Consider the following 69734-nt stretch of genomic DNA (forward strand, 5'->3'; position numbering starts at 1 on the left):
GAGCGGAGACACACTATTTGCTGTCCTGCTTCAAGCAGTAAAATGTTCTGGGTTGGCCCTGTGGGTCATAATTTGAGACAAGTTGTTGTTGTTGTTGTTATTTAGTCGTTAAGTTGTGTCCATCTCTTCATGACCCCATGGACCAGAGCACACCAGGCCCTCCTGTATTCCACTGCCTCCCGGAGTTGGGTCAAATTCATGTTGGTAGCTTCGATGACACTGTCCAACCATCTCATCCTCTGTTGTCCCCTTCTCCTCTTGCCTTCACACTTTCCCAACATCAGGGTCTTTTCCAGGGAGTCTTCTCTTCTCATCAGATGTTCAAGTTACTATCACATGAATAAGAGTTGCTTTCCAGTGGGAATGTAGATGCTACATGTGAATGAAAGAATAAGTCAAACAAAGTGAAAAACACTGAGTGATTACTGCATTTGTATGAGTTTTTGGATAAAAGCCAGGGGGCTTTTTATTGACAAAAAAAGATACAAATATTGAAACTCAATAGCAAACACATTCAACAGAGAAAGAATGTGGGTGTTGTACACTCAGAGTGAACCTCATTCAACCAAAATTTACTCGGCTTTACTTTTTCTTTACTTTGGCATTGATGCGGTTGGAGGGTGGATCCGTTCACTGTGTGAGTGCAATTCTATTTTTTTCATGGTCCAAGCACATGTCTAAATATGTGTGTGTTTGTGCCTACATGTGTATTATGTACATATGTATGAATAGAGACATAGGTCTGTATCCCCTTTAGTTAAACAGTTCACACAACAAGGGGCAGTGTGAATTCTTTTATTCTCCTTACATGAGAAAGCATCCAGGATCTCCTTGTGCAAGTGTATGTCAAGGATTCCTAAAGAGGCTCTCTGCTTGCATAAAAGCAACACTTTTCCAAATGGAAGATCCCACATTACTGAGCTGGTTGGGTTTTATGGTCCATCAGTGCACAAATGTCACTTAATAAACTTTGAAGCCAAGCAGGAAGATCAAAGAGTAACCGAGTATAATGGGGCTACCTGGATACAACACAAATTTCCTGTGAGTTTTGAGAGATTCAGTTAATGGAGCACTTACCATATGTGTACGCAAATTATGTCTCACCGTGTGTACAAAAGAAGGTCTAGAAAATGGCTGAGACAAAGCTTTTGAAGTAGCCCACTTCTGGTGAAAAACAGTCTAATTATCTTAAAATGTGAATTTGTTTTCATTTTGCCTATGTTTTGTATCAACTGGCTGGATAGCTCAGTGATTTAGATATTTGGTTGTAGAGCAAGATGCTGGTAGTTCAACCTCCCACTATGCTTTCTGGGAGTAAAGCCGGCCTGTGTAGCCTTGGCCAAGCTGCACAGTCCCAAACACCCCCAGAAGACGAGAATGGTAAACCTCTTCTGAGTATTCTGTGCCTAGAAAACCCTGAAAAGGGTCGCCATAAGTCAGAATTGACTTGACAACACGTCGTTGTTATTGTTAAAAAAAACCCCAACACAGTCAAAATTATAGAAACATTGTCTGGTATTATATAATAGATACAAGTTTTTACCAAAAACCTAAGTATCTGTTAAATATCAATGCTGTATGTATGCTGTTCCTAATATTTCCATTTGTCTGTAGCTCTGAAGGCGTTATTTCTGGGATCTGCAGCTGCTTATAGTACTTATAGTACATGATATTGTTTCCAAAGCCGCAATGACTATGGGGACCACTGAAGTGTGTTTCATCCGCAAACAAGATGTTTTGATTGCCAGGTCTCTGTACTTTGTTAGTTTTTCCAGTTCTTTATTTTCAACTCTTGTATCTCCTGGAACTGCAATGTTCCGGATATTTCTTTGTTCTATCACTACTATGTCTGGTGTGTTCCGTTCAAGGTTTCTATCAGTTTAGATCTGGATATCCCACAATATCCTGACTTCCTACTATGATCATGATTGTTGTTGTTCCTTAATTTTAAATTATGTAACACTCTGGAACACACACACACACACACACACACACACACACACACACAAAGAGAGAGAGAGAGAGAGAGAGTACATACAACAAATACATATATATTTACTGTTTTCAGAAATGAGAAATATTTTTTTCCCTACAACTCCTAGAATCCCACCACCAACACGGTTACCAGCTTGCTGTGGGATTCTTGGAACTGTAGTTTTTAAAAGCTCAGTATTTCCCTTCTCTGATAATTTTGCATTTCATAGATTCCTAGCACACCTTCTTATCCCTCATCTAGTTATGTCCTGATTATAGCAGTCTCTTTTTTAAAAAGTCATAAAATGTGTAAATTTGTAATAACCCCCAAAGGCCTTTTTGGATTGAAGAGTTGCCTCAAGCACATTCCACAGTCATCTTCAAACAAACAGGAAATGGCTAACTCCAGCCCAATTAAACTGTTTACTTACTCCAGCTGAGCAGCGAAGTTAATGGCAGAATGGCCCTATTCATTTGTGTATGAATATTTATGTGAATACTGTATGTGCAAAGATACATACGTGCAAATATAAATTATCCAACTTAGCGTAGCAAAACAAAAATTTACAGACACGAACAGTAGAAGTGCAGGTGTTGGCAATTTAATATCATGTGTTGTTAGTTGTTTTGCAAATGGCCTCATCCACTGGGATTTTTCTAAATTTTTATTTGGTTTATTAATGTAAAGGTTAAATGTAAAGGTCTCTTACAACTGAGACTCAAGATGGCTCGCAATATAATTAAAAGCAATACAAAGGTAAAATTAAATAAAATTAAAAACATTGAAATAGACTTAAATCCATCATGTTACTCGTATTAAAATACAATTTAAATTAAAACACTTTGAGGAAGGGCAAGGTCGCTTGTATCCAGTATGGTTTGGACTCCCCAGCTGTGGCAATGAGGAGGTGACCAAAGTTTCTTTCATGCTTCATTTATATTAGATGATGTTTAGTTGTTCAAGCCTGAGGATAGAAACAATGCCCTTACTTGGTTGAAGGCAAACACCCACCTGTGTACAGAGTGATCCCTTATTCTAGGAGTGGGACACGTGTCCCTCTGGTCCTCTGTCTTCAAGCACCCCCATACCCCCCTCCCCGAATGTTAACATATTTTGGTTCAACAAGTTCCCTTGTGTCCCATAGGGGACATGATGGCAATTCATCATGTTTTACAGGGCCCTCCACCTCTCAAATGTTTTTAGATTTCTTTTTTTGCATTTTGGATATCTAGAAGCAGGAGGGGACCTTCCAGTAAAGAACTATAGGAACCAATTTTGTAAGTACTTCTTTGTGTATCTGAGCGGGGATCCTTGGTGGAAGTGCAGCCCTCTGAACGCCAACGTTGGGCATGTGTGGCCCTTATCTCTTGGGAATTAACTACACCCCACAGTGGGAAGGGCCAGAGACTTGCATAAAATGTGCATGTGCTAATCTATATGTAGGGACAAGTGTAGAAATAATCATTGCTTTACTCTCACAACAAGTTTAAATTTCATGAAAAGTCTACATAAGTAGAGCAGGCGGGCAGGTTTCACTGCCATAGATGGATAGGGTGGGGCAGAAACAAAGGCAGTAAGAGAGCCTGGTGGAAAGCTAGTACCGGCCATGTAGTGGCAGATTTTGAAATAGAGAGACTCGTCACACGGCCTCCATAAACCATGGCCCCCAGCAGAACTGAAAACAAAACAAAACAAAATAGGAAGCTATGTTGATCCCATGGTCAATTGCATAAGAAGCCAATCCTTTGTAAACCTAATGTCTCTTGATTGCCATTCAACAAACATACACGGACACACATCCAAGATTTTGCATAATAAAAAGAAATTGTTCATAATGATGAATTGTTGCTGGCAAAGGACTGCAGTTAAACTGGGAGGGAACAGGAAAAAATTATGGGGGGTGGGGGTGGCATATTTGTAGTTCTCCCTGCTAATCTAAAAGTTCAGGTACTCACGTAGTTCTAATCATTTGGCCAATGGTCAAATAGAATGAAGGTCAATGACTTAAATGGGAACTCTTTGAATGTATACATTAAAAACACTCCTTTCTGTTTGTCTTTCAGTGTGTAAAAGAAAAGGAAGAAAAAAACAGGAGATTGCAGTGGAGCCTGAGTTTATTGTGCAACACAGGGCAGCCTAGGTTGTTAATAATTACACTCAGCCTTTCAGACTAGTTCCTAGCTACTCCCTAGGTGTGTCTTTCTTTTCAGAATGAGGACACACACCCTGATTTATTTCCTTGCTAAACAGGAACATGGAGTAGAGAGACAAGATGTGTTTCCTTGAATTTTGGAACAATTGGACAATTGCAGATTGATTAATGAAACTGTGTTGCAGAACTAGGCGCTAGCAAGCTCACAGTTACTCAGGTTTTGACTCTCCATCCACTCTTTGGCATATTTGGCTGCCAGTTTTAATTATTTGCTCAGAACATCATAGCAGAACATCAGAGTTCCAAAGGAAGTACCTAATGCATGCACCTTGAATGATTCATGCATGTGAAAAAAAAAAAACATCAGCATTCGTCTACACTGGTAAATATTATGGAAGTGGAACTTGAAGAAAAGACAGGCACAGAGTAGATTGGGATTTAACATGGATTTCCAGGCAATTTGCAGTAGAAAAGCAAGGCTTTTTTATTCCAAATATCACAAGAAGAGTGAGTAAAATTAGCTGACTTATGTGGATTATCCCACGGTCCTAGTCAGATGTGACCCAAGTCATTTGGCTGCCTGAGGCAAAAGTGGTGGCCGTCCCTTTTCATGCACCAAACCCAATTAGACTGGCATTGGATCCGCCATCATCAACAAAAGCAATGGGGCACCGTCATCCGCAGCACCTGCAAGTAGCAGCAGAACTTCAAAAAGTTACATTTTGGACTACAAATCCCAGAATCCCCCAGCCAGCACAGCATTCAGCCATGCCACTTCAGCTCTTGGAATTGGGAGAATAAATATCATTAATAGGCAACTTCTGCAAGCTATGAGCAGCAAGCTAGTTACAATGGGATAAAAATGCCTATGTAGCATCCAGCTCTTCCTGTGCCTTGCTCCCTATTGCATCTCCTAGAATTCCCTTCTGGTTTGTTATACCTTGCTGCACCTCAGTTCCCAACGTGGCTGAGACTTCCAGGGATGCAGGCATTCAGGGACAGGATCAATCCAACACTGAGCTTTTGTGCCAGTAGTGGAATCCAGCGGAACTGGAAAGGGGTAATCCCCCTGTTCTCCCCTTTGCAGGCTTTCAGCCCCTCCCAAGCCATGGATAACATGAAGTTCTGTTGTGTTGGAAGGGGAATTTCTGTTGTGATCATCAGCGGAATTTGGATTTAGTGCCAAATCACCTGGAGTCTGATACTGTTTATACAATGTAAGGTTTATTTACATATGTACAGAATCTAAGCAGAAGATGAGAACATTATAAAAATTTCATACAGAGAACAAAGCCACTGCTCTGCCTTGTTTAGAGACCTGATTCGAGTCCAAACTCAGGGGATGGGGCACATATAGGTAAAAAAACATGTGCTGTAAAAGCTTGGTAATATTCTTCTCTCAAAACCAAAATAAGAAAACTAGGTTGCTGCATTTGTATATGTGCACACAACTGGATGGAGGTTACAGCAGCCTGAGAGTGAGTCCTATAGAATGCAAAGAGATGTTGTTACATGCTGTGAAGTCACCTCCTACTTATGGCAATCCTATGAAAGAGTGATCTACAGAATGTCCTGTCCTAAACAGCCCTGCACAACTCTTGGAAACTCAAGGCTGTGACTTCCATTAGGGAGTCAATCCATCTCATATTTAGTCTTCCTCTTTTCCTGCTATCTTCAACCTTTCCCACCATTACTGTCTTTTCCGGAACATCCTGCCTTCTCATCATGAATTTATGATGGAACTAAGTTAGACAAAATCTAACTATTTCAGTTTCCTCCTTGTGAACATTAACCCTGTGTAGTTCTTATGGAGTCACATTTTGTTTTCTTAATGTTCAACTGCAGTCCCAGTTTGGCACTTTCATCTTTCACTTTCACTAAAAGTTGTTTCAAGTCATTGATGCTTCTTGCCTATATGTAAGGTTGTGTCATCTGCATATATTAGTGATGGTTCTTCCACAAATTGTTACTCCTTCTTCATCTAAATCTAGTGCAGATTTCCATATAACATGTTCTGCATACAGATTGTATAGTTAAGAGGATAAAATTTGCACCCTTGTCTATCAGCTTTGTCTCTCTATATTCTGTCCTAATGGCAGTTATGCATTGGGACAATCAAGGGTTGAGGCACACCCATTTCTTTCAGAACAACCCACAGTTTCTCATGATCCACACGGTCAAAGACTGAGGCCAACAAATTGGAAACATTTCCGAAGATGAACCTAAAGCATAGAACTGATCTTCTTAAATTGTTTGGTGCACTCCAATAGCCAGTAGATATTCGTAATATGATCTCAAGTCCCTCTTATTTTTCAGAATCCAGCTTGAACATCAGGCATTTCTCATTCCATATAAGGGTAATGCCTTTGTTGCAACACCCTGAGCATTACAGTGGTGCCTCGCTAGACGATGATGATCCGATCCATTGAAATCGCTGTTTAGCAAAATCATTGTCTAGTGAAAAGCATTTCCCTATTCGAATGTATTGAAACCTGTTTAATGCATTCCAATGGGGAAGAATCGTCGTCTTGCGGAGATCGGCCATGGGAAAGCCACATTGCGAACCGTCGATCAACTGTTTAAATAGCTGTCTTGCGAAGCTTAGGTCCCGAAAACACCCGTTTTGCGAGCGCAGAGGGAGCTGTCAAAATCGTTGTCTAGTGAAAATTGGTTTGCAAAGCAGGGACCAAACATTGTCCAGCGAAATTTCCCCAGAGGAATCACTGTTTTGCGAAGCACTATAGCTATCGCAAAAAGTCAATGTCTAGCAAAAAAACTCATGCAGGGTAACTGTCTAGTGAGGCACCACTGTACTTTGCTTGCATAGGAAATTAAAGCAATGGTCCTCTAGTTACTACACTCCTTTCGTTGTGAATTTCATTGTATGTGTATATACTTACAATGACAATAAATTATTATTATTATTATTATTATTATTATTATTATTATTATTATTATTATTATTATTATTATTATTATTATTATTATTATTATTACTGGAAACTGGAATGTATATTGAATGTTTCCAGTCTGTGGGACGTTGTTTGTTTTCCATATTTGTTGGCATATCTTGTTAGGATTTTGACAAATTCCATCTCTATGACTTGAAACAGTTCTATCTGTATCCCGCCTACCTCTGGTGATTATTGTTTCCCAGTGCTTTCAGAGCAGCTTTCACTTCACTCTCTAGAATTGCAAGTTCTTAATCACAGGATTTGTCTTCAAAGGAATCTGTCATGCTTTTATCTCTTCTGTATAGGTCTTCAGTATACTGTTTCCACTTCCTTATTTGACCTTAGATAGTGTGCTTCCCTGTTAGTTATTCAGCATTCATAATTTAGGCTTAAATTTCCCTTTGATTTCTTGGATCTTCTGAGAAGAAATTTCCCTTTTGTTATTCTATTTCTTTGTATTGGCTATTGCAAAGTTATTTTTGTTTCTACATGACAGTCACTGAAAACCTGCATTTACAGTTCTGACACTATTTCTGTCAGCTCTGACTTTTGTTTCTCACCTATGCTTTACAATTCTAAGTCTTTCTTCTAACATCCATTTCCCCCCTTTGATTGTCTTTTTGCATATGTTCCCTTATAAGATCTCTGGTTTCAATCCACAGTTCTTATGGTTCATGGTCAATTGAGTAAAGTAATGCAAATCTGTTCTTTATGTGGAGTTCAAATTCACTGGGGAAAGTTGCTTAAATTATATTTTGTCACTATGATTCTTTCCCCCTTCACGGATTGCTGCCTTGTCGTGGCAAAGGGGCTTGTGTTATTCAGAGAAGCTATGGGCTATGCCGTGCAGGGAGACCCAAGACGGACAGGTCATAGTGGAGAGTTCTGACTAAACATGATCCACCTGGAGCAGGAACTGGCAATGCCACTCCAGTATCTTTGCCAAGAAAACTCCATGGACAGAAACAAAAGATTAATAGATATGATGCTGGAAGATGAGCCCCTCAGGTCAGAAGGTGTCCAACATGCTACTGAGGAAGAGCAGAGGACAAGGACAAGTAGCTCCAGAGCTATTGAAGTGGTTGGGCCCAAGCCGAAAGGATGCTCAGCTGTGGACATGTGTGGAAGCGAAATGGAAATCTGATGCTGCAAAGAAAAATACTGCATAGGAACCTGGAATGTAAGATCTATGAACCTTGGGAAGCTGGATGTGGTCAAACAGGAGATGGCAAGAATTAATATTGACATCCTGAGTGTCAGTGAATGAAAATGGGTGAATTCGGTTCAGACAATTATCATATCTACTATTGTGGGCACCGTGGAAGTGAAGAACAGATTTAAGGAACTAGATTTGGTGGACAGAGTGCCTGAAGAACTATGAATGGAGGCTCATAACATTGTACAGGAGGCAGCAACAAAAACCATCCCAAAGAAAAGGAAATGCAAGAAATCAAAGTGGCTGTCCAGCAAGGCCTTACAAATAGCAGAGAAGAGAAGGGAAACAAAATGCAAGGGGAATAGGGAAAGTTACAGAAAATTGAATGCAGACTTCCAAAGAACAGCAAGGAGAGACAAGAGGGTCTTCTTAAATGAACAGTACAAAGATATAGAAGAAAATAATAGAAAGGGGAAAACCAGAGATCTGTCCAAGAAAACTGGATATATTAAATGAACATTTTTTGCAAAGATGGACATGATAAAAGACAAAAATGGTAGGGACCTTACAGAAGCAGAAGACATTAAGAAGAGGTGGCAAGAATACACAGAGGAATTATACCAGAAAGATCTGGATGCCCCGGACAACCCAGATAGTGTGGTTGCTGACCTTGAGCCAGACATCCTGGAAAGTGAAGTCAAGTGGGCCTTAGAAAGCATGGCTAACAACAAGGCCAGTGGAGGTGATGGCATTCCAGTTGAATTATTTAAAATCTTAAATGATGATCCTGTTAAGGTGCTACACTCAATATGCCAGCAAGTTTAGAAAACCCAGCAGTGGCAGAGGATTGGAAATGATCAGTCTACATTCCAATCCCAAAGAAGGGCAGTGCCAAAGAATGCGCCAACTACCATACAATTGCACTCATTTCACACGCTAGCAAGTTTATGCTCTGAAATCCTACAAGGCAGGCTTCAGCAGTATGTGGACCGAGAACTCCCAGAAGCACAAGCTGAATTTTGAAGGGGCAGAGGAACTCGAGACCAAACTGCTAACATGCGCTGGATTATGGAGAAAGCCAGAGAGTTCCAGAAAACCATCTACTTCTGCTTCATTGACTATGGAAAAGCCTTTGACTATGTGGACCACAGCAAACTATAGCAATTTGAATGTATAAACACTGCAGTGCTTGGTTTCAGTGAACTAAAGTAGACTTGAATTGAATATTTTCAATCAGACAGGTGCAAAGTGTTCTTTTCTGGAAATGACAACATCAGAAAAAAAAAGGAATGGGTCTAATGCTGGCAAGATGTAGCACAAGCAGTTAGGGTCTATAATGCAAGAACTGATTAAATAATATCAACCAGACTCCATGAAAAACCCATCAACGTAACTAACATTCAAGCCTATGCTCCAACTACCAATGTTCAAGAAGATGAAATTTTATTTAATTTTTGAGTGCCACCTCCTATCACACTCCAGCTGGCAATGCTTTATAGGCTGGAGGCAAATATCCAGAAGAAAGCTGATCATACACCAAAACAAGACATGCTTATAATCATAAGTGACTGGGTATGCAAAAATAGGAAACAGAAGCAAATATTGTTGAAACATTTGGTCTTGGGGGTCAGAAAAAAAGCAGGAGACTGACTCATAGAATACTGTGAAGCCAACAATCTGTTTGTTGCAAATACATGTTTGAATCAACCAGATGACTGTACACATGAACATGACCAGATGGTCAATATAGGAATCAAATAGACTATGTAACTGGAAGCAAGAAATGGACAAGCTGTATCCTCTCTGGTGGAACGAGATCAGAAGTGATATCGATAATTAACTGTTAACTTCCAACATGGGAGTAAAGCTGAAAAAGAATACTAAAAGAATCATGTTGTTGTTTAGTCGTTAAGTTGTGTCCGAATCTCCGTGACCCCGTGGACCAGAGCACGCCAGGCCCTCCTGTCTTCCACTGCCTCCTGGAGTTTGGTCAAAGTCAATGACACTGTCCAGTTATCTCGTCCTCTGTCATCCCCTTCTTCGCTTGGCTTCACATTTTCCCAACATCAGGGAGCCTTCTCGTCTCATGAGATGGCCAAAGTATTGGAGCCTCAGCTTCAGGATCTGTCCTTCCAGTGAGCACTCAGGGTTGATTTCCTTCAGAATGGATAGATTTGTTCTCCTTGCAGTTCAGGGGACTCTCAAGAGCCTCCTCCAGCACCACAATTCAAAGGCATCAGTTCTTTGGCGGTCTGCTTTCTTTATGGCCCAGCTCTAACTTCCATACATCACGACAGGAAAAACCATAGCTTTGACTATGTGGACCTTTGTTGGCAAGGTGATGTCTCTGCTTTTTAAGATGCTGTCTACGTTTGTCATTGCTTTCCTCCCAAGAAGCAGGTGTCTTTTAATTTTGTGGCTGCTGTCACCATCTGCAGTGGTCATGGAGCCCAAGAAGGTAAAATCTGTCACTGCCTCCATATCTTCCCCTTCTATTTGCCAGGAGGTGATGGGACCAGTGGCCATGATCTTAATTGTTGTTTTTTTTATGTTGAGCTTCAGACCATTTTTTTTTTTTGCACTCTCCTCTTTCACCCTCATTAAGAGGTTCTTTAATTCCTCCTCGCTTTCTGCCATCAGAGTAGTATCATCTGCACATCGGAGGTTGTTGATATTTCTTCCGGCAATCTTAATTCTGGCTTTGGATTCCTCCAGTCCTGCCTTTTGCATGATTTATTCTGCATATAATCAAATAAGCAGGGATACAATATACAGCCTTGTCGTACTCCTTTCCCAATTTTGTAACAATCAGTTGTTCCATATCCAGTTCTAACTGTTGCTTCCTGTCCCACATATAGGTTTCTCAGGAGATAGATAAGGTGGTCAGGCACTCCCATTTCTTTAAGGACTTGCCATAGTTTGCTGTGTTTCACGCAGTGAAAGGCTTTTCCATAGTCAATGAAGCAGTAGTACAGTACAGTGGTGCCTCGCTTAACGATTGCTTTGTACAATGAAAAATTCACTTAACGATGGCTTTTTCGGAGCAATCTTGTGCTTCACTTAACGATTTTCCCTATGGGCAATTTTCGCTTAACGATTTCGGGACCATGCTTCACTTAACGATGACAGTTTTAGGTCCCCTTGTTTCGCTTAACGTTTTTTTACAGCCCCGTTTTTGCTATTTTTAAAATATTCTAAAATGTTTAAAAAGTGTTTAAAATGCTTAGAATCATTAGTGCACCTAATAAAACCTTTGTTAACTTAATTTGGCTTTGTTCTGAGTCTTTTTGAATTTTTTGTGAATTTTTTCCCCCATTGAAATAGGCTTCAATGCATTTCAATGGGTTTCACTTAATGTTTTTTCCTATGGGGATTTTCGCTTAAGGATGGTAATCCGTTCCAATTGGAACGGATTATCCGGTTTTCAATGCATCTCTATGGGAAACGGTGTTTCGCTTAACGATGTTTTCACATAGCGATGGGTTTTTTTGGAACCAATTAAAATCGTTAAGCGAGGCACCACTGTAGATGTTTTTCTGGAACTCTCTGGCTTTCTCCATAATCCAGCGCAAGTTAGCAATTTGGTCTCTAATTCCTCTGCCCCTTTGAAATCCAGCTTGTACTTCTGGGAGTTCTCTGTCCACATACAGTTGAAGCCTACCTTGTAGGATTTTGAGCATAACCTTGCTAGCATGAGTGCAATTGTACGGTAGTTGGCGCATTCTTTGGCACTGCCCTTCTTTGGGATTGGGGTATAGACTGATCTTTTCCAATCTTCTGGCCATTGCTGAGTTTTCTCTACTTGCTGGCTGGCAGACATAGTCAGTGCTGGTATTTGTCTCCAGGAAGTGGAATCTCAGACTTACTGAGGTCCCTGTTCTTAGAGTTGTGGCAGCTCCTGGTCTGATGGTGGCAGCCTGGCTGGCCCCCTTTCCTGGCATGGTGGGTCCATGTGGTAGCTGAGGGGGGTCCTGGGACATGCTGGATATGCTTTGTAGTTACATTTGAGGGGGCATAAGAGTTGTATATGGATTTTGAACTACATGGTGCCCCTAACCCCAGTGTTGTTGAAGGGGACATGTGTAATACATTACTAGAAATACAGATACTCAGTGAGGCATGGTGTATAGAGTGACAGACCAGGACTCAGGTGGGGGGGGTCTAGGCTCCATTCCTCACTCAGCCATAGAAGCTCACTGGCTGTGTAGGACTGGTAAAACCACTCCTTACATACCTCACTTACCTAATCTGCCCTGATAGGGTCCCTATAATTTGGCTCTGACTTAACAGTACAGAACAACAACAATACTAGAATGGGGACAGCTGTGGCCAGGTAACCAATAGACAGTTCACCTGGCCACAGTTTGGGCACTTGATGCGGAAGAGCAACTTGCTTCCCTTTCTCTCGATTCTCAGTCTTTAACAGAGTTGCCTTCTGACAACAGAAGATACGTCCAAACAAAGGTCTATCAAATAAAAAGTACATCACATGGGTATTCTATCATTTGAGATGACAGAGTTGGTAGCGTGCCAGGTGGTGCTAACAAGTAGAATTGATGAAGTCACCAAGCAAAGAGACAGTATTGATAGCAGAAAATTATATTAAATCAAGTTTGTTGCAGGATACATACAGCTTTGTCCTCATTCAGGCCAATGGCCATTCACAGTATTAACAACAGAGTTTAGGCATAAATCAGTTCGGAGTCCTTGTAAATCAGTCCAGCAGTCAGAGTCTTCTTCTTCTCCAAGATTTTTTCCACAATGTCACACGACCACCACCACAAGAGTGTGTGCGCTGAGGCTGCTGGCTTTATTCTTGGTTCAGCCAATCCTAGGTTTTTCTTCACGGCTGATACAATTCTCGTTTCATCCCAGCTGTATAAATTGTTACTTTACTTTCTTTCTTAGTATGGATCCTGACAAATACTTACAGTATTTTAAGCTCTTTACAACTGCTTTATACAAAACTGGATTAACAATTCCTTTCAGGTTTACATCAAACCTGTCATGACATCTAATGCCGGCATCATATTGGCCTCCATTTTGCCTAGAATTTTAAATCTCTATGTGTTTCTTTCTTGCTGCTTGGTGTTTGTTTTTGATTCCCCACATTGCTTTTACTTTGTTTTTTTCCTACTGTAGTGACTCTTTTTTATTATTATTTTAATGTGCTAAATTTAATTTGTTTTACTGTAATATTAACTTTTTCTAAGCAACCTTGTGACCCAGTTGGAGGCTGGGACATAATTTCAATATTAAACAAATAACTAGAGGTTATGGTACCATCCCAAGCCTCTGACTTGTTGCGGTGGCTAATATCGACTGCCACACTGCTTGTGCTGCAGCTGCTTTTTCTCTCACCCCCACACTCGGTATGTGGCAGCTTCAGCAAACCGGTTGCTTTTTCTCTGCCATTTGCCCTGAGCAGAAGCTTGTATTTTGCAAGCCCTTGCTCTTGCGCTAGGGTGCGTCGCTTCTGCTTGTGGTTGATGAGTCAAATGGTCTACTCACCACAAACAGGTGGCCAACATGGGCTCAGGAGACAAACTGTTTCCTTGAGCCATGAGCACAGACCATTTAAGCATTCCTCTGTTGCCAGCCAAACAGAAGGTCTCTGCTGTACAAGGCAGCGTGAAGGATTTTGAGTAATTAGCTGCCTTTCGTTTGCAAAGATAAAGACAAAAATATTTACATCCCTCTAATGGAAACTTCAACCTTGAGTGCTCACTGGAAGGACAGATCCTGAAGCTGAGGCTCCAGTACTTTGGCCATCTCATGAGAAGAGAAGACTCCCTGGAAAAGACCCTGATGTTGGAAAAGTGTGAAGGCAAGTGGAGAAGGGGATGACAGAGGACGAGATGGCTGGACAGGGTCATCTAAGCTACCAAACTGAATTTGACCAAACTCCGGGAGGCAGTGGAAGACAGGAGGGCCTGGTGTGCTCTGGTACATGGGTTCACAAAGAGTCGGACACGACTTAATGACTAAATAACAACAACAAATGGGAAACTTGCTACCCAAAGCTAATAGGTTGCTGATTCCATTTTAGAACATAACTTTAAACAAGACAGCCTACATCTGGCCAGGATGATTTGAGGGATTCTTTTGTTTGAGGCAGCCACCTCACTTTGCCTCCTGGTAGGACTGGCCCTGCCTTCACCTGGGCTGGGTTTGCAACTGAACAAGCTCACGTCATATCACAAAAATGCACCCACTCCTTCTGTCATGTGATGCTTTAATGTGCATGTGTCAGCGCTATAATGGCCCACAGTTGTGCACGTACGGTGGCAAGAAAAACTGGCTCAGCTAGAGAATTATCTGGCTTTGCATCCTTTAATTTTGGAAAGGGCAAAATCAGGCTGACTGGAAATCATCACCTCACTTTTTATTCCTAGCATATACATAGCAGTGATGCAGATATGTGTGTGTCAATTTCATTCCTGCTTCTTGCAGAGCTGCATGCAGTCAAGTGGTCTGCCTCCCTAATTTTGAAGGTATGCAACATTTAAACCAATAAACCTCAGCACTGAATTGCAACACCCACTGAGGTACCAGTCTCACCATCTCTCTGCATCACAAAGAACCACCAATTCAGATTGTTTTGTCCCAAATTGCGACACTTCCTGCCGTTCCAGTGCTGCATTTCTTTCAATTCCCTCCCCCAGCTTTGTCCAATGTGTATTTAAACACACCCTGTTGTTTGGGCAATGCAGGCCTGAAGCAAGGGGGACTTGCCTGTACTTGGAACATCCTTCCTTCTTTACTTCTTCTGCTGAACCCACTGTAGTGGCCCAAAAGAACACAGGAAATTCAGTGTTCAGATGATAAATAGCAAGATATATTTATGGATGAGAAAGGCCTGTGCCCTGGGGCCAGTCTAAAAATTCAAGTACTGTATATATCAAGTTTAATATCAAAAGCAAGGAAGCACATGATCAATACTTATTTAGACTGACAGCAAGAGAAGGTCTTTCTTGCAACTCAAGAAACCACAACTTCTAGAAATCTTGGCCAGCATGGAATAATAGCTGTTTTAATATGGTGCTGATATTGAGCTGTACACAGACAATTCATTATGGGAGTTGAGGGAAGAGGGCTCCTTTCTCTGAAGCACAATGGGCAACTCATAATGGCAAACATTCTAGATTGTCTGTAATCTAATGGACATTTTCAGCTTTGTCTTACAACCTGTGCTAATGTGACATAAGCAGAACTTCCAGAAGGGTGATTATACCCATGCTAGCCTTTTGCAATAAAAACAGCAGAGATTTAAATACTGGCAAATATATCAAGACATAAAAGTTTATTCCACCACAAATCTACTTTGAAGACCCTGAAGGTGCTACCAGATTACTTGCTTTTATAAACCAAGGTTTTATGTGAGCCAGTCCTTTTTCCGGTGGCAAAGATATAACTACATCATATTAAAATGGCAGCTTAATGAGGAATAACTTTGCTCTTTTTGCAATACAATCATTACTTTCAAAACTCCTATTAGAGTTTTCAAGGGCTGGTCTCACTAAACGGTGGCAGAGTTTAGGGTCCAGTTGCTGCTCCTTGATTTGGAATCTGTTGCTAGTGTTGAGGTGAATGGGGAAAGAGTATGTTTTGTACCACAGGCCAATGATTTGTAGCATTTAGACATTTTTCTTTTTAAAAGGAACTAAACGTAATTATTTAGTGTGTTTGAAGAAACAAGGAAGTAAAGGCAGCAAAGAGGCTTGTGGCACTGCTGCCGACTTCATTAAATAGCTTTTATTGGTTTTGCTGGATCAGGCCAATATGGCTATTTTCCAGGAAAGCAAGGAGTACGTTTTTAAACATTGTAACCTAACTGCAAAGATTCTCAGTCGTCCAGGTAAGGTTATCTGGAAGCTGAGTCATGGCAACTGGACTTTTTTCATATTAGCTTGAAATGTTTCACTAGTAGCTACTTGGATGAGTAGCAAAACATTTCAACCTAATAAGAAAGTAGTTCAGTTGCCATGACTCAGCTTCCAGATTGTAACATAACACCAACACTCATCAATTATTTTGTGTATATTGAAACTATAACTGCAACTAATTACTTCTAAAGTAATTTCAAAGCTGTACTCTGAACACAATGCAACTCATTTTCTTCTCCCCATAGAGTCATCGAAAACTGTCTCCTGCTATTGAAAGGAATGACTTTCAGCCAGAAAGGGAAATTTCATGGCAACCATTACTTCATAGTTTCATAGCATCAATTTTTAAGGACATCTGTTTTGCAAGTAATATTATTTTTCTCCTTGGTTCGTTCGTTCGTTTAGTCATTTAGTTGTGTCCGACTCTTCGTGACCCCATGGACCAGAGCACGCCAGGCCCTCCTATCTTCCACTGCCTCCCGGAGTTGTGTCAAATTCATGTTGGTTGCTTCACAGACACTGTCCAGCCATCTCATCCTCGGTCGTCCCCTTCTCCTCTTGCCCTCACACTTTCCTAACATCAAGGTCTTTTCCAGGGGGTCTTCTCTTCTCATGAGATTGCCAAAGTACAGGAGCCTCAGCTTCAGGATCTGTCCTTCCAGTGAGCACTCAGGGTTGATTTCTTTCAGAATGGATAGGTTTGTTCTCCTTGCAGTCCAGGGGATTCTCAAGAGCCTCCTCCAGCACCAATTCCCTATGGTAGACACAGGGAATTGGGGACAGCTTTTACCATTTCCTTTACAGAAAGGAATACTGAAGATTTGTGGAGACTTTGTAAAACACAACTTATCTCTGAATTTGCAGGGCTAAATGCAGGCAGGGGACGCAAGGTCGAAACACACATCAGAATAGTACACTTGTTCAGAGTTCAACTGAAAACACGTATTAGGACTGAAGCACTGAAAAGACTGGTTTGATTCCAAACATCTAATCTCTTTATTTAGAAATGTACAGGGTCAGCAGGTGCTTCAGAACTGAAACATTAAAAACAAAGTGAGCAAATTTCTCCATACCATCACCTCATGTCCTTGCAAACCCAGCTAGCTCTCAGAACGGGAAAATCCAAATTCCCCCTCTTCTCTTCTATTTCTCGGCGATTCCTATTCTGTTTCTTGACAATTCCCAGTCAGAAAAGATACTTGTTTTAATCCCTACATCTTCAGAAAGGGTGTACATTTCCAGGGAAATTCCAATAGTTTAGGGCAGTGGTTCTTAACCTTTGTTACTTGGATGCTTTTGAACTGCAATTCCCAGAAACCCCAGTCAGGACCGCTGGTGGTGAAGGCTTCTGGGAGTTGCAGTCCAAAACTCCTGAGTAACCCAAGGATAAGAACCAGTGGTTTAGGGCAAAGGGTTTATTGTGGTGTCACTATTTCTCTATTAATTAATTATCTCTGTCAGCTGGCAGGTTTCACCATGTTCACTTGATGTGGTGGAAGCTGACTGCTTAGAATTAGTGCTAAAGAACATCTTAACAGAAGAGAAAATATCCATTAAGAAAACTCATGTTTTGTTCTCATTAGAGGCTAAAATGGCTAATCTGAAGCTATAGGAATTTGAAGATACTGTTGTAAGACACTCAGTGGAACAGACAATAACATTAGAAAAAGAGGAAGACAGTGGGGAAAGAGGAACCCCTAAAGTAAGATGGATTGACTCCCTATAGGAAGCCGCGGCCTTTTGTTTTCAAGGTTTGATGACGGTGCATGTATTCTCGAGGTCTTTCACAGCCGGGATCCAATGGTTGTTGTAGGTTTTTGGGCTGTTTGGCCATGTTCTGAATGAAGCTGTTAATATCAGGACTTTAATGATGGAGGTCATTAATCCATAGGGTTACCTGAAGTCAGAAGAGAGTTGACAACACATAACACTAACAATATATTTATTAAGTGGAAGAGGATGGAGTCTGAAGACTATGATGACATAATTAAAGATGCAACTACATTGGAATGTGATTCGCATCCTATATTAACTCTGAAATCACAATCCGTACTCACACAGGACTGTGGAGGGATTCTGGAGTTCTCCCTTCATGTTGGATGTGATGCGAGTCACATTCCAGCTCACAATCCCCCTCCCCATTCTTTCCTTCCTTCTTCTGGTCCCACATCTACTGATCCTTCCTTCCTCTGGTCTTGCCTGTGCTCATCCTTTTATGGTTCACTGTGAAGCTGCTTTCTAATTTATTGCTTCAGATTACTATATTTCTCAAAAGCTTTTCCATAGAAAAATAACATAGAAAGGTACTTCACAGTCTGAGTACAGAGCATCAAAAGTTTAAACCGTAATTTTGCAAAATAAACCATAATTTATATGTCAGAATGATTCCATAATTGGGATACCACCTTCCTCTTCCCTTCTGTTACTCCCCCCCCCCCACTTTCAAGTAATACATGATGAAATTACATGATCTCTAGTTACATATGGTTTTAAATTATTGGAATGATAAATGTTCTAAGTCCACGATCACACCAGTCAAATAAATAATTAACAGCACTAACCTTTAGCTTCACAAAAAGGGCTTTCCAATAAGTTCTGAATCTCACTGTGTTTGACAGTATTATGGGCCAGCATCTGATCCCCCACATCAAAATCTTTTTTTTTTTTTTTTTGCATATCCCCCTCTCCAGGGCCTGAACATCATTTATTTATTTATTTATTTATTTATTTATTTATTTATTTATTTATTTATTTATTTATTTATTTATTTATTTATTTATTTATTTATTTATTTATTTATTTATTTATTTATTTATTTATATGCCGCCCATCTAGACATAGTCTACTCATCATGCCCCAATTACCTATGTCACCAAAACACCACCTACAGAAATATCCCTGTCTTTACATGAATGTATCACAACTAACCACATGGAGGAAAGCCCATTCAAATTGTTCCAACATAAAAAAAATAGAAGCCCACCATTAACAAAAGGGGGGAGGAGCCACTTTGGGAACAAAATGTCCAGAACAATTTGAATCAGCCTCTACACCATGGAGTCAGTAAAAAAATACTTCAAATTCACATGTTTTGTAAGTGGAGCAAATCCTGCCGTGTTTGGCCATTTAGTTGCCCTCTGAAACACAAGTCGTATACAGTTGTTATAGTATCCAGCATGTAAATAAGGGTAGCATCTAGTCTTCCCAGCATTAGTTTTCTATGGAAGCAACAAGAAGTTTGAAGAGGGTGTGCAAGTGAGCAGCAACCCAGAAAGAACTGTGTTCTTTGGCATATACAGAACCTACATAGATCTGTTACCACTTGCACCGAGAAAGTAATAAGGGGGAGGGTGGGGCAGAGTGTTTTCTTCTGACAATGTTCACAGTGTCGGATTCTATTAGGATTGAATGGGTTGAAAACTACATGAAGAGGCTGAGCAGAAGTCAAACCTGAGGAATATTTCATCTATAAGCAAGAAAATAGCTGGTCAATGTATTCGCGAAGGCTTTCACAGCCGGGATCTAATGGTTGTTGTGGGTTTTTCGGGCTCTTTGGCCGTGTTCTGAAGGTTGTTCTTCCTGACGTTTCGCCAGTCTCTGTGGCCAGCATCTTCAGAGGACAGGAGTAGCACTCTGGCCACATACAAATAGCCAGAAATAGATTAAGGACTTCTAACTGTCTCCACCTCTACTGCCCCCATAGGAACATAATGGCTAGTGCAAAGGTGTTTGTATTTTCATCCAATTACAACACACAATGCGCCACACCAGCCTTCCTCTGCTTAATTTCTTTTGATGTGTTTAACTAGTGCTGGTGAGAACTGTAGCTCAGCATATTTAGAGAACACCAAGTTGTGGAAGATGGCCCAAGACGGAAGGACGAGTTTTCATTTGACGTGACATGTATGCTATGGCGTGCACCATGTTGCATTTAGGGCAAACGTTTGGAAATGAACCACAAGGTCATACCTATTCCCTTAGTCTCTTTTGAACATGCAGTATTTTCTAGGAGCATTTATAGATTTTTGAAAAACACCATTGTTGCTGTAGCCAAAAATAATGTAGTTTTAAAAATTCATGGTAAGATTACAGATGGAAAATTTTGTTTTCATATTCAGTCATTACTGAAGAATTCAAGTCCTTTCATTGTATCTCATAAGATTTTTGTGTGCATTTATTAATGGGGCGTTCCTGGAATGGCATGGTGCCACAGAGATAAAGACCAAATCTTACTGAAGACTTTTCATGACAGAAAAATCCAGCAGTGCACACTGCCTGCACCTGTGCTATTTCAGTCCCCAGGAAGACATGTTTGAATGCTTGTGTATAATATTGAAACTGTCTGGCTCATTATAGCAAGCAACTTCCAGAAAAAAGTTGCATCCTAGCATCCTCTGGGCATCAAAGTGATCAAACTGGCTATTCTGTTCCTATGTTTTTCCTTTTTGTCTGCCTGCAATTATTTATGTCTGTGTTCTTCTACGTCATTTTAATCCTGCAGATGCCTACACTTGAATTATGAAGTGGTACAGAACAACAAGAGCAGCAAAATGATAATCAATTATAATTAGAGATGGTTCAACTCTTAAAAGCATTAAACCACAATAGCCACTATGCCAACTGGCCTTTGAATTAAAGCAGTGACTTCCTTCCTGTAAAAACAGAACAGGGAAGCCGTACTCCTCTCTAAAAAGAGAGCAAGAAGGAAGGACCAGCCTTAGCTGAGTGATAGCTTACATGCTGTGCTCAAAAGAAGCCAGTGCTTGGAAAAGTTAGGGGGATTTTTTGTTTTTGTCCTCTGAAGATGCCGGCCACAGAGACTGGCAAAACGTTAGGAAGAACAACCTTCAGAACATGGCCAAAGAGCCTGAAAAACCCACAACAACCATTTTTTTGTTTTGTTTTGTTTTTTAAATTATGGCTCTCAGAATCCTCCAGCCACCAAAGCCGTGGCCATTATGGCTGAGAGATGCAGGGATTTGTAGCTACACATCGCACCCAGTTCAAGCCTTGACATCTCTAGGATGCAGTCGGAAAGATTCCCAAGCTTTGTCCCAAACCCCGGAGAACAGCAGAAAGCAGCTGACCAATGGCCACACCTGATATATGGTTGTTTCTTATGCCCTTCAGATTGGGAAGCAGAAATAGTTCATCTATTCATGATCTAACCTTCTCTTTATGAGGACTAGCCAGATTCAGCATAGTATGATATCTGAGGTTTCTGGCTCTTGTCTTCAAAGGATTCCATCCCACCCCCCACTGACTTCTTACTGGAGACTTCCAAAAGAAACACAAGCAGAGAAGAGCTATAAATATATACATTAATCGGCAACATTCCCATATGATTGGACTCTTCCTTTCCCCCGTGGTTCTTTGGGTGGGGAGTTGTCCTGAACATCGCATTGTTCCTCCATCGCTGATCCTGCCAGGCAGGCAAACCTCTTCCTCTGAAGGTGGTATGAGGTCATCACTAAATTGGTTCCTTCCTTTTCATCAGAATATGGGTGCTGGAGCACACACACCCCTTTGCCAAGGGAAGATATATAAATAGATTCTATGGTGGCACTTCTCTTGAGGTTGGAAAGTAGGGGAAAATGCAATACCAGCAGTGACACTAATCAACAGAGGCTATATTTAAAATATGTTTTTAGGTTTCATCAGGTCACTTGTAGCATATGGCAACCCTATGAATTAATTACTTCCAGAAAGTCATATCACTATCTGCACTGCTTGGGCCTTGTAAACTAAAGTCTATGGCCAACATTCTCTCTTTCCCTTCTGTCGCATCTTGTCTTGTGATTATGTACCCATATTATAATATACTCAGAGATTTTATTTCTCCCATTTGCTCTGAGAGTAGCTTTCACGTCACTTTGTAGAACTGCAAGTTCATCATCAAAACATTCTTCTTTGAAGGAATATATCATCCTTTCCTCTCTTCTCTATAGTTCTTCACTATACTGCTTCCATCTTTTCTATTTCACCTTTTATTACATTCCCCATTAATCTTTCAGCATCCTGAAGCTTAGTTTAAAATTTTCTTTGATTTTGTGGATATTACAGAAGAAATTTCTTCTTTTTTCTCCTTTTTATTTTTGACCCTCTTCTGTTTCCTTTGCAAGAATTTAATAATTTTAAGAGTTTGTTAGTCTCCCATTGGAGCCTTGATTTTATTTAACTACATGAATAATCTTTTCTTCCTTGTTAATATCTCCAGGATCAGTCTACAGATTTTCTGGTTTGTGGTCAATTAAGTTCAGTAATGCAAATCTCTTCTTACCATTATCTTTAAATTCATCAGGAATGTTATTGAGAGTATATTTTGCACTAGGTTTGTTTTCATGTTGTGTTTAAGCTTTGCTCTGATTTTTCATATCTGAAAATGGTCTGTACAACAATTCCCTCCTGGTCTTGTTTTTTTCAGGAGACTAGATTTTTCCCCATCTGCTGTTTCTTATTACATAGTCTATTTGATATGTGTATTGGCTATCCAGTGATATCAAGATGTATAATCGCCTGGGACATGTATTTGCCATAAACAAACTTCTGGCTTCACATAATTCTGTGAATCATTCTCTTGCTTTGTTTCTGACCCTGAGGTTGAATTCTCCAAGAAAGTTTGGTTCTGCTTTATTTCTTACTTTTGCTCTCCAGTCACCCACAACTACCATCACATCCTGTTTTGGCATGTGATGAGTTTTTGTCGGAACACCTGCATAAAACTTTTCAGTTTCTTCTTCAGCATATGTAGCAGGACCCTAGAGTTGAATGATAGCAGAGCTGAAACTAGGGTAGGCCACCCAGAGCTTTGACCCAAGTCAACAAAATTTAGAGGGCACAAAATTGTATTGGCAAGAGGGTGTGAACCCACCACTTGGTGTTTGCTGTTGGGAGGATGCAAGCCAGCCATAACTAAGGACATAAATAGGAGAGGGGAAGGGAGGAGAGGGGGTGGTTCAGCCACATTGCAATGTCTGATTTGTATCTCTGTCCAGGACTGACACTACTGGGCACCTGCCAAGAATGCATTGGAGAGAACCATTCTCTTCTTGACTGCTGTTGCATGTTCACCTGATCACTGTGAGCAAGAGGCCAATGACAGGACCAAGGAGCAGAAAAAGCAGCTTTGATTCACTTTGCCATCTCTCTCAGGACTCTACCCAAAAGGAGAGGCCAAGTGACTGGGCAGAGACAATAGCAGTGGGAATGGAGTGTTTCTCTTCGTGGCCTCTTGCTCAAGGGAAGTACCATATTTTTCCTGTGTATAAGATGCCCCCACTTTTCTAACCAAAAATTAAGAAATCTAAGTGAGGCTCAGCAAGTGTAGGGGGAAAGGGGTCAAAACACTGCAGGATCGCTTTGATCCCTGCTTTCTCCCTTCATGCTAAGACCCTTGGGGCTTAGCAAAAGGAGGGGGAAAGGGATCAAAGCAATTCCACAACTACATGATAATTTTGATCCCTTTCCCCCTTATACAGCCATGGGATTGCTTTGATTCTTTGATCCTCAGCTTACTTCCATGTATAAGATAACCCTCAATTTTAAGTCTAAAAAATTTATACAGTAGCCTTATACATGGAAAAATACAGTAATTCTCCAGATCTGGAGCCAGCGCTGGGTTGGTTGTTTAGTCATAATACTGTATCCATTCTGGGATACTACAAATCACACTTTGTCTGATACTTTGTGGGTGGCAGTCTCTCCTTCACTCTCCTTCATCAGGTGGAGAGCACAGAATATTGTCCAGGATTCCAGACCACTAGTTTAGAGTGTAAAACTGTAAACAATGGTAATGCTGAGTTATGCCACTGTCTGGCATTATTTGATATGTTTGCCTCTTTTCCTGATACAACATAATGGAGGCAATCCCAGTGAGGATAAATCCTTGTAATGACTTGCAGGTGAGTACTCATACACTACAGGTGAGTGGTCGTAATGACCAGATAGGCGGGGTATTAAATAAATAAATAAATAAATAAATAAATAAATAAATAAATAAATAAATAAATAAATAAATAAATAAATAAACAAACAAACAAACAAACAAACAAACAAACAAACAAATAAATAAATAAATAAATAAATAAATAAATAAATAAATAAATAAATAAATAAATAAATAAATAAATAAATAAATAAATAAATAAATAAATAAATAAATAAATACTGCTGAAGCAGCTACAAGGTGGATGATAGTTAAACCATCTCCTTAGGATCCACCTTGAGGATTTCAGAGAAAAGTTGAGGGTGATGTCATTGGAGCTGACAGTCACTCGTCACTTCTGTCGTATGTTGCTCAAGCATGCATTCCCCCAGGGACTTCAACCCATAAAGACTGAGGTAATCCTTAGAGGACTAGATATTGAGGGCATGGTAGGATATACAAGAGATTACATTGTGAACTGTGAACGCTTCTGGAATTACTTAAGGCAGATCATTAAAGAGTTGTGTTCCCAAAAAATCAGTGGATAGGTCTTTTCTCCTTGTCAAAGTAAAAACCGAGGAATGAAGCATGAGTTTCAAAAAGGCATATTCAGATTTAACTGGCACATTGTAGTGGTTAGAACTGATAGATTGAGGAAACCCAGGATCAAATACATGTTCAACCAAGAAGTTTCCTGTATAATCTTGGAGCAATTTTCTTTAAGCTTAATCAACCTCACAAAGATACTCTGTGAGTGAAATAAAAGTGAAAGAACTTGATATAGAAAGAAAAACAAGATAGAAATTACGTGAGCAGAGCTCCTCATTTTTTCCCCCTCAGTCCCAGCTGCAGTCACTGTCAGGTACTGTTGGTGTTATCTTCACATTGTGTAATAAATCAGGGGTAGGGAAACTTTGCTCTTCCAGACATTGTTCTTGTTCTTATGTGCCATCGAGTTCCCTCCAACATACAGTGTGGGCTGTCGTGTCCTCAACAGCCCTTCTCAGCTTTTTTGAACTTTTGTAAACTCAAGGTTGTGGTTGCTTTATGAAGTCAGTCCAACTCAAATTTAGTCTTTCCCCTTGCCTGCTGCCTTCATTGCTGAACTAAATATCCCATCATCTCTCATCACTAGTCAAGCTGTCTGGGGCTGATAGGACTTGGAATCCAACTCCATCTGGGGGTGTTAAGGTCTCTTGTGTGTTGCCCTTTTAGATGTCAAAATTTTCTCTGTTTCTTCTCTTGCACACAGATTGTTCTGTTTGCCTTCTACGGAATGGAAAAGAGTACTGCTTGCAAGGGATAACAAAGGACACATTAAAAGACAAACACCTAAGTTCCTAATGTTGCGGGGTAGTAGCAATGGTGCTGCCAAAGTAGGTGTGGGGACACCATTGGCATCTAGATTTATATACTGTATGGGTCTTGTTCCTACCTCTGTATCTTATTGTGTGTTAATAGTTGCTTAAGGTTGGGTGGCTGTCTACAAGTGAGTATTGGCCAGTCACCCCAAACTTGGGATAGGAAAGCATTCTTACCCAGAATGGGCTATAAATAATTGATAATACATGTGAATGGTCTAATCTGGGAGCTGTGTGTGAGAAAACCTAGATGTTCTGTCATTTACTTTTCTTTGATGTCTCTCATATAATAGGCTGTTCCCAGGTATTTGTCTATCTCTGAAAAAAGAATTCCTCACCTAATTAATTGAGTAATGTAGTCTAAGAAGCTATAAATCCACAGGGTTTGGTTCTCTGTCTTGTAGTTTTGAGCAGAAACAGTGGTATAGGACATCTTGGCTGTGGCTGTATAAAAGAGATTTTGTGGTGTGTTCTGGGTGGACACTGGAGGTATGTAAATACAGTGGTGCCTCACAAGACCAATTTAATTTGTCCCGTGGTTAATGTCTTGTGAAAAATTCATCTTGCAAAATGTGTTTTCCCATAGGAATGCATTGAAATCTAATTAATGTGTTCCTATGGGCAAAAAAAGTCAGAACAAAGTCAAATTTGTTTTACAAAGGGTTTATTAAGTGATCTTTAAAGCCATACATATTGTGCAGATGATTTTAAAATTTTCAATAAAAAAACCCTAACTTTTTAAACATCACAGAAAAAAAAATTAAAAGCAAATATGAGGCAGGGACAAAAAATGGAAAACATTCATCTTGCAAAGCACGGCCACAGGAACATTTGTCTTGCGAGTCATCAACCCCATTGCCAAAACCATTTGTCTTGTGAGTTTTTTGTCCTGCGAGGCACCACTGTATGTGTAACAATCAGCAGGATTTCAATACGGCATGGAGCTTGTCTATCCATCGTGCAGCTGCCCAGTAGCATCCAGAAAATGTACCTGTTGTGTAGACTGGTCGAAGCTCAGGTGAACATTGTTGGAAGTTTTGGTGGAATCTTTCAAATGGTTTCTAAACAAACATACCATGGACTTTGTGCATATAAACTTGTAGCCTGACGATTATGTTCCATGTGTCTAAGGAAGTGGATTGTCATCCATGAATGTTTGTACTGAAATGTTTGAATGTTTGTACAGAGGTGCTACCACACTTCTGCTTCTGTTTTTATTCTTCTTGTATTTCTATTACATTTTCTGTCAGTCTGCAGAGCCATATAGCAGCCACTGCTTTATTGGGCCCTGGGTGATGGTTTTATTCAGATCACTTATTTTAGGTGTAACTCTCTCCACTCTAAAAGCCGACGTTCCAGTTCAGTATCAGCACTAAGTAAAAGGTAAATACACACAGCTGAGGAAGGAGACATCTGGATTACATTGCATAGTTACATTAATCTTCTCTGACTGACATGTTGTGGCAGGATTGCATGGGAGGGAAGGCTACAATTATAGCCTCTCTGTTCTCCTTTTAGAGGGAGGAGACTCCAAAACAAGAAATTAGGCTAAATGAGCACAGTGGCTTCTTTGGCTTTGGTGCCTTATTCCCAAAATCAGAAACCACACTTTGGAGGCATCCAGCTGTGGAAAATCTGCTGATTCTCTCTGCCTGCAACTAGCAAGGGACATAGCAACAAACCTACTTTGTTTCTGATTCTGGATTCTAGGTTTCACGTTTCCGTGTAATATTCTGTAGAGTAACTCAGCCTAATAATCCATGTTCAGAACTGTGCCAGATATTTAGCTGAATGGTTAACAAATGTTCAGGAAGTCATGCGCCTGTTTAAGTGAGTAAATGGTTGGCCATGTGCATTTATATTGGCTTAATATGCCTTTTTTCTTTCCTGTTTTTTCTTCATAGAGAATTTTGGTTGTTGAAGTTACAAGAGTCATTGGCTTTTGAACAGGGAATTCTCAGTGCTTCACCAAACAACTCCCAGAAGTCTTTCAGGGAATCTATGTTAATTAAAGTGGTTTGAAGTCAGAAAAGTGTCTAGGCATATCTATAAAAGCCAGTCCAAGGAGAACAAGATCTTGTAGTTGATGATTTGTGCATCGTTATGTTTGAAGAGCAGCATATAAATATTATGAGTCTCTGTGTATGTGTTCAAATCCCAATGCCATAAAGTCTTCATATTCATCTTTCCCTGTATCTGCTCCTATCCGTATCATGTTAACATTATACTCCGTAACCCAAGCTTTCAAACTTTTCCCTCTCTTAAGACTTGGCTTCTTTCTCTATTTTTTTCCTTCCTCTCTCTCTCGACACATGGGCTTTTTTCAATAGCTTGAAATAATTCATTCATATAGGTCCAAATATCTTAACACTAAATGTTGACAAAAGCTCTGGAACCACTAACTGCCGGCTCTTGAAAAAAAAAATATCATATTACTTTGAGAAGGTTTATCAAACCATGAAGGAGTGCCTCAAAGCAGAGAAGTATTTGGATGGTGATTTGTACAAATGATGGGCAAGTACTAAGTTGAATAGCATGAATAAAATTTCATGTCAGCCCATGCAGGGGAAGAAGACTTCATGGAGATAAATCAGGATCCCTTCGGCTCTCACTGGACTGCACTGGCTTAATTAGCCTATGACTTAATTAGCTGCACTGCTACATTCTGGGCCAGCATTGTCTGAACATTGCTTCAGCCAGTTCCTTCTCTCTTCCTCTTAACAATGATGTGGTAATGGTTGGGATGACAGCACTCTACAAGGTGTGCCTCTTAGATCAGACCTCTGGATCTAATGATCATGAGCAAGCTGGGGAGCAGCTGCTGCTCATGATCAGTAGATCCAGTAGATCTATAAACTATTGTCACTGCACTAGTACATTTGGCCCAGAGCTAGAATAGCACTCTACCATGCAGATCTTTCACTTGTATGATTTGTACATATGATGGCTTCTGCCCCATGGTCAACTAAGGAAAGGAAGTAGATCCTATCAGATGTTATTGTTCCCTAAATGCACATTGCCTAAAAGAAAAGGGGGTGGGGAGAAGGAAGCAATGACAGGTGTGGCCAAGATCTGCTTCACACCGATGTTTTATATTTGGGGGAGAGTCGGTATGGTATTTGACCCTTTTTAGCATTTGTATACAGTACTCCTGTTGTTAGCTTTAATATTGTCTTTTAATGATGTAAGCTGCCTTGGGCTCTTTTAAGGAGAAAGGCTCAATAAAAATATTTCAGAAAAAATAAAATAAACGTCTGGATGAACTTGCAGTATCTATGAAATGTAAAATCATGTAGGAATAAAGGTATTAAACTCCCTCCACTTCTAAAACTGAATCCCATGTTCTATGTTCTTAAAGAGCTCTACATTGCTTCTTCAGCTCAGTCTGCTTCTTTATCACTGGTGCCCTTACCCAGCATATAGCATTCCAAAGCTATTGAAGATCATGGAGGGGGAGGTTTCTTCTTAAATTCAAGTCTGCATTTCTTCTACCTTCACGCAAGGACTCAAGAATACTGCATGCCAGGAGAAACCAAAAGTTAACCTCTTATCTTGATTCAGGATCTTAAAAAGTTTACTGAATATTGAGCATAAAGAAAAATATTGAGCATCTTACAAGGTTGCATGCTTTTTTATAAACACTGCTTGGCAATAGTACAATGTAATTTATTGGTTTCACCTTAGCAGTCCCTTTGTAAGCGATGGCTCTGTTTCCAAAACCAGGAATGTCTACTGAGATTTAGTTCATGCATACTTTTAAAAAGATCAGTCAGTTGCTTTTATTCTCTAAAGCCCGAATCCAGGAGACATGGGATCCCTATCTGATAAGGGGAAAAAAAGCCTCCAGGCAGAACTGTGACATTATCTGATTCTTCATCCTAACCATATTATTGAGTTGACTGGTAAGAATAAGATAAGCAGTTGTCAATGGAGTAAAAAGCAAATGGAGAAAGCTTTTCTCATATGCATTTGAGGGGGCTAAAAACAGGAAGAAAGGAAGGAGGAAAAAAAGAGAACAAACTTTCTGTGGGACGGAAGTGTGGCTTAATTTAGCTTCCTACAGAAAGGGGACTGAGGCAGTCATGAGGTTTGTCCTGCCATGTAATTCCGTCCTTCAGATCTAAATTATAGCAGCTCTGAAGAGATTCCACAGTCTGTGGGCTGCGTGCTGAGGCTGAAAGACAATTTAGCAAGAAACTGCACAGAGAATGTTTACCATATTTAGAGAAAGGAAGTTTCTCTCTACTTGTTAAGCAGATTGTGGACAAGGTCTAAGTGCAGTGTACATCGAAACCCCAAAATAACTAATGAATGTGTTGTTGTGGTTGTGGCGGAAACTGCCATACTGATGACCCTTGAAAAGCTTGAGAATTTGTTTTTATTTTGAATTCTGGTCACTGCCATCCATTGTAGTTTTGCAAATCGGGAATCTGCTTCTAAAACAGACAATATCAGTCCCTTAGTTTGCATAATTGTATATTTCTGGGTAATACAATGTTTTGACAGAAAGAGGCAAAAGCAGCAGAAGACTGAAAGACAGTAAGAAATACCGGATGTCGTTTTTGCCAATTGATTGGTAGCCATTACCAACTCCTTTCCATACAAAAAACCCTCTCAACTGATTTCTGTAAAGATAATATGAACAGACCCTACCGTTTAGGATCAGTTAGCAACCTTACTTTAAATCATGGGAAACATTTCCATAGAATCATAGAATAATTGAGTTGGAAGGGGCCTATAATGCCAATGAGTCCAACCTCATGCTCAGTGCCGGAATACAAATCATAGCAGATCTGACAGATGATTGTCCAATTTTCTCTTGAACTCTTCCAGCATATTCACCACCTCCCGAGGTAACTGGTTCCATTGCACCACTCTAACTGTTCAGGGTTTTTCATGATATTGACTTCACTCTGGTTTTTTGTAACTTAAGACCATCATTACATGTCCTGCACTCTGGGATGATTGAGAACAGACTCTGCCCCTCCTCTTGCATGCTTTCAAGCCTTTCCCACTGAAGGCTCTTTTAAAAAGAAGTCAATGTACTAAACCAGAAGATAAAACTTAAATTATCCAGACTTTGTATTTAAAAAAAAAAAGGAAAGGAAAGCAAAATTCCCTTCATAAAAATGTGTAAGAGCTGCACCTATTGATTGGATCTCTATCATAAATTCACTGAAAACATAAGGTTGTCTATCCAGGAAACAATGCCAATAATGCAATCAGACCAGAGTATAATTAGCATGTACCATGTTATTGTCATCATCATTCCATTTATGTAACTAAGAATATTTGTCTTGAACTCACTTTTATAATCGTGGAGAACGTTCCTTCTGAAGGTAACCATTATCATGTTGTCCTATTTTCTTATAACATGTGTGTGATTTCTTCTTCAGGTTAATGAGAAGATCAAGGTCAGATGCTCTGCTTCCATAGCAGTTCCTCCATTTAGTTTCATTGACCCTTTCATTTCCTATGTAAGCATCCCACACCCATTGAAAGATGTCTCCAAAATGTCCGTCCACAGAACCATTTTCCAGAGTAATTGATGTTTCTTTAGACAGAAGGAAAATTCAAGCTTTTTATTAGTCATAACAAAGAGAATCTTTTAATGACATCAACTGAAGAAAGAGAAGAACTCCAGTTAGCTCTCACTATACAAAAAAAAGGTGTCCGCAGTGCCATAAAAGCATAATTTACAAATATCCAAACTTCAGGAGAGAGGAGTAGTGAACACATTCAACCATTACAAAAGGAACAATGATAGAGCATGGAATGGTATCAGAAGGGATGAGGAATTGAATGGTGAGGGTAAGTACAAAATAATTATAATTTTACATACACACACACATATAAAACCTTCATTCTTTTCCATCCACAATGATCTTATTTTATAAAATGAAACTGTAAAAGCATGGCCATTCTTTTATGATGTTCTTTTGTAGCAGCAAGCTTCCTCAAACTAGCTTCCATATAATTATTTTTGTCCTCGTTGTTTTTAGTGCAAATATCGTAAGCCCAGGTTATAAAGAAAAGGATGAGAAGATGACCATGAAGCCAAGCTTCTCCACTATAGGAAAATCTTTACATGAGATCAGAAGAGGGGTTCCAAGCACTTTAAATAAGTGTTTAGAGGAGTTGTTTCACCCTGGGTTGAGGTGCGGGGGGAGTGATAAAATACATCCTTATATGTGGAAGAAAAATGCACCGATCTCTATAGATTTGTACTAACTTTTGTGGCACAGATTAGATCAGTGTTGTTGGTGTACAAACATCAAACATGAGTGCATTTAAGGTCATAGTCATGTGAACAGAATGAACATCAGGCCCTTGTCTTCAGAAACTTTAAAGCATTCTTCCATTTTACACTACCAAACTATTGTGCTAATAAAGACACACCATCTTTTACCATTGTTACTTGAGACTAACACGGTAGAAGTTCTATGCACGCATACACACACAAACACTTTATCTGCTCACTGAGCAAAGACAAACCCAATGTCTATTTTCTACACAGAATTTCATATTTTTTCCCACATCAAATAGCCACAAAGTAAGTGAACCAACCTTTTAATTGTACAGAGGGGGAAAGAAGAATTATCTCATAGGACAGAAAAAGAAAGTTCTTGGTCTGTCTTTTGCGTTCAGAGATAGTTCTTCTAGCACAATCTACTGTCTGCAGAGGATTGAGAATGTAGAATTAGAAACAAGTGTCTTTATACATTTTATACAGAAAAAAAAAACAACCACCAAGGCTAAGGATGATTCTGGATCTTTTGCACCCATCCCTAATTTAGTGGTTCTGGTTTATCTTGTCCTGGTTGCAGAGAGACATAAATGCATTTGATTTCTTCCACTTTTGGCTCTGATTTTCAGAATATATAAAGGCCCCTGATCATGTGCAGTTGGCCTTTCTTTCAGTTAGTGTGACTCTCCTCCCCTTTAACTAAACGATGTGGCCAAGCAGAAGCAACAGGTGCACTGACATACCAGGCAATTTTTTCATTTTGTTTTCTTGGCATGCAAGGATGTCTGATCATATCAACATTCTTCACACCTAATAAGACAGTCCTGATTTATTCGCTTTCATGTTAGTAAATCTACATACTTTCTACGTATATAAAATAGCTTCAATTCTGCCTCCATGCTGGGAATTAAGTATAGCTCTGGTAGTCCAAAACTGTGCTTTTGGATCTTTGTGCTTGCAAAATCTATTTTTAAACAAATCAAGGGGGGAAAACCTATACACCATAATCTGTATCCCTACATGGAATATTGATGTAATTCTGTATGTCATGACATGCTCCCATATAGTGATCCTACAGGGAAAACATTGGACTATATACTCTGTTAGACTGTTGGTCTATCAAGCTGAATACTGTATTCGCGAAGGCTTTCACAGCCGGGATCTAATGGTTGTTGTGGGTTTTTCGGGCTCTTTGGCTGTGTTCTGAAGGTTGTTCTTCCTGACGTTTTGCCAGTCTCTGTGGCCAGCATCTTCAGAGGACTGGAGTAGGAACTCTGTCCATCTCCTACTCCAGTCCTCTGAAGATGTCGACCACAGATACTGGTGAAACGTCAGGAAGAACAACCCTCAGAAAACGGCCAAAGCTGAATACTGTCTACACAAGCTTTCTCCAACTTGGTGTCCTCTAAATGTTTTGGACTACAATTCCCATTATCCTCAACAAACAAGACAAATGTCTGCACCGATTAGAAACAGCTACACAAAGTTTTGGAAGTAACTGTTCTAGCCCTACCTGGACCATCTAAGGCTTCAACCTGTTGTATACATTCTACCTCTAAGCCTTTTTTTTCCTTTAAAATAAATAAATAAATCCAAGTCTGTTGTTTGATACACATGGCTTATTTAAATACAATTCACAAAGTGCAAGGGGAAAAAAAGCTGAAGTAAGGCTTTTCTGAAATTAGCAATAGAAATTCTCCATGTAAATTTGGAAGACAGGCACTCCCAAAGGCAGGGCAGAGCCAACCCTATCAAAAAAGCAAGAGGTGAGGACCAACAAACTTAATTATTATTTTATAAGAGAAAAGAAAAATCAGCATTTTTTAAATTAGCAGATTAAAAGATGTAAACATTATATCTATATTTGTCATCTATATATAAATAAGAAAAGATACATGGTCCCATTTGCTTCCTGTTTTATAACTTTTGAGAAGTAGGGTTCCCTCCCCCCTTCGATTTAAATAATGCAAATTTTCATTTTGGCATTAAAAGACAGGAACAAATAGGAGGGATGTTAAATTAATAGTGGGCTGATTTGTTGGAGCAGAAACACAGAGAAAAATATATGCCTGCCAATAAATAAGAAACCAGTGAGTGTTGTTAGGATTTGGTCCTGATGAAACATACAAGCAGCATTGGCTCAATTAAATGAAAATGCTCTGTAGGGGGAACTATTGATACCACCATGATAGCCATATGTAGTTCTGTTACATCACAAGTGCATTGGAGACTTGATGAGCACAATCCCTTAAAGAGTGTGGCCAGGCCTCTCTGTTTAAATCACCACGGCTAGGGCAAAATATCTTGAGGTGAACAGAGGTCACAAAGCAGTAGTGTTTGTTGGAGAGCATTCAAAATGGAAAGAAGCAGTCAAGTATAACAATCACATCGGAAGGAATGGAAAGCAAGTATTTAGGAAAAGAGATCAAGAATTAAATTACAAGACAAAGAGATTTTCCTTTTGAATATAATTGATAGATCTTCTCCAAAATATGACAGGTTCATGAGTAATGAGTGCTTGCAGGATTGCACTTTAAAGCATCTGGGCAAATGTTTGTTAGATCAGAGATATACCCATTTCAGATTTTACATGAGCTTTGGTCTTGCTTCACTGACAAAGCCTTTGTTATTCATCTCCATGTCATGTTAGTAAATCTAACAAGCATATAGCTTGCTATTTGATTCACTTTGGGTGTGGATTGGATTGCCCTATTTTCTGGTGACCAAATGTGTTTTAAATAAGAGCAATTCATCCTACCCTTTTTGAGAGCTGTTCCATTCCTGTCTGGTTTAGCATTAGGGCTGCAGTTTATTTGGTATGATTGGGAGTGTTCCTGATTATCCTGTTCTGCAGACTGCACAGTTGCTTAATTTGCTCCCAAGCAGAGCTGCAGCTGGTGTTCTCTTCTGTGACAGCTCTGTGATGTATGCAGTGGGTTGTGGCAATATAAAGAATGAGTTCCTTACTGCTTTCTCTCCTCTATTTTCCTCTTTTCACAATTTTAAAAACACATTATCCTAAGTGATGCAGCACTATTTCAGATATAAGAGAGTGTCCATGCTAGGTTGATGTATTGCTGTAGCACTATGCCACTTCCTAAGTTAATTTTTTTAAAAGGAGGGGGGAGTTGCACTACCAATGGAATGGCAGCCATACCAAAAGGCAGGGAAAGGAACGGGGAGGAGGCATCAATAATTGAAAGGGGAGAAAATGAAGCCATCTGAAGTGCTGTCTGGATCCTTTTTCAAGAGAAGAAATATCTCCCATGTGAATGGGAGGATCACTGAAGAGCAAGGTAAAATAGATCACACTGAAAATGAGAGCCTTTTAAATGTCGCCTGGAACACTCCAAATTTTCCTGTATAGTTATCCCCTAAGGTTGTTACAGGAACAAAGGAAACTGCCTTATGCAGAGAGGCATTGTTGGTGCAGACAGCCTATTATTGTCAACTCTGATTGGCAGCTGCTATTCCAAGTCTGAAGTGGATTCTTTCCTGAACTTACATGAAGATCCCTGATGTTCTTTTCATGGTCTTCTGTCCAACTACTCATCCTGCTTAGCCTCCAAAATCAGATGAGAACAGGTGTAGCAACTAGATAGTGGTACAGCAGTCATTGGAACATGGGATTCCATAATGTCTTGCCAAGGAGAATGACAGCAGAAGTAGCACTCATTACTTTAAGCCAAAGCTAAGATATGACCCTTTTAAGTGGACTTCTAAAGAGCTCCTGGTTTAACGGTCAAAATGAGCCCTTCCAGGATATCATTTCCAGGCCAATGGGTTAACACTAAACTATAAGAAGTGTCCAGGAGGCAAAACCAGAGATCTACTTGGTTCCCATCCATTCAGCACAAGAAAAGAGGCACAGGATGACCTAACAGACATACAGACTTACATATCAAGGAAAGAAGTCTGGAAGAAAGGCAGAATCTAGAGTTGAAGGTCGAGTCACATTGTTGAGCAATCTATTGCTCAGAATCTGAACACGTCAAACCAGTTGCAACACTTGGATAAAAGAATTTCCACCACTAAGGCACTCCAGGAAGTTACCCTATGGAGGAGAGAGGTGGCTTGACCAACTTAAATCCACCCAAAACAGTAAGGAAAGTAGTCACTTTTCTAGCTAAGAACAGCAAAAGCAAGCCTGTGTGCTATAAGCCCTGGGAAATTTCATTCACATGAAACAGATGAACCCATTGGTATAAAACTAGAAATGCTTCTGCTAAAATCATCAAGGCGTTACCTGAAGTTACATCCAGAAGTCATTTCAAAAGTTTAGAAGTGCATAAATAATCTTTTGTTAACCAGTTCTGGTTGCAAATTCTGGTCCCCCCCCCAATGAACTCTTCCACAGACTTGACCAATTATCCATCTTGCCTGCCTAGTGTGGCCAAGTTTTAAATCCTCACCATTTCTGCCATCTGCTATAACCTAGTAAGTTAGTTGGAGGAAAAGAGTCGCCACTTCTGTGCGTTTTTTCCAATTCTCTCTTCTGAAGGTTCCTTCAACAGGCCTGCTGCTGGCTTACACCCTGAGTGATCTCTAGAAATGGCAGCATCATGGCAAGCAGGCAGCAGTGACCCAACAGCCACACATAATACTGCCATGGAAATACATTTGCCATGAATACAACTTGGGCATTTGAGAGAACTAGCTTCTCTTCTGCCAATAGCTCCTTATGTATAAAAAAGCACAAGTCTACCAGAACGTGTGACTCAGTTACATACAACCTTTCATTCTGTCTAGGACAATATGCAGCCTGGGTCAGGATGACACAATGTACAGTTAGTAACATGGGCTAAGAAAACAACAAAAAATTAAAATTTTGTTTTTGGCCCACTGAGATGGAGAGGTTTTTCACAAAGCACATCAGGAGACTTTGGTCAAAGGCATCCTGTGATAGTCTTTCATATCCTTGTATTGAAAAGATACAGGTTCCCTGGCTACCCACTATGAACAGAATCTTCCCTGAGAAACTAAATAAAAAAATACTTAGAACTAAATACACAATCTAAAATTTAAAAATGTGGAAAGAGAGGGCCCAAAGCTGAGTATATTGAACTAGGATAAGTGGAAATGTTTTGCATTTGAAAATAAACACATACCTATACCTCCTTCCCACCAACTCCCCAAAAAGCAGGAAAAGAAGAAAATCAAGAGTTACAGGCAGAACTCTCTCTGTTTATTCCAGGTGTAAGTATTGCATTATTGAAGTGCAGAGTTTGGTATCAGAGGCAAGATCTAACAAAACTTCAGTTGGTGACCTTTCTCAATTTTACAGTAAATTTTACACAGTATTTTTCTGGCTTTTATTATCAAGACAAAAAGCTTGAAAAACATGTAGGCAATGCCTGCTGTACTTGTAGAGGCCCAGAAGTGCAGTAGGCACAACTGCCAGCGACCAGAGATAGGGTTTCATCATCTCCACAGCTGCTTCTTTCTCCCTATGGCCAGCATAGGCAAAAATAAATAATGCAAATTTAGCAACCAGAGTCAACATTTGGACAAGTTATTCAGGTCATGCTCTTTGGCTTTTCTTGTTGCAATATATAATATTGGGTTTACAGATTTGTTTGTTTTTAAGTGGCCAGAAGACTGGATCACACAGACCACGTAGAATTATACCCATTTGCACATGGAAGCCGCTGACCTGAAAAACCATGGCTATAACCCAGATGCATTTTAAAAGTCAATGGAAGTTTGGTCACTGACTTCACTGGAAAAACACTTCAGAAAAACTCAAGATTGAGCTCCCCAGCTACTAAGGCAACGCTTCCAGGGAAATAGCAGTGCTCACCCAACAGAGCTAACATGGCTTGAAGACGCTCCCCCAGCTCATAAAGCCGGTCCCCGAAGAACACGGCCCAGTGAGCTCATTAATTCCTTCAGCCATCTGGTCTAATGTACCCAAAGGTTAAATGGGGAGGGGGGAATGACAGTGGAAACTTGCTAGTAGAAAATGATGAATCGGAGCTGGCCTGGGATAAGTGAGATGTTCTGCACAGATCAGTTTTAAAACAGAGCCTACACTGTACCAGCTGAGGACCCAGAAACCATTCTCCCAATTCATTTATATGCCGCTCTGCATAACCAGACAGCTGCATGTTGCTTTAAGAGCAACTGTCCTCACCAGGATTTTGCCCCAGAATCATGGAGATATATTGAGTGAAGTGCATTGCCTGCTTCAGTAGTGAGCACAGGGTCTCCACACCCCCCCACAACTGCCATACTGAGCTGGATGCATAGGGACCCAATGCAAATGAAGACCCAAGACCAGGTGTAGAAACCATTTTCCTTTTGCTGACTCTAAGACCACCACAGTTCTAGAGGAAAAGGAATAACAAGGCCCAAAGCCATCAAACACACACACACACACGTACAGGCACATCACACACACAACTTTGGCTGAGGACTGATGAATGAAATACAGTCAACATGTCCCGGGAGATAGGGGGTAGGCATTCTCTTAAAAGAGCTCCCAGCCAACTTCCTGCACTTTTACCCTCAGTGAATCCCTTTCCCGGATTAGTCACAAGAAAAGAACAGCAGTGCTGCTACAGTGCTAGGGTCCGCAGATCTGGGAACCAGTGGCTTTGTTCAAGAAATGGCACCGTTCTCTGAGTCAGGCGTATGTCAGAGTGGGATGTATCACATCCAAGGTGGCTGGCAGCCAAAGGGAAAGGAAGTGTAGGGTCCAGCAACAGATTTGAGAAACACTAATTACAGAAGAAGCCCGTGCCAGGGACAAAGGCTTAGTGGAAACTCACTCTGGCATTTCCCCAGCAATTTTGCCACTACTCTTGGCCTGCTATCAGAGGCCTTTGCAGCCCACGGATAAACAATGTGCACATCTCCACACTCCCACCTCCTTCAAGGAGACTATTTTTCCATTTGTTAACAGAATATAAAAAGCACTTTTAGCTCACTTGCTTCCCTAACACCACCTTCCTATGAAGGTGCTGGGGTTACCACTTTAAAAGGACCATTTGGAGCTATCGTTTCTTCCTCTCACTTTTTGCGAAAGCATACCAAAAACCACTCAACAAAAGCAAGAATTCCCCATAGGAAGATCCCAATAACAGCAGCGGTTTCATTATGATTGCCACAAGCTTTTAGAGTTTTCGAAATGTCATGGTATCCAACAGAAATCAAAAAGTTAAGGCCCAAATGAGATCAACCCATTGGAATGTACTATTTAGCAAAGAAGGAAACCTGGTCAGACCAGTCCACTCAGCAACATGACAGGAGAATGGCTAGTGATATATTGAAGCTCACATCTGTTTGCACTGAACTGTAAATGGGGGCAGGATTTCCCCACCACCATGTAGTCTAAGCAGTTGGGTCCCACTAATGCAACTTCTGCTCCCCACCCACTTCTATATGGCTTGCATTTGTTCTGGCCCTTCCTGCGACAGGAAGTACCTGGAGCTACATCATTCTTTCTTCTTCCTCCTCTTGCTGCCATTGTGCTTGAATGCCATTGTGCTGGCTCTTTGATCTACAAAGCAGGGGGTTTCCCCCTTAAGAGTAACTGGGTGGGGCAGCAGCAAGAAGGGGTTACAGCGCCAGCAGAGTTGGAGAGTTTAAGGAATCCGAGGACTGGTCGCCACTGCTGCTGCTCCTCCGATGGGCTTTTGAACAGGACTCTGAAGGAGAGAGCGGCGACTCCTGGTCCATCACGCTAGGATAGGTGAAGACCAAGTTGGATGCTCCAGGAGTGATGGCAGGTGTCGAGGTCACCACAATGGGAGTGTTGAGTGGCTCTTCCCCATAAAACCCCCCTACAATGCTGATAGGTTTGATGACAGATCTCTGCTCTTTTTCAAGATCGGAAGAGGAAGGTATCTTTTCCTCCACCGGCTCCTGTTTCACTACAATGGCACCACTCATTCCAGTCCGGATGGTCTGGAGGCTGTGTGTTGGTGGGGTTCGACGCTCCTCAGGGCTGATCTTGCACATGGGGCTGTGAGCCATCAGCATGAACTTCAGTTTCTCCTTCTCTTTCTCCAGCTCAGCAATCTCCTTCTGCAACACTGACTTCTCTTCCTCCAACTCTTCAGTTTCCTGTAGATCCAAGAGAAATAGGTCATAATCAGCAGAAACCTGCACTGAATTAGAGAATAGAGAAACAGGCCACCTTTAGACCTTGTAGGGCACAATATTATCTCCTGGTGATACAGCAATGTGTTCCCTGCCTCAACTCATGACTCGATGATATTTGAGCTCCTTTCCAATTCACTGGGCTGAATCCAGATTTAAAGTAGAATCAAGCATACACCCATTAATTCTGATCAGTGCACTTTGAGCTTGACCAGATCATACTCAGCGATCATAGATTAGCTGCCCTTGATACAGTGTCTAGCTGCTGAAAGGCAGAACCTACATTCTGGAGCAAACAGGAGGCATATAGCTCTTGAAAGTCTTCCACACTCACACACTCACTGCTCCAACAAACATCATATCACCAAAAAGTTAGAGCAACTGAGAAGTTAACCATCCTTCCTCATAGTAAGGGTACATAAGATGGCTGACATTTTAAGACAGATCCTCTACTTCAGCTATTCTGATCCCACCAGTATATACACAAAGAGTATTCTGGTCTTTTGACCGTCCAATGGGGCAGAAGGAGAGGGAAAATAGTGCTTAAGTGGTTGGTGCACAACAACAGCAGTGCCAGCCTGTGTAAATAGGAGTGGTAGAAAGCTAGGCAGACATCTATTGTGCTACCCTTGGTTAATTTGTATCTTGCTGCTCCCAAACCCACAATGCCATGGAAACAGAGACTATCTCCAACATAATATAATATACAAAAAGGTCAATCCCAGATGACCCGAAGTGAGAATGACTGGAGTTAAGGCAGCTTTTGAGTGGAATACGTACCGCCTGGAGTTTCTCTGTCAATTCTCGGCGTCTGTTACGACATTTAGCGGCTGCCAGCTTGTTCCTCTCTCTCCTAATTCTTCGTTTCTCCTCTTCCTCAGGTGATAGCTGTGTCCAGACAAATGAACAACAGTGTAAGTTTGGGCTGACAGGATAGAGGGCACCTTTTCAAACAAACAACAATATTAAGAGTTATGCCTCATGGATTTCATGGCACCTTTAAGCTCATCAGACAAATTCTTACCGAGAGTATTTCACCCATGATAAAGCAACCTATGACCACAAGTGCCCTGTCTCCAGAGCTTAGTGAAGCCAAGGCTCAGAGAAGGAAAATGTAAGAGTGGTTTTTTAGACCAGATGGATGAATGAATGAATAGATGACAGACAGACAGACAGACAGACAGACAGACAGACAGACAGACAGACAGACAGACAGACAGACAGACAGACAGACAGACAGACAGACAGATATGTATTCGCGAACCACTTTCAGAACACGGCCAAGAAGCCCGAAAAACCCACAACAACCAGATAGATAGATAGATAGATAGATAGATAGATAGATAGATAGATAGATAGATAGATAGATAGATAGATAGATAGATAGATAGATAGATAGATAGATAGATAGATAGATAGATAGAGAGAGAGAGAGAGAGAGAGAGAGAGAGAGAGAGACAGACAGACAGACAGACAGACAGACAGACAGACAGACAGAGAGACAGACAGAGAGACAGAGAGACAGACAGATGATAGATAGATAGATAGATAGATAGATAGATAGAGAGATAGAGAGATAGAGAGATAGAGAGATAGAGAGATAGAGATAGAGATAGAGATAGAGATAGAGATAGAGAGAGAGAGAGAGAGAGAGAGAGAGAGAGAGAGAGAGAGAGAGAGAGAGAGAGAGAGAGAGAGAGAGAGAGAGAGAGAAGCAAGATTTGTGGCCGATATGCCACTGGCTTTAGAAAATACAAGCAGGTTGCAGATACTGAATTCGAGGTTGGCAGTCACAAATCTGTTGATCCTGAGCCAGTTATGTTGGAAACAAGCAATGAATAATTTCAAGGGAGCATCATGGCCTCAGTGTATTATAACACTACTACTAAAGCCACAGAGAAAGAGAACTACCAAGGTGGTGGGAGAACAAGGAAGTGAAGAAACTAGAGGAAGATTAGGCAAGAAAACACTGAAATCTGCAATCAAGGCCAAAGACGTGGTAGAAGCTTGGAGTCGTTTCACAACTTGAGTGGTTTACAAGGAAAAAAGCACAGGAAGGTGTTGCAAGCTTCTCTGTCTTAAACAAACCATCTGCCTCTTCCCATATGAAAACACTCATTAACGGAAAAGCCTGGATTCAAGGTTGTTGGGGCAATGCAAACAGCCCCTCCAAGTCACAGGGGCTGCGTTGTTTGACATACTGTAAATTGTAAGAACTACGTCTCCCGCTCTGATTTTTCACGATAGCACGTTGTACTTCCTGAAACATCAGGCAAACCTCACTAAAGAGATGAGTGTCAGAGAGGCTGAACAAGGTATCATTATGCTCACATTGGAGAGAAATCACAGCTCAGAAAGAGGCCAAAGCACTGTGGATTGCAGAGGAAAGGGTGGGAGTTAACATTATCTTGGTCTGAATTTAAACTTTTTCTTAAAGAAAAAATATGAATCTGAGGCAATTCCATAGGACCACCACTGCCAGCCACATGGGAAGCCAAATGATTACTGCACTAGACATCCACCATAAAAGCATTATTTGTTTAGATGCTCCTGTTTTTTTGGCAAAAGCAGCTGAACAAAATGGGAGCCAAAGCTGGTATGACTGAGATTATTTCAGTCCTGATGGTGGATTTAGGATATGGACACCTTAGATGTAACAATTACTAGCAGCCATAGCTTTTTATAGAAAAGCCTTAATGAAAGCATTACTGAAATAACTAGTTGTTGCTGTTGTTTCTAGACAAGTACTTAACAAACTGGCTGCAACTGGAGAAAGGTCAAGAGGGCATAGAAGAATGTGGAGAAAAAAAGCTGAGAAAGAAGAATAAGACAGATGACAGAAGAAAATCAGAAAATCTTTTTTTAAAAGAAAGAAATACATGAGTCAACCAACAATCTCATACTGAGCTTCCACTTCTTTATGTAAGTTTAGATATTTTTAAGGTGCTTTGAAAAGTTTTTAACTAATTATTTTTAATAGTAATATATGTATAATTGGCTTTTTAATGTCATAATTTATCGTGTTTTTAACTGGCTTTTCTTTCAATAATTTTGTGAGCCATCTTGGGTCCCATAATTGGAAGAAAGATGGAATAGAAATAAAATAAAATAAAAAATTTGAGTTAGTCAGACATCCCAGCATCTGAATGGCATATTCTGCTCTGATAAACCTTCTGTATGGATTAGAGCTAGGCCCAACAGCTAAGTCATCAAGTATTTTAGTTGCAGTGCATAACAAAATTGATACTTTTTTATTAATACCTTTGGAATCCACTGATTTTGATAGAACTGCCTCTGGAAAAATCCCCGCTAAGAAATATAAGTTTCAGGAGAAACATTACATGAAAAGTTCCTGTTATAACTTTTAACTCTACAGAGAAGTGTTCAGTGTGTTCCAGACTTGTTACCCAAGATTCATTCATTGAAGATGTTAGGGACTAGAACGAAGTCTGGAATCTCTATGCATACATGCTCTCTTGCTATATATAAGCTGCAGCTCCTTGATATAACTTTTATGAACCCCCTCAGATTAAGGGACCTACACAAGCTAGCACTCTCTTCAAGGAAACCTATGAATCTGAAAAAGAAAGGCTCCATCTTCAACAATGGTGTTCTAAGTATGGAGTCATGTCTTGGAAACTGTGCATTTAGTTCCACACTCATTCAGGTAATATGTTCAATCATTTTGACCATTGTAGTTACCTGCTCATCTCTTCTCCTTCTGCCCACTGTAGTACCAATGGTTTTAATGACACCAGGTCTCTGAAGCGCTGTGTGTCCAGTAATAGAAGACAGATTTGGCAGCGCATGGCTGTAGGGATGTGAGCGCGAGTAGGCACTTGGCATGGAGGTGATCACGGTGGGCTGGACCATCCACTGCAAGTCTTGGCTGGTGGTGATGGCGTTCAAAGTAGGAATGAAAGCGTTGCTCGATCCTGGCATATCTACCCTGAATTTCTAGGAAATGCAAAGAGAAAGAGAATCAGAAAGAAATCAAGAGAACCACCACACTCAGCTAGTGCTAGTAGCTGAAGAACACAGTATATTAAGAGAAGCTGCCTTCTAGCAAGTTACATTTGTTGGATATCTGTAGCCCATTGCCTGTTTTTGATGCTTAATGTTTTGAATTGCTGGTGCTAGAGACTGAATCCAGGACTTAAAATGTTTAAAGCAAATTTTTACAAACCCTAACCTTTCTGGTGTATATTCTCACCTGGGTAAATATAACGTGGTGACCTGGGTGATCAGCAGTAAAGCTGACAACCCACTTTCTCCATATGGAGACAAAATGGCTTGAAAATCTTACACTGTATACCATGCATGGGGGATGTGTAGCAGATGCTGCTGAATGACAGTTCTCATCATCTTTCATCACTGACTAAGGTGGAAAAGTATTGCTGACCAACAGCACCAGGACAGTCTTATGTTCTCCACTGTTGCTATAGTCTATGCCATGGATCTGGGCTTGAAACAACATGGGGGCACCTAATTTTATTCAATAATCAATATTTATGTACCACCAGGCTGATTCTGACTAGAGATAGGGGTATTCGAATACGAATATCCCCCCACAGGTGCAGATAACGAGGGTCCAGCCAGACTGACCACTCACCTGTCCGTCGCTGCTGTGGGCTTCACAATCCCTACCTATCACTCCGGAGCTTGTGATGGATTAGCCACTCCTGGCAGAGAGGCTCATCATCCCACCTTCTGCCAGGAGTGGTTAATCCATCACGAGCTCCAGAGTGATAGGAAGGGATTGCTGAGCCTGTGGCAGCACCGGACATCTGCACCTGTGGGGGATATTTGTATTCATATGCAAATTAATTGAATGTGTATGCAAATACGAATCCCCCCCCATCTCTAATTCTGACTCACTGCAACTCTCCCAGGGTATTCTAGGTACTCAGAACTGATCTAATAGTCCCTTCTTCTGGTAAAAGAATTCTAAGCTCAGTAATTAAGGGGATGGCTAAGTCTTTCACTGTCTTTAGCTGCCCTGGAGGCACATGGATTCCAGTCTTCCAAGCTTGCCAGCTTAACCTGGGTTCATTTGGAAGGGGAATAGTTTTTGAACAATTGTACAAGTTATGCCTTTTACTTAGCTTTTGAAAAAATAAACATACACAAATTATAGAAATGAGTATCTTTACATATGCAAAACTGCAGTTAAATTTGTTAAAGTATCTGAAAAATTCATAGTTTCACCTTTTTCAAATAGTACGTAAGTAAAGTTTTATTGTGCGGTCACAGACCTGATTGAACAAAGATAAAATACATAAAATAAATACATAGTATAATATATAATATGTATATATTTTCTGCACACTTTCATCTTTAATAGAGTGACTCTATTAAAATATGGACTCCTATTTTATCTTATTCTGAGGCTAACAACCTGGAAAAACTCTATACAAATGTCTTTGTCACATCATTCTAGCTCAGCTTTTGTTCCTCAATCCCCCCAAAAAAGAAGCACAGAATTTTCAGACATGCCAAAAAATGTGATCCCTATTTTACACATGTGAATTTTCCACTAATTTGCCAAAAGCCAAGAGCCTAAGATGAGTGGCTTAAATATAGGAGATGCTTTCTGATCCTCTTTTTCATTAAGTATCCTGCAATATGTACATCACAACTTTCTGTCAAAATGTAGAAAACAGATTTCAACCAGATATGTGATTATACCAAGTCGATCAAAGACTTGGAGACACAGCATTCATTTGCATTTCACTTGTTTGAAATAATCTAATCACAACACTATCCTATGAAAAATAAATTTCACTGAATTCGATGCAATCTCAATTCACTATATAAATGAAATTGTATAGGATTATAACGTAAAATTCAGTTGATCCTACCTTTCTCCCAATATAGAAACCCAAAGTGGCTTACAAGTTAGTGTTAACCAAAGCCAACCCCCTGCAAAATACAACTAAAAACTAAAAACCACAAGTTATACTATTAAAACTCAGTTAGGCTTATTATCACTTGAAATAACTGCTATAATATTAAAAGAACTTCTCACACTGATGCACAATATATCTTTTATAATGTGCAGGCTGTTGTTTATATGGGTCAGGGGAGAGGAAGATATAAAATCCACCTGCCCTCCCTCTAAGAGTGAAGTGATGAGTGGAAGATTCTACCAGCCCCATCTACCATCTTTGTGAAACACTAGAGTGGATGGGAATAAATCATAGAGTCACAGAATACTAAAGTTGGAAGGGGCCTATAAGGCCATCAAGTCCAACCCCCTGCTAGATTCAGGAATACAAATGAAGAAAAGTGAGGAAAAGAACTGACACAAAATAGGTTTGGACATCTACCATTGATCCCATTGCAAAATTCCAGCAAGCACTTCCACTCAAATTTCCCCATTGCCAAAGTGCAATGTGGCAACTGGCGGCGGGGGGAGGGGGAGGAATATTGGCGAATTTTATATTGGCAACGCTACAGTATTTCTGAAAGAATACAGCCAAGGAATATCCCTGGCCACTCGTTCTCCATCTGAAAGGAAAAGAAAAAGGTGACCCTTAAGCAATCCCTATGGCGTATGGAACTTGAGCACACATATACCACAGTGTGCCTACCATACGATGGACATCTGTGCATTTTGAAAAACAGCCTCTGCCATGCTATGTACTGTACTCAGCAGCACATGCACCTCTTTAATGTCTCTGCAAAAGAACTTAAAGAGACATGGATTTTGAGATGATGCCAGGCTTTTCAAATTTTAACCTGCCTTTTTCTATATTCCTTCATTATTTGTCCCGGCTTGAACAATTCTTTGCTATTTTAAAAATGCCTTTATATGTTGCAAGCAACTTTAAGAACCTCTTGGTCAGGAGGCAAGGCAGGGCAAACAAATCCATTTTGGAAAGAAGGGTGGGAACGCTGTACCCTTTTCCACCAACAGGACACAGGATTTTCCCCTGTGGTCTCAGCAAAAGGCATGCATAAGAATGGTGTTAAAGTGAAACATGAAGATGCCTCCCCAGCTGCAGCAGCTTTATGTGCCTATATTTTAATAATACCCTATAAAACATGTTTGAGGATTCACATCTGAAAAATTCCCTGCAGCTCTTTGCGCTGTCTAGACAAAACAAAGCAGTAGCTTTTTAAAAGGCACTAGGTAATAATCTCCTACAAAATTAAAAAGGAAAAAAAAAGAATGCTAGTACACCTTGTTTCCAGACAGAGATAAATCCATCTGGATAGTTTGCTGGCACTAAAACGCCTGAGGAATTGAATCAAACAAAAACAAAAGGCAGTCCCTCAAGGGGAAAAATATAGAAGAAAGAATGCTTTTGTCTAAGAAGGGAGCCATTCAGGAGCCACACAAATATCAGATTAGCCCTATATCCTATCATGTCCCAGTGCTGAGGATTTAAACTCATTAACTAAAAATGGTCTGCTATCCTCAGGAAAATATCCACACCCATTTGGCCAGTGAAGTGATAGCAAAAGGAGGGGCAATTGTAAGAATCATCCTGGTAGATCAGAACCAAAATCTATAAGAATTCTTGTGCCAACTCCAATTGCTAGCCCCAACCAGAGCAAACCTATAGGATCAATCATGTTATTGCAAGTTGACACTTTTGTAAATCTTACTGATTCAGTGGGTCTACTTCAGGTGGGGCTAGCAACGGATCCCAAGCTTTGTTTCCTAAGGAATTCAGTAAGGTAACCCTAGAAATTTCACAAGCAACATACAGAGAAGACAACCATTGATTTGCTAGTTGTCCCATGTATTTGCTGGAAGTTATTTTCTTAATTGCTGGAAGACAGAGCTGTCCTCTGAGAAATAATCCGAGAATATTCACTGAGCACAAGATTATTCCTTTTAATTCAAATGAGACAAATTTAAAACTTGGGTTATATTTCAAGAACTATGTGGGAACTCAACATTTTGAAAATGTGTATCTACTTTTGCCTTTTTCCCACAACTGTTATCATTCAAAACCTTGAGCAAGATTTCTTTACAAAAGCATAAGATGTTGCTGGTTAAACATGTGATGTACATAAGTAAAATTTAGAGATGTTAATAAATCTGAATTCTTAAGTACACTTAACGATTTTAATTGGTTCCAAAAAACACATCACTATGGGAAAACATCGCTAAGTGAAACACATTTTCCCATAGAGATGCATTGAAAACTGGATAATCTGTTCCAATAGGAACGGATTGCCGTCCTTAAGCGAAAATCGCCATAGGAAACATCGCTAAGCGATACAATGTTTCCCCATTGGAATGCATTGAAGCCTATTCAATGCATCCCAATGGTTTTGTGATGTCCGTTTTTGCTATTTTTAAAGTGTCTTAAAATGTTCAAAAACTGCTTTAAATGCTTGGAATCATTAGTGCACCTTCTAAAACGTGTGCAAACTTAATTTGGCTTTGTTCTGAGTCTTCGTTAATTTTTGGTGAATTTTCCCCCCATTGAAATGCATTGAACCCAAGTTTGACAGCTGTCAAACGGGGACTTCAATGCATTCCAATGGGGGAGAAAGAAATTCACCAAAAATTAACGAAGACTCAGAAACTGTTTTAAATGCTTGGATCCGTTACAGCAGTGGTCCCCAACCTTGGGCCACCAGATGTTCTTGGATTACAACTCCCAGAAGCCTTCACCACCATCTCTGCTGGCCAGGATTTCTGGGAGTTGAAGTCCAAGAACATCTGGAGGCCCAAGGTTGGGGACCACTGCATTAGAGCACCTTGTAAAACATGTGCAAACTTAATTTGGCTTTGTTCTGAGTCTTCGTTAATTTTTGGTGAATTTTTTCTCCCCCATTGGAATGCATTGAAGTGCCCGTTTGACAGCTGTCAAACTTAGGTTCAATGCATTTCAATGGGGGGGGGGGGAAAATTCACCAAAAATTAATGAAGACTCAGACCAAAGCCAAATTAAGTTTGCACACGTTTTAGAAGGTGCACTAACGATTCCAATCATTTAAAACAGTTTTGAACATTTTAAGACACTTTTAAAATTGCAAAAACGGACATCGTAAAGCGAAACAGGGGACCCAAAATGCATTCGCTATGCGAAGCATGGTCCCGAAATCGCTAAGCGAAAATCGCCCATAGGAAACATTGTTAAACGATGCAGAAAATTCTTTTAAAAAACCCATCGTTAAGTGAATACATCATTAAACGAAGCAATCGCTAAGCAAGGCACCACTGTATTTGGATCAAAGGAAGGGCCTAGTAAAAATGTTTGCCATCTATAGTTATATACTAGAAGTGAAGAAAACTTGAACTTTGCTTCCAGTCTTATGCCAAAGCCTGATGGTCCCCATGTAAACAGAAGAACATTCTCCATAACCAAATAAACCTATTTAACAGATAGTTGCCAGCAGCCTGTTCAGCATCATACTATAAAGTGCTTGTCTGATTAATATGAACCAAGGAGTCTTATTCAGCTAGATGCTGGAGGCTGTTAAGTGCTTACTACTGTGGGTCCAAAGTTAAGAAATACATAAGTGCTGTCTAATAATCTTCATGCATGTGTTTTAGATAATGAACTAGGTGTTAAGAGGCAACGTTGGAGCAACATTACCTTTCAAGTATGTTGTGCCTGTCCTAACATCTATGACTAATAGTCAGGAAGAAATTCATATCAGCCAGGTCACATATATTATAATTTCCCACAAATCACCTACACAACTTTTCAAGCAAGTTTAATCTCATATCACCAAAATTTGACTTCTTTTCTTTCAGATTTAGAATATGTATCATTCGCTGAATGCAGTACTTGGCCATTTCAACAGAACTATAGTGCCCAAATCAAGGCAAGCAAGTATGCTATTCTATTTTACATTGATCAGATCTCACCCAGGATACTATGTCAAAGTTTAAAAAGGAGACAGAGAATCTGGAAAATGACCAAAGGAGGCTGATCAGCATGATAAAAGGCTGCAGATTAAGCCCTACATGGCACAGTTGAGGGAACTGAATGTATTTAGCCTGGAGAAATTAGACAGAAAGGTGAGCATGACACCCATCTTCAAGTATTTTGCAGGCTGTTACATGGAAGATGGGTTTTGCTTGTTTTCTGAAGCGCCAGATAATAGGGCCCAAAGTAATCAAAGGAAATTTCAACATTAGGAAGAGCTTCCTAACAACAAGAGTTGTTTTTCAATGAAATGGAGGACCCCAGAAGGTGGTTTTCTGACACCGGAGATTTTTAAACAAAGGTTTGATGACCACCTAGAGATGATTTAGCTTGGGATTTACTGTTTGCGCAGTAGTCTGGATTCAGTGGTCTCTCCCAGACCTAGACTTTTATAATTCTATTATTCTTCTATGATTCCTTACAAAGCTGATTCCACTAACAAGAACATACCTTACAACCATTGAAAAAGTTTCTGGTACACAACCTTTTCAGAGGATGTTTATTGTATCTCACTCTGCTTAGGGATTGCTTCACTCACTGAGATATTTTATTTGAGCAGGACAGCTACAACGGTTCAGTGGAGTGCTCTCGCTGATCATTTGCAAATAAGCAGAGAATCTTGTGACATCCACGGAGAGTCCTACATCCTATCTGACATAACTGTTAGTAGATTTTAGCCAGAAGTCTTGTCATCTTTAGTGTGCCACAGGTTTCTGCTGTTTTTACAAGGGAATTGGAATCGGAAAACACATGCCTGTATACAAATGTTGTTTCCATACTTGTATACAAAAGAAGGTTGTGTGCTTTTCTCTTTTATGCCATGCATGCACTCCAAGCCCCAAACCATACAAAGTACTGTACGAAAATAAATGGGTATGGAATTTTGGACAATATTTTTCCCTTGTATGTGAAAACATCACATGTGAAACAGCTTCAAACCTCTGATTCTGTCCTCTTAGGAACAGCTTACCTATGAAATTTGGCTGTGCTAAAACCTCAGATTATTTCTGGATTCAGCAAAGCTTCTGCACCTTCTGAGGAATACAGATAACTAGTCAGTTCAAGACAGCAGGTCACTGGGAGTTGGAGAACATCAAAGTAAAGAACATCCACCATATTCCACAAGAATGCTGTGCAAAGAAGTAAGCACCATCTCCATTCAGTCACACTATGAAGCAACAAATACCATTTAATATAAGAGATACCAGTGGTGACTAGATCAGAGGAACCAGCAAAGCCTTGCTCATTACACAATACTACAACGAGTTTCCATACCACTTTTCAGCACACAGAGTACTTTTATCGTTATCTTATTTATCACCACAGCAATCCCATGATGTTGGTTAGAATGACTCCACCAAGGCCAGCCTATCAGCCTCATGATGAAACAAGGCCTCCAAAAAATCTAAACCCAGCATGTCTTCACTACATGAGAAGCAACTATCTTTTAGAGATTCTTTTAGTTAACTGAAAACACAAATAGGTGACTAATGAATTATGGAATAAATCTAACTCTGTGAGCTAGAAATAATTATCTGTCCCAGGAACCACCATACCACATGATGTATCAGTCTGCAAGGACATGGCACGGGGGTTGGATGTTGGGATAAAGTGAATACAATGAAGGCCAACTCATATGCTCCTTTAGGCTGAATCCTGTAGGACATTTTCAAGGTAAGTAATATCATCAGGGACAGTGTGAGAGTACACAATATATTCTCTTGATTCAATGCAATGTTTATTTGTACTACAAGTGTCATTTTCACAAAACATGCTATCATTACTAATGCTGCAATAGCTGCTGAATAGTCTTTTAGGGGTACAGCAACTGCATTGATGTTTTGATCCCCAAACAATATGTTCTAATCTAAGAGAAAGTTGTAGCTTCTATCCGAAGGGAGAGAAAATAGATAATTACATAGGAGAAGGTGCAGGATAGTAGAAGTCATAAATTTACTCTATTGTGGATATAGCTGACATAGGCTACAAGGAATTCATGGAACAAATTCTTGGGCTGACAGTGAGATGTGTACTTGTGATGTGTACCATAACTCTTGTATTGCTCAAGAGGAAAGTCGGATTTTTTAAACTCTTATAAAACCATGTGGTCATTGAAAGAAACCATGTACCACTCTATGCTGATGTTCTTTTCAATGTGAAGGCTCAACCTGGGGTATATAGTACAGTAATAACAAGAAAACCTTGGAGCATTTTTCTGTTTCCACATCCGAGAAGTTACCAAGCGCACATTCAGTTCACGATTCCAGGCCAAGTTGAATCCCAAGATCCCTCTTTTGGAAGTTCAGCTGTAAGTAGCATTGCTGCTCATGTGACTGAAAGAGTAGGAAGCACAGCTGCAAGGAAGGTCGGGTATAGGGAACTGCGGCAGAGTGGCCTTCCGGCGGCAGCCAAGAACACAGCTGCAATATTATGTATGAGAAACACAATTGGTTAGACTAGGGATAAGAAGAGCTGGCCACTTGCCTGACCAGACAATGATGCCGGAACATCTACTGCCTCAGAAAGGTAAAGCTTAAGGAAGAGATTCAAACCTAGAGAGCAACATTGATACCATCTAGTGACAGATCTAACCCCCCAGAAGTTTTTTTTTTTCTACATAGCTCCCCAAAATGCCCCTGCCAGCATAGCACAATTAAGGAGCACAATTAAGTTCTTTTTAGGGAGAAAGGTGGATTGACAATATTCTACAGACAGAATTTTCCCTGTCAAGTTCTTTTTAAACCCAGTGATGCAGGCCACATGGCCCTCTAGATATTTTGGACATCAGCTCTCAAAAGCCCAGGCAGCATGGCCAACAGTTCAGGGTCACAGGAACACAATCCAAAATATGTGAAGGGCCAAAGATTTCGACAACCCAGTTTAAACCCTTGTTAGCAGTCAAGAGCTGGCTGGACAGTTTGGTGGTTTAAGTACCTGGCTGTGGAGCCAGTGGTGGGGAGTTCAATTTCCCACTGTGCGTCCCAGGAGAGCTGGACTTTGTGGCTTTGGGCAAACTGGACAATCTTAGGTTGCCTCCAGAAGAAAGGAATGGGAAAGCACTTCTGAGGACTATCTCCCTAGACAAACACTATAAAGGGTCTCCGTAAGTCAGAACTGACTTGACTACACATTATTATTATTATTATTATTATTATTATTATTATTATTATTATTATTATTATTATTATTATTATTATTATTATTATTATTATTATTATTATTATAGAGAGCTTAAAGAAAGAAATATGAAAGGACATTTGACACATAAATAACTGGAAATGATTGAAATGGAATAAGGAACACATATTCAACTTTTTGTGTGGGGCGGAATCATTTGGGCCACCTATTGCAAAACAATACTGGCTTTAACCAGCAATGCCTCTTCCCATCCCCCAGCAATATTCTCCTCATTTACTGGAAGTGAGCAAATAATTCTTTCATTGTGTGGAAAATTTCCTGTGTGGAACAATCTACAGAGGGCACCAGAGAGGCATATTTGGCATTAACTTGGGCACTGAGAGAGTCACTTCTGGTTAAAAAAAGAATCTTTGATGTGCGGAATGTCACAGACTGGCACGACTTGGAAACCTTTATACAGGACAGTTAAAAATATAAGTAAAAGCTGGATGGGGGTGGCCAGGAATCTTATGTCTTTCTTTGACCACTAGATTTATATGCATTACACAAGTCGTAAGAAAGCCATCCTGGGGGAAGAAAGGCAAAGCCAGCTGATGTAAACAGATTATGAAATATTACAAGTTTGTGTAACAGATGAGATTGTGCAATGCTTTTCACAGAAGCCATCGGTTTTACCTAGGATAAAAAAGACATTTAAGAAAAGAAAAGCCTTTAAAAACACACACCCATTGAAAGAAATGTGGAGGTGGGGAATGATAAAGAAAACCTCTCTGGATGTCAAAAGATTTCAGCTGCAACAGGAAATATCTTTCATTCTTCAAGTTCCAATATCATTCGAGACTAGACGCTGACCGAAAGAGCTATCCCAAAAATGTAGCCAATTCGCTCAGACTCTGCAAGAACTTGCATTCTGAAGGTCAAAAACCAATCAACAATAAATACCAACCAGCTCCATGCAAGTTAGCTGAGGAATGTCTGAATACCCAGCCGTACCACTCCCCTGGAAGACAGAGCTAAACTCTTATGATTCCAACTGCTCCCCCCCCCCTTTAAGCCTTCAGTGGAAAGATCTACTCCAACAGCACACCCTGTGTGTATTAAAGACTCTTTGTTGTCTCTGTCTGGAGAAGGTGGCAGTCCTTAAAAGAACTTAACAGCACAGAATGACTTCTCCCTTGACCACCTCACAAAACAGCCTTTAATTCAGGCCGAGAAAAAAAATTATTCAAGTTAGAACAAAAGGTGTGGATAAGAAGCAGCAGGGCTTCCTTAATAAATTTAAATTACCTAGCAAGTTCTACAGCATTGCATGTCAGGTACAAACTTATAGGTGATTGTAGACCATGGACCAGCAAGACTTTCATAATCTAGCATGTTCTTCTTCGCTGCACAAATCTTTTGCGTTGAAGCAAATTCCTTGTTACTTTGCGTTCTTTCAAGGATGGTCCCCTTCTACAGAGGGGATTGCCCTCTTTGTTTTAAAGTCATATTTTCACTGTTTGGAACACAAAAGTTACCTCCAACCCAATGAAAGAGCTATCTGTTATTTAGTGAATTGCTGTTTCAGTACCTTGGAAACCTTAACATGTTAAAGAGATTAAAATTTACAGACAGGACTATGAAGTATCCTGGGATTTACTATGGGAGTAACAAGTTTGCATTCAGTGTCATAACAAAATGAGAAAACTGGAGATCTATTAAAATACATTTTCCTTTAGAACTCAGGTTCTAAGTCCAGAAATCCATCCTGCTTTGTTTGTAAAACAGTTGCCCCACCTGAGAACTTTAGATCAGGTGAATTATGATTCAAGATAACTCTCTCTCTCTCTCTCTCTCTCTCTCTCTCTCTCTAATCCTAATTCTACTTCTTGGAAGTATGCCCCTTGGTGTCAGCAAAATCTACACCATCATAGTCAGGATGCTATTTATGTAATTCTGAGTGTGTCATCTTGGAAGCCTCTTCAAAATCCTGAAAATATTCACTTTACAAGCATTTTTTTCTACAATGGGGATCAAACTACAGTTCTCTGGACAAAACATTTCAACAGCCCTGTAATTGTACAGCAATGGCAGAGCCCATAGCTCAGAGGCTTAGGTCTCTGGCTGCAGAGGCAGAGGTTGGGGGTTCAATTCCCCCCCCCTGTGCCTCTTTAAGAGGAACTGGACTAAATGATCCATAGGGTCTCTTCCAGCTCTGCAGTTCTAAGGTTATTATTATTGCAGAATGCAGAGATCTAATTGTTTTTAGTGTTTTTAGAGATTCCTTACAAACAAAGTAAATCACAAACACATGTATTTGTTAAGAATTATGGGGGCATTATTTCCAGACTTTGGGGGTACGGTTCAATACTTCCATATGGACTATTTGCTACTCAACTTGACCAGACCTGATACAAAAATCCCAGCCCATATTACAAAAAGCTTTTTACATCTTGCACAGCTACAATCGCCATTGGATTTCTTTACTAACCATAAAATCACCAATTTATTTTGAAAAGGTCATACTACCACCAGTTTTGAAACAGCAAATAAGTAAATTTATACAATGACACCTAACATGGGTAAATGAAAATAAATAGGAGGTTTGGAGAGCTTTGTGAAACAACACAAACTGCATGCTTGTAAGACTTTTAAAAATGGACCCAGGTTATTCACAATCTCATCAACTGACTTAAAGTTGATTCAACTCTGGCCTGCTGGCTTTATGGCTAGACCTGCTTCTTAGACAGCCAATTTTTCTGAAAGTTTCTGTAGTTCCACAGACCTGATCCTCCCCAATCCTGCAAAAACGCCATTAAAACCCAAACCCCAATTTGGTCAAGTTAATGAAAGTGCAGATTTCAAAGAACTGGCTCCCCCCAATTCATCTGCCTTTTGAGTACCCAGTTGCATATGTGTTACGTTCTGTCAAGAAACATCTGATTTATGGCAACTCTCACAGGGTTTTTAAGGTATATGAGATATTTAAGATCCAGTTTTAACAGTGCCACCAGGCCTGTCAGTGTCCATGGTCTGAACAGAGATCTGAACCCAGGTCCCCAAAGTCCTAGTCCATCGCTGTCCACTACACCAGACTGGATAAGGAAACACACACAAACATGCAATCAGGGGGAACACATGCTGCACGATGTGCCCAAGGGGTCCGAACCCACCTCCTCTCAAAATGTCACTGCACAAAGAAATGCGCTGTTTACACACTTCGAGTTGAGGGGAGGAACTATGAAGTAGATCCAAACCTTTACAGCGGGAGCAAAGCAAATACTGACAGGGCAGTCACTTCAGCCATCCTACTGACTTAACAAAGGAAAAACAAGCTGGAGGGTCTGCAGGGTCAGGGCTTTTTACCTTTCTGCCTTTGAGTCGGCTGAACGGAGTAATGCCTCCTCCTCACACCGCCCACCTCCTCCTCTGGCACTACTTCGGGTTTCCTTCGCGCCAGCCGCGACTGAGAAGGCAAACGTGACCCTCTTCACACTTGTTTACACTCCCAGTGGAAACCTTCCCATCAACAATTCAAGGTCTCTGCCGCGAATCCGGAACTCGATTCATGGTTTCCCGTCTCTCCCCCCCCCCCCCCACAATTAAACGGCATTTCATACAGAGGAGAACCACCACTTGGGCTTCCCCTCCCTCCTCCACAGGCGCCAGCCGTTGTCACGAGAGGGTCCTGCGCTTGAAGGCACTCACGATTCCCGTTGCGACGGCACACAGACACACACAGAGTGCAATCAACACACACACAGAGAGAGAGAGAGAGCACTCCGTTCCCGCCCGGCGTGGTCTCTCGAACCTCTCATTCCCTCGGGATGCTCGCAAATACAGCCGGATGTCGCGGACCTGACCCCGAACCAGGGCAGGGCAAAAACGAACCGGACGGTGGCCAAGAGCCACTCCCAGGGCCGGCTCCAGCGTAGTCAAGAGACGTCCCGAACCCGGTACTCAGTACGATCGCCTCCTCTCTCTCCCTCTCCCTCTCCCTCTCCCCCGCCCCGCCACGTTTGCTCCCCGCGTCCGTTTCTCCTCGGTCGCAATGTGGCTCCTCCACAGGCCCAGCCCCAGCCGCCCAGAAGAGGGAAGCCAACGAATAAAAGGCAATCGGGCTGCCTCTGTGTGTGTGTGTGTGTGCGTGCCTGCCCGCGCGTGTGTTTTAAGATTCCTAAGCTCAGGACAAGACGAAGTCCGAGGAAAGGGTGGGAAAGAGGAGACACGCACCCACCGTCCCAGCAAGCTCAGCCGGTCCCGGCCGTCCCGTCCCTGCGATCCGAAGGCTCCCCACGACACTCGCTCGCCCGATCCCCAAGCGCCGCCGCTTCCGCCTCGTCTTCAGCGTCTCCGGGACACGGGCGCCCCGCCGCCTCGCCCCTTAAGCTGCGGACGCCGGGCGAGGCCGGAGCGCGCTCGCGGGAGGCGGGCTGGGTGGGGTTCGTGAACTTTACTCTCTGGCGGAGGAGTCGCTGGCAGGGCGGGCGGGCGGGGGGGGGTCGAGTGGCGGCCGGCTCTTTCCTTGCAGGCGACAGGTGAGGGCTGCGGGGACGCCGCTCCGGGCGGGGCGGGCGAGGAGGGAAGCGATCCCGGTTGACGCGGTATGTGAGCTTTCGCGGATTGTTGCCCCCTTCACCTGATGCCAGGGCTCCACGCCGTCCAGGAAAGACGGTGCCAAATAAAACCGGTTAGCCTCCGAGGTGTCACAAGACGCTCGTGTTTTTTGTTTGTTTGTTTTGTTTTTTGCTGTAACAGACTACAACACGCCCGGTGCCATAAGTCTTTTCTCACAGCCACCCGCACGCGGAGATGACGAGGATGTTCGATCCTTGAACAAGGCTCTCGAGTTATGAAAAAATCACACACACACCCCGCACACATAAAATAACATAAAAGGTTACATTTACTTCTCCCCACGACACCAAGGGGTGGTGGTGGAGGGAGAGGGTAAAGACAGAGGAACAGCGGCCGGTAACCCGCCCCCCCAATCCTGAAACCCCCATCCTAGTAAGTCGGAGGCAAAAGGTGTTGGCGATCTCCCCCCTACCTGTTGCGTGACGATGCCGGAGTAAGTTTCCGGGTGGCCTGGAGAACCACTGCTGCCCCGGGAGGACGTATCAAAATTTCCTGGGAAGTCCTGGTACATTGTCCGAGGTGCGAGCAGGAAAGCAAGCAACGCTTCCTTCGTCCCCTCCGCTCGGGCCGCGCACGCTGCCTCCTCGCCCGCTCCCTTCCTGTCCTGAATGAAGGCTTCGGGTCTCTGCTGGCTGCCCTCACGATTTTCCAGGAGGACTCGGTGGAGACTACTGCCTACGGCGGGTTTCTCGCTTGCTTGTTTTTCCTTGTTATCTACTCTAAGCAATTAAAAATAAGTCCTTTCCTGATTTGTTTTTTCAAGCGGCAGGATTTTTACCAAGTTGCCAAGAAACCCCAATCTGGCATACAACATACAGTATAAAGAAAAATCCACCTTAGAGCCAAATCATGGTCTCTTACGAAGGTCAAAACAACCACAGACCCGTCGGATTTGGTGGTGGGCTTTCTCCCCCCCAAAAGTCCTCTTTTCAAATACTTTTATTTCTACAAAAAACTTGTTTCGCTTATTCCCAGCTTCCTACGGATCTCTCTTTCTCTGCTAGTTTCAAAGCCACGATCGGGCTCTCCTTCTTTTTAAGCCAGGAGGACCGTTTGCCTCCTGTGTAATTAAGCGCTTTAGAAAAGTGCCGGCTTCCTGCTCCAACTGGACTGGATGACTCAGCCCAGGATCACAGGCGCTTTATTTGCTTGTTGTTGAAAAAAAAAAAAAACACCCGGAATTATTGATTTTTCAAACACTTGACGCTGGTGCCGTCCTCTAGCACCGAAGCGATGTCTCTCTCTTTCTCTCCCCTTGCTCCAGGTTCCCCCTCCCTTTCCTCCTCCTCGTCCTCCCGAGCGCCTTTTTCTATCTACTATATCCTTGTGCTCTGAGCTCCCTTACTCTCCCTGGATGAGTCAGTGCAATGGCATTAGTTCAAATCCAGCGTCTTATTATTCCATCGTCCTGCTTCTCGGCCATGTGGATCCGCAAACGTCAAGCGAGCAGTTAGGCCACGCCCCCACATTAGCCAGGCGGAACCTCCCACTTGGCAAGGGGGGGAGAGGTTGGTGCCATCGCCCGGCCCCCTCCGACCTGACGCCGTCGAACCTCGGCAGGCGGCAGAGGCCCTTCTTCGCACCCATTTCCCAATCGCGGCGGAGGCGGCGGCCCGGCCCCGGGCGCCCAACTGTCCGGGCCAGAGCTCCTCCTCGCACCCCCACCTAGCCCTCCTCCCACTCACCCAGCCACCCCCCGCTTCGACGCCTCGCTTTAGTCTCTTCCATTGTCGCAGGTCGCCGTTGCCAAAGATGGTCATTTGCGTTGCACGACGCGAGCGCGGGTTTCCTTGGCAAGCGTGACGCGCTCCGAGAGGGATTCCCTGCTCGCCGCCTGCAACCCCTCGACTTTGCGGGAGGGGGAAACCGGATCAGGGCGAAAAAGAACCGGATCAGAGAGAGAGAGAGAGAAAAAGAGAGAGAAAAGAAATGCGAGGCGGGCGGAGGAGAGCGATCGCCTCTCCCCCGGAGCCTGCCTGGAGTGGCAGCGCCAAAGCGGACCACGTTGCTGCTTGGGCAGAGCCGGGAGCGGGGGCGGCGCTGCGTTTTCTGAGCAGAGACTCCCAAACCCTGATGGACCCGGGAAGACCAGGGGAGCGGGGGGGGGGTTGGTAACTTGGGATCCGAACGCAGTGTTGGGTTAAAGGCACTTTGTTCGCTCCAGAGGCTGGCGTTATGTGACGGCGAGGAAGGAGAGCAGAGCCGGTCCGCTCATCGCAGTCGAGCGGCGAAGCAACGAGGAAAATCGGCGCCGATACCATGGAGCCCCTTCGCGGTGCCTTTCCCTGCCACGTTCCTCTCTCTGCTTGATGCTCCCCAACGCCCCCCCACCCCAAAACTCCCTATCTCGGTCTTAAATTATCTCATAATTAATTGCCCGAGTTTGCCCGCACTTTTAAAAGTATTCACAGAGATCCCAAACGCATTCCTGGCGCCTTGCTCCGGGCATCCAGCCTACTGCCAAACCTTCTCTTGCAATCCTTGCCCTGGGCCGCCCCACACGGGGGGAGGAAATGGGCCCCCTTACGGGATCGTGCCCGGTGTTGCCTTGTTCACTCCCCAGGAAGGCTGGCGGGACGAACAAACGCCGTCCGGCTGGAAAGGAGACGCTCTCACTTCCGGGGACCGATTGCGAACCGACACCCCCCCCGCCCCTACGCGCGCGCGCCCAATCCATTCGGCTCCCTGACTGCCCCCTAAAGGCGCCCGGGATGAGGGACCCCCACCCTCTTCACTCACCTGACCAGCGCCACGGAACCCCGCGGGACCTACTGCTAAGTAAACATGCCCCGGCTCGGGCTGGGAGCAGCGAGGGAAACGCCCGCGCGAAGGCGAGCCGGCGGCACACGAGGCAGGTGTCAACGAGGGTGGGGTGGGGGGGAGAAGAGGAGAGGAGCCACCTTCGCCCGCCTCCTTGCCTCCCTCCCGAGGGCGAGCCGCCTTTCGCCAGCCGAGGCCTGGAGCTCACGTCGGGCTTACTTTGCAGGCGCCACTCGAGGCTCCTCAAGTGGCAGGGAGTGCCGGGGGCGGAGCCTGCCGTAAAGCGCACACGCGGGAAGGGAGCGGGCGCTGCTGTTTGCGCGGACCCGGTGCCAGCGCGGCCTGGGACCGGGAGAGAGGCGCGCACCGGCCGTTCCCTTCGCCGTCGGTTCAGGGCCCGGCCCGGCCCCTTCCAGTAAAGCCTCGCTCGCCGGTGGGAGGAGCGCCGCGTGGTCGCTGGGGGCTGGCCTTCTCCGGACGCCCGGGCTGCGGCGCTTGGCTCGGGCCAGGCGGCTGCCCGGCATGGGAAAGGAAGGGGCTGTCCGCGTGGCGCACCCACCGAGATCAAGAGGGGTCCTCCCAGTCTGGAGACGCCCGGTCGATGCGGTCCTGCGGCCCGGGGGCTAAGCTCCGTGGCCGGAATATGATGGGGGTGGTGATGGAGGAGAGGGCGGGGGAGACGGCGGGAAGGAAATGCACCGAGGCCAAGGATCGGTCAGCTCCAGGACGGAGGAGATGCGGGAAAGCGGGGTTGGGGTGGGGAGGACCAGGAGGTGGAATTTCCCAACGAGGATTACGTCGGTCCCAATATAGTGGTTTTTTGGGAAAGCCTGTCCAGGAATTTAGGTGCTGTATATATGGAAATTGCTCCTTCCTCCAGCTAGCTGTTCCTGGTAGATCTTGCTATTCCTGGTAGGAGGAGATGTTTGAAAAAGATTAAGGGCAGAGAAGGCAGCCTGACACCACACAGGAATCTCATTAACTTTAACAGACCTGTAATAAATTAATGGGCCACATGTTTTATATAGAAAGGTGCTTCCATGATGACAGAGATGACACAAACGTGGGCTCTTGTTTAAAAGAAGAAGAAGAAGCAGAAATAGAACTTTGAAAGCCTTTTACAGATTTCTCCTGGCTTAGGGAAGGAAATGGATCCTGGGGCATGAATCCTGATGCCACAATTCATTTGTATTTGAGATCCATCACGGTGTGAGCATGTTTCTAGAACAGTGCCACTTAAAACCAAGCGGCTTCCAGGGTAACCTATGGAGTACATAACCTCTGGTCACATTGGTACGGCTTTCCAGCGCTACTCATCCTGAGCCCATGGGAACACTCTTTTCCTTGGAGTATTATTCCAGGAAGCCCTGAGCCAGCAGCTGGGGTGGGGCTTCTGGGAACTATAGTTGAACAAAGTAACTTTTTCAACCTTTGGCTCTAGCATGGAATAAATGAGGTTAAGAACATCTTGGAAACATTGTGTAAAGAACAGGAAATGATCCAAGGCAAAGTTCATGTTTACGTGGCTGAGTACTTTGATGACTATTGACTTCTTACGGGCTGCGTAGCTCCAAAAAAAAGATGCATTGTTCCACATCAAGGTTTTTACACTTCCCAATCCTCACACTTGCTGAGCTAATAAATGTGCTCAGGAGGTGACATCCTTGCACACTGAGCCCAGCAGTTTGCCACAGCAGCACCCCGTCCTCATAATCCTTGTGGTCCACATGTAGAGGGGAGACATAGTGTTACAAAGGTTTAGGGTGCTTCCCTAAAGTAGAAGCACGGCCAACTGTTTGATCTGTTTCCCTGAATGGGTTTTCTCTGGTGACAGAGCCATATTTTGGGGCGGGGCGAATGGGACTGTGACCCAGGGCACTAAAATTTGCAGCTGAAAGGGTGTGTCCCTGCCTGCCTCAAGTGCATATGCAACCTCCTGTTGCTCCATTCTAGCCAGAAGGAAACACAAAACAGGCTCTCTGTGGAACCTGCCTGACCCTTGTGTGCTCACACCTGGATACTCTTCCTTCCGTCTTTTGCCTGCCTGTTCCAGTCTCGAAATCATCCAAGCTTAACCAGTAAGGCTGCAAAGCCCTAGATGCCAAAATGGTGAGTTGCAGCTTCGTCTGATAAGCAAAAAAAGAATAAATAATGAGAAAAGCATGGGGAGCAGAAGATGACTTCCAGACCTCCCATGAGCTTCCCTGAATGAGATCGCTCAGGAACAGGCTTGGCTAGAATCCAACTGAGTGGATATCGGAAAAGGATCTTGGTCAGTTAATGTCAGCCTAGCTGGCCTTTGAAGACTGGAGTGTACCTATAAGTGAGCGAAGGTTGACAGCAGTTTAACCTCCAGTTACAAACCCCATCTTCCTTAAGCTCCTTCCTAGGGAAGCTGGGATTGTGAGATAGAATTTTTATGCATTACAAGTATTTATACATCACTTTTCACTCATAAGTATCCCCTTGGATGATGCTCATGGGTGAGAAGTGATAAATATGGATAACAATTTTAAAAATCCTTGAATAACAGATTTTCAAAAAATTAAGAACAGTGTTAGGAGTGAGCATTCTTTGAAAATGGATTATCAACTGATAATCAAAAGCCCTGTGAAAAAATAGTCTATCCTTTAAAAAGCTTTAGGGCATTCTTCTGAACCACAGTAGAGAAGTTTATATAAATCACCTTGTCAGGTATCAAAGTTTAGAAAGCAGGTGGGATGTAGTGTGTAGAACAGGGTTTTTGGTGGCCAAAAAGGGCAATGATAATAATGATGCCAGAGTTGAGAATCCAGGGTTATGATGTTGTCTCACAGTTTATGGCTTGACAAAACAAGTATAAGTAACCCCAACAAACCTGATTGCCATATTACACATGAATTGACATTCCCCCTCTCAAGTAAATGCTAGAGTTGTAGATTACTCGCCCGTTGCTTGTCCCAGCTCCCGCCAACCTAGCGGTTCGAAAGCATGCAAATGCGAGTAGATAAATAGGTACCATCTCGGTGGGAAGGTAAACAGCGTTCCGTGTCTAAATCACACTGGCCATGTGACCACGGAAAGATTGTCTTCGGACAAACGCTGGCTCTATGGCTTGAAGAGCGGGATGAGCGCCGCCCCCTAGAGTCGGACACGACTGGACAAAAATTGTCAAGGGGAACCTTTTACCTTTACTTTGCCTAATCATGTAAACCACCCGGAGAAGTATTCTCACTAAGTCAGGCAATTTATAACTTGAAGGAAGGAAGGAAGTGGAGTTCTTATGCAGCCCACTGATTTCTGCTGGACAGATTTAGTTATTTAATTTATCATTATTTATATGCTGCCTTTCTCCACTTAGGGGACCCAGGATAGCTCACAACAATTGAAATCGCACAATCATGCATTTAAATACCATACAAAATTATATATTCAAAAACAAGCATTGCTCAAGATTAAAAACAATTTGAAAACATTTTTAAAATATTTTTAGAATATTTAAATTTCAGAAATAGAGCATTCCCCCACTAATGGCTTAAACTTTTTCCTGAAAAGGAAAGTCTTTGCCTGACAAGTACAAGAGGGAGGGGGCCAACTTGACTTCTCAGGGCAGTGCATTCCAAAGCCTGGGGGGGCAGCTGCTGGCGAGGCCCTCTCTCCTGTCCTCACCAAAGGAGCTTGGGAAGGTCCTCAGACCAAGCTAATGGCCTCCCGGGAAGATGCTAAAAGCCTAGTAGGCTCACATGAGGTCATGTGGTTCTTCGAATACTGTATCCTGAACCCAAGCTGTAGAGGGCTTTTTAGGTACCGTATTTTTCGCTCCATAAGACGCACCTTTCCACAAGACGCACCAAATTTTTAGGAGAAGAAAACAGGAAAAAAATAATTTATTTTCTTCTTCTAAAAATTGGTGAGCCTTATGGAGAGGTCCATCTTATGTAACACACCCTAGGACCCTTTGGAGGCTCACCCTGCCCCCCCGGGGGTCAGAGGGGGCGACATCGCCAGTTTCTGGGACTCTGCTGAAGCTTCCCAAGCCTCAAAAGAGTCTGAGAAGCTGGTGATACCCCCCCTCTGGCCCAGCGGGGGGGCAGGGTGAGTCTCTAAAGGGTCCTAGGGTGTGTTCCAGGACCCTTTAGAGACTCACCCTGCCCCCCTCAGGGGCCAGAGGGGGAAAAATCACCATCTTCTGGGACTTTTCAGAGGCTTCCCAAGCCTCAAGACTCCCCAAAACTGGCGATTTTGCCAGTGCTGGCCCCATGCAGGGGTGAGAGGAGCATGCCAAGGATCCTGGGAGGCTCCCTCGGACCCTTGCCACGCTCCCTCCCACCCACCCCCACGGGGCCAGGGGGGTAAAATCACCAGTTTCTTGGAGTGTTTGGAGGCTCCCCAAGCTTCCAAACACTCCCAGAACCTGGCGATTTCGCTAGCGCTGCCCCCGTGGGGGGGTGGGAGGAGCGTCGCAAGGGTCTGAGTGAGCTTTCAAGGACCCTTGCGACGCTCCCCCCACCTGGAAGCTGGCGATTTCGCCAGCGCTGGTCCCGTGGGGGGTGGGGGAGCCTTGCAAGGGTCCTGGAAGGCTCACCCGGACCCTTGCGATGCTCCTTCCCACGGGGCAAGCAGCGACGAAATTGTGCCTTTGTTCCATTAGACGCACGGACTTCCTGCCCCACATTTTGGGAGGGAAAAAGTGGGTCTTATGGAGCAAAAAATACGGTAATAACTAGTACTTTGAATTGAGCCCAGAAACAGACTGGCAGCCAATGGAGCTGTTGTAATAAGGCAGCTATATGCTTCCTGAGCATGCTCATAATCACTGCTGCTTATTTTTATTGTTTCCAGGTTACACCTTTGTGGCAACATTTTGCAGGGTACTGAATACGTGATATCTCGCTGACACCCACCTAAAACCTAGTACTGGGTAGTTTGCTGTTAAAAGACATGCTGTATCTTCAGATCTCTTTTGTGAAGCAGGTGGGATCAAGGGATGCCATCTTAAAAATAAGAAAATGGAAAGTGTAGGCATTATGGATAATCCAAGGCTATGCATCTACAATGATTACTGTTTTACAGCATCTTTTAATAACTATGCACTTGATAATTTTTTTATTAGTTGACAGCAACCCAGCAAAGCAGGTCAGCACAACATACATTTTATAAAGGAAGAATATACTGTGTAAGAAAGCAGCTTGTTCCCAAACCAACTGATGCCTTTTGAAATTATTTTTGGTATGACATACCCTGATTGGGAATGCATTTCCGTGTCATGGCTCAGCAGGTCTCCTGAGTCCAAGGCCAACACCCTAACCACTACACCACATTGTTTCTCTACTTTATGCCTGTTGATGGTAGACGCAGTGCTCATTTATATATACACATTTCAAGGCAGCTGCTTCCCAAGTATGGCTTGGGCTTTATCATCTTTTGAGACTTCCTGCTCCATAGCTTTGTAACATGTTTTCCTTAGCTAGCCAAGTCTAACAAATATTTATTCAAAAGGTGGTGCCAACCATGGCCCTGCTACAGAAGCAAGAGTCTTGCCTGACTTGTCCACAGGTGCCCTATTTTGAAAGCAGGGCTCATCTTTTCCCTTCTTGCTGTATTTCTGAGGCTCAAGGAAGGTGTTTGCCACTTAGATTTGGACACACTGCTGATTTGCATCAATTTCAAATGCAATGTATTTAAAATCAGTTTACAGTCATGTGGTTTTTGTATCACTGCCCGTTTCCACTTTGGAAATTATTGCTCCGATGTAAAGCAGGGGCATAAATCCGCTGCACATGAGATTTGAAATTATTTCATTAACCAGCATGTTTGGAGACATGTTTTCAATGTTGAAATTAGAGATGGGCATGAAACAGAAAACTGATGATTTGGGTTGGTTCATGGCTAACCACGAACCCCAAGGAAAACAATCCGGTTTTCTGGTTAATATCTGTGGGGGAACTGCCTGCTTCTACCCTCCACCACTCATCTGCCATCTTCTCACTGTTGCCTCCATACCTCCTCCTCCACCTCTGCCCCTGCCATTCTCAGGGGCTGCGCGCCCAGCCTTCATTCCCAGAGTTGGCCTGCTGCCTCTGCACATGCACCTTCCTATCAGCTGATAATGCGCAGAGGCATTGTGCTTGACTTTGAGGCACATGTGCAGGCACATGTGTGGGTGGCAGGCACATGTGCAGAGGGAGCAGGCCAGCCCCTCAAAGCCTGGCCTAACACCTCTGTGCATGCACCCGCCTATCAGCGATAGATGGGCCCATGTGCAGAGGCAGCAGGCCAGCTCCAGGAAGAAGAAGTCGAGCCCACTGCCTCTGTAGATGACGGAAGAGGCGGCAGCAGTGGCAGCGACATGACCAAAAATTAGTATTTCCTATCTGCCAGTGGTCAGATGCTGCTGTAAAATCAAGGACACAGAAACCTCTTTTCAGCAGCTGTTCTTGAAGAATTACATTGGTCTTCAAAGAAGTTCAGAGCCCCAAACTAGAATATCTTTCTAAGGCAATGCAAGCGGTGTTTTATCCAAACAGTTATGATTGAAAGCCAACATCTCTACATTATATATTTCATGCTAAGAGTTTGTGAACCACTCAGGCTTACAGCACAGATGGGGGATACAGTACTGTATACTGTTTTATTTTTTAAAGAAGCAGGTTGTTTGTATGGGGTTCAATAAGTTCAATCAAATTAGTCCCTGTTTTATCAGGAGAGGACTTCAGAGGAGAGCTGGGAATGAGAACCAACAGCAAAGATGCAGTCTGTTTTTAAGCAAGTCAAACAGTCTTCAATGCCTGGGGTTACCCTTCTGTTATATTAATGCCTCTGTGTTGCCACAGACAGGTGGAGTGGCACAATTAAATTTTCAAAGGGCTCTGAGCAAAGGGATCTATAACACTACAAAGCTAGGTGGTTAATTACACATCTCTTCTCGTAGATATTTTAATAAACTCTCATTCATAGCAACAATTGCAGGGTTCCTTTCAGGAGACACCAGTTATTTGTTAAGAGCTGGCAAGTACAGGTCACTTCAGCATGTGGTCTGTCTGAATAGGAACCTGAAAAATCAGCATTTCCCTTTGCAGTTTGGGTAGTAAATATAGAAACACTTGTGACCCTATTATCTTTAGACGTGACTAAATCCCACAGTTTCCTGCATGTGACATGGTGTAGTATTGAGTGCATGAGTTTCTCTGCAGAGGATAAATGTATTTCCAGAAACAACTGCCTCTGGCATTCTATAGAAACTAGGAATGGATATGGAGTGGGGTAAATAGGATATTTGTGTACATACTGCATATTTTTCACATGTTTGTATCAAATCAGGATTGTACTTAACTTTTGGTTAATTTCTGATTATATTATGAAGAAGATCTAGATGTTACAGCTGCCTTTGTAATCAGTATGTTGGACTAGAGCTCCTATCATTGCTTCCCATGCTGGGAATGGGGATTATGGGGGTTGTTGTGCAAAACCTCTTGAGGGCACCAACTTGAGGAGCGTTGATATTTCGTATAAAAATGTATCTCTTAAACCCTTCTAGGGCCTTAGTGCCAGTGTGATACTCAGCACAGTACAATATAAAATTGCAGAATTGGGGGGGGAGGTTAAGGAAAAGACAATAAAAATACACAAATCAGCTTCCCTCAGCCCACTGCCTTCTAAAAGAGATGGGCTACAGATCTCATCATTAGCTAACAAGGGTAATGGGATTTGTAATCCAACATGTTTGACATGTACCATTGTGAAGATGGTTCTGTTAAATGTTTTCCTCCAATTAGTTAAAATGTTTTTGTTGGGCAAACGTTTGTCTTGTCAGGCAAATGATTTTTACATGATAGTTCCCCACTTGAAGCAGATTCTGAATTTGCACACTGCTCTCTGTGATCAAAGTGCACATAAAGAGTGGAGTATATTTTTTCCAAAGAAGTAAACAGGTAAATAAACATCTCTTTGGCAACCGTAAGCTGCAATCCAGCCCTTAAGTAGTTTACAGTGCAATGCTACATATTTATTGAGAAATGAGTTCTTGTGTTTCCTATGGGATTTCCTTGTGGAACAAAGTAGTACATAAAGCTGCCTCGGGCTGAAATCCTGAACATTTACTAGGGAGTAATCCAAACTGAACACAGTGCAGCCTGTTTTTCAATATATATATATATATATATATCTTTGCCCTACTTTTAATCAGTCTCTGCATGTGGTTGGGCAGAAGTTTCCAGCTCTTGAAATGTATGCTTAAAATGGATGAAACAAAACTAAAACTCACAAGGTAAGTGCCTCCTTTATTATAACTATGTGCCATTTGAGTCATTTCTAACTTTCAGCGACCCTTTTCAGAGTACTTTATACCTAGAGAGCTCTGAAAAGGTTCATTATAAGTCAGAATTTACTTACCAGCCCCCTTTTATTATGACCAAATAAAATCACACCAAAATGTATACATACAAATACACTTTTGTGGAACTTTAGTTGGTCCTAAACACATTGCCCACTTGTGCCTTTTGATTTGGTGTAGTTCTTAACAAGGTCCTTGTAATCCAACATGTCTGGTCTTTGTTTTTTATGGGGGGAAAGTGAGTATTCTCACAGATGTAAGGGCTTGTGAATGCAGAATTAGTGAACACTCATTATGCCAGGTGAAATACACAAAATCTAGTTACCCAACTTTTTCATGTTACCCCGTCATCCCTGAGCAGTGAGATAGCTGAAGGACAGCCTGTATCAGGGTCAGACCTTGGGGTCTTCTTGGATGAAACAACAAAAACAAACAAATAAGCAAAGGAGCACAGTGACACCTTGAAGATGTCAGAAAGACACCGCTATATTTAAAGAAGTGGGTTGTAATGGCAAAACCTGACATGAGTGAAATTAACATATGAATCTTAAAGGTACTTTGTTTCAGGTATTTTATATATATTTTAACATATACATATGCTAAATAAATATGTGAAGAAGTTGAAGACAGCCTGAAGAAGAGAGCCACTTGGACGTTTTGGAACCCAGCAAGAGCCTCAACAGACAGTGGAAACTCTTCTCTTCACATCACTACCCTTCACACTTGGAAGGCAACAATCTGTGAGGAAAGAGGAGGGACTAGCATGCTCCTTTACTCCTAGCCTCCATTTATGACACACACACATAAATTACAGGATTGGCCTAGGACTCAGGAGACTTGGGTTCAAATCCCTGCTCAACCATGGAAACTCATGGATGGGGAAAGCAATAGTAAACCACTCCTTGAACAGCTCACAGGCCTCAAAACAACAATAACTATTCAAGGGTGTCATAAATTGGAAGTCTCTTGATGGCACACCAGAGACACAACACAAATGGACTGGATTGGGCATGAGTTTCTGTAATATTTTGTGCTGGCTGGATAGCTTAATGCGTTATCTGGCTGTGGAGCTAGAGGTTTGGAGTTTGATTTCCCAATTTTGCTTCCTGTGAGTAGAGCCAGCCTGTGTGGCCTTGTACAAGCTGTATGATCCCAGGGTTCCCCCAGACGACTGGAATGATAAACCACTTCTGAGTATTCTCTACCTTAAAAAGCCGTGAAAAGGGTAGCCATAAATCAGAATTGACTTGA

General features: G+C 42.1%; 1 protein-coding gene across 7 annotated transcripts; it reads right to left on the reverse strand.

Annotated features, from left to right (window-relative positions):
* Positions 1-30975: 30975 nt before the first annotated feature.
* On the reverse strand, positions 30976-60566 carry FOSL2 (FOS like 2, AP-1 transcription factor subunit). 7 transcript variants are annotated; one of them, XM_020793110.3, is made up of 4 exons: positions 60392-60566; positions 43461-43715; positions 40539-40646; positions 30976-39722 (listed from the first exon to the last, which is right to left on the reverse strand). In XM_020793110.3, exons 2-4 carry the CDS (start codon positions 43698-43700, stop codon positions 39216-39218), a joined length of 855 nt encoding a protein of 284 aa, XP_020648769.1. In that variant the 5' UTR covers positions 43701-43715; positions 60392-60566; the 3' UTR covers positions 30976-39215. The 7 variants fall into 7 exon arrangements, with proteins under 7 accessions (XP_020648769.1, XP_072847385.1, XP_020648764.2 ...); XM_072991284.2 differs by lacking the exon at positions 60392-60566 and adding an exon at positions 60152-60287; XM_020793105.3 differs by lacking the exon at positions 60392-60566 and adding an exon at positions 57825-59088.
* Between the last annotated feature and the right edge of the window lie 9168 nt (positions 60567-69734).

This window comes from Pogona vitticeps, chromosome 1 (genome assembly GCF_051106095.1).
Source record: "Pogona vitticeps strain Pit_001003342236 chromosome 1, PviZW2.1, whole genome shotgun sequence".
In the NCBI taxonomy this organism is placed as follows: Eukaryota; Metazoa; Chordata; class Lepidosauria; order Squamata; family Agamidae; genus Pogona; species Pogona vitticeps.

What these genes read in the sequence shown, in the direction of transcription:
- FOSL2 (XM_020793105.3), bottom strand. Translation starts at nt 57,923, where the DNA reads ATGTACCAGGACTTCCCAGGAAATTTTGATACGTCCTCCCGGGGCAGC. An exon ending in GAAGGAGAAGAGATGAGCAG is followed by an intron (nt 40,647 to 43,460) that starts GTAACTACAATG and finishes GTCTGGACACAG; the next exon opens with CTATCACCTGAGGAAGAGGA. An exon ending in TGACAGAGAAACTCCAGGCG is followed by an intron (nt 39,723 to 40,538) that starts GTACGTATTCCA and finishes TTGGATCTACAG; the next exon opens with GAAACTGAAGAGTTGGAGGA.